The 72,089-nt window shown below is 38.7% G+C and overlaps 1 protein-coding gene across 1 annotated transcript; it reads left to right on the top strand.

Moving 5' to 3' along the window:
• Positions 1 to 50,903: 50,903 nt before the first annotated feature.
• On the top strand, positions 50,904 to 53,993 carry LOC145109089 (AP2-like ethylene-responsive transcription factor ANT). The gene is made up of 9 exons (XM_079046197.1): positions 50,904 to 51,335; positions 51,400 to 51,913; positions 52,010 to 52,092; positions 52,201 to 52,209; positions 52,306 to 52,394; positions 52,482 to 52,555; positions 52,797 to 52,847; positions 52,950 to 53,026; positions 53,114 to 53,993. Exons 1-9 carry the CDS (start codon positions 51,053 to 51,055, stop codon positions 53,596 to 53,598), a joined length of 1,665 nt encoding a protein of 554 aa, XP_078902323.1. The 5' UTR covers positions 50,904 to 51,052; the 3' UTR covers positions 53,599 to 53,993.
• Positions 53,994 to 72,089: the final 18,096 nt, after the last annotated feature.

The raw sequence follows: 72,089 nt of genomic DNA, 5'->3' as shown, positions 1-72,089 counted from the left end.
TCTCCAGGTTTTGCAGTTGGCTTCACAGTTGGTTTCTTCTTCAAAACTTTAACAATCTCCTAATCCATTGCAGCAACTTCATGGATATAGGAAGCCAACATCCTCTTCAGATGATCTAGGATCGGCTCATACTCCTTTGCATTAGTGAGCAATATGTTGAATAACAAGATCCAATCATGAGGATTCAAGTTAGGAAGATCTGCCAGGGAAATAACAGAAACCGAGTTGTTTGAACCTCGGGTTATTTTGAAATTGACATTAACAAACTTCCATGTAGGCGAAGGTTTCAGCACCCTGACAGTTGTAATCTTTTTTGCACTCCAAGTCAGATACTGAGGCTGACCGAACTTGAGATAAAAATCGATAATTTCATGATCAACTTGAGGGTGAGGTGGGGGAACTTGAACAATTGAATCAAAGCAGTGAAAACTAAATGCCTTTCGTGTTATAGGCATATCAAACTGTGAGTCCCTCGAATTCTCACAATCAAACGAAGCTACAGGTTGCATCCAGTACACGCTTGGAAACTCTATCGCTTCTTTGATGAGCGTTTCCCTAGTCCAAGGAGGAAACAAGGCCTTTTTGCAAATTAAGGCATCTTGCTCTTCCTTGTTCTTTCGCTCCCTCTCTTTTGCTTCCTTTGCAACCCTAAGGGTTTCATCCAACTCCTTATCCCTTTTCTTCCGTTTCAGGGCATTGGCAGTTGTTTCTTCTTCATCACTATCATCAGCAAGTCCCTTATTCTTATCTTGATTACCAGAACCCGAAGCTTCATTACCCTTCGGTTCTGTTTTGACAGTGACTTTCGGTTGAGTTGTCTGAACACCTTCTCCCGCTTGTTTTGGAGGTACGAATCACTCCGAAACACCCTTCATTTCATGTAAAAGTGCAAGGGTAGGAAGAAGCTTGGAAGTCAGGTGAGTCCGGATGGTCAGCGTAAGAATCGGATCATGAGCACTAAGAACATTGTTTATCATATTCTGAACATCACCAGCACAACTCCAGAAAACAGCACGATCAGTTTTCAACAAGGAAATCTCCCGCTCAGCTTGAGCTAATTGAACCTTCTGGACTTCAATAGTAGAGGTTTGTCGTGCAAGATCCTCCCTTAATTCGCTCTCCTTCGCTAAATCAGCATGGAGTGTTTCAAGGCGAGAATTCACTGAGCTAAGAAGAAAAGTGTTCTCAGCTTGAATTGAAGAACGAACATACTCGAATTTGGCTTGCTCCTCTTGAAGGGACTTTGATAGAGAGTCAACTGAAGCGTTCACTTTAGCTGCATTCGAATCAGCATGACCCTTGAGGGATTCAAGAAAAATCTTAGAACTGTGAATAAGTTCTGCAACTTCAGTTGTGGCCTTTTGGCAAGAAGATGTTGATGCTTCCACTGCCTTCGTTGATAAGTCAATGGCCCTTGTATACTGCTCAAAAGCGGTGTCCTGAAAAGCCTTGAGCACAACATCGTTATACGTCTTAGTAGAGGCAAGCAATTGATCAAGCTTTTCATCTAGACTCTGCACTTGTTGTCTGGTGACAGGAGCATCTTCATCTTCATCAGTGGGAAGTCGATAAGGACTGTAATAGTTTGAGTCAAACTCAAGATTGTCACCACCGAGAGTATCACCAGAATCAGTTGAGGGTGAGGGTGAAAGAGGTTTGGATGTAACAGGAGGTTCGGTTGTAGTGGTGGTAGTTGCTTGTGAAAAGATAGGAGGTGTTAAAGGAGTGGAAGAGATTGGTACGGTACTAACTGGTGGTGGTGGTGGCACATAAGTGGTGGTTTGAGATGTAGGAGGTGGGGGAATGGGAGGAACGGAAACTGGAACAGTAGATTTCGGTGGAGATGGAGGAGGAGTTGGAATCTTGTCATGAAGTTGTTCAGTAGGAGTTGGAGAACGAGGAGGTGTATTACCTCTTGGTGAACCATGATGCTGAACTTCTTCTTCCTCATCTGCCGATCGCTCCTCATCATGTTCTGAGCTTGAAGGAGAGGGACTTTTGGATTTCCTTGCCATCTTCTTAACTTTCTTTGGAGCCGAAAAATCAGCCTTTTCAGCCTTTCTCTTTTTAGACTTGACAGGCTTAGACGAAGGACCTTCGGTTACCACTTTCTTGGTATTTGCCCTTTTTCCTCGGTTGGGTGGCTTCTCCACAGCATCTAAAGCAGCTTGCTGTTCAGGAGTCAGTTCTCTTGGTCCTTTGGGAGTAAGCTTTCGGTAATCAGCCATCACTTTACTTTAGCTTGACACACACCTGTACATCGTTTCAGGTATTGAACCATTGTGAGAGAACTTGGTGGCATCTGAGAAAATGATCTTTTTCATATGAAAAGTAGCCACAAAGGAGACCAATGCATCCTTCATGACTGGAATCTGTAAAGTGTCAATGGCCCTTCGGGTGACGATGGTCCAGAAACGACCACAAGAAATTTATGAATGTCTCGTCGATGTGTTGAGACTTTGCACCAGTTGTGACCAAATAATCGAGCCATAATCGAGGTTAATGCCATTTTAGAGACCATAGAGAATGGTCAGAAAACACTTACTGGTACCATTTGACCCAACAACCCTCTCCGCTAAACCCTTGTTGATAAGAGTAAGTAACCCATTCCATTGCGGCGGCAAACACGATTTCTTAAACTTCGTCACTGTTGTAAGAACATCAGTATACCCCATATCATAAAGCATTGTGAACAGCTGGGTTGTGGTGACGAAATCAGGAGAGATAACAGAAGCATCGACGGCAAGCTTTAACAGGGAACAGAATCGCCCTTTCGAAATCGATGCCTTGTGAGAGAAGATTTGAAAATAGATCCTCTCCTTGTTCTTGTCATAGGATGCAGTAGAATAGACTTGGGATAGTAGAGACATTGGAACAGATTCCATATGCGTGAGTGAGATAACCAGAGGAGAGTACTTGAGACATTCTCCATATACGTGGAGCATGTACGAATCATACAAAAAGGGGTTCAGTTGAATGATCAAGTTCTGATTAGGTTTGATCACAAGAAATGATGATGAAGCAGTTTGATCTTGAACAGATGATGATTCCGCCATTGTTGATATAAGGAAGAAGATGAATAGTTGCAGATCGCCTTGTGTATTTGAGAGAGTTTGAAGAAGGTAAGAAGGTACAATTAGTGCGAGAAACCCTTTATATACCATTGCCAAGAGAGAGAAAGTATCTCCGTGATGATGATACGATCACTGAAACGTCGCCTAAAAAAGCGCGATGTGACAGGTTGGTTACCCCAGATAGACGTCATCAAGCGTGGGTTTAGGAACAGTTCAAATTCACGCGCCCAAAATCTTATCCACATATCATCTTTTCAAATTCACTTTCGCTCCAGATGTTATAACAACCCTTTTCGCGCCTAACAGAAACTTTAAACGAGCCATAAGGAACATCAACCAGAATTTTGGAAAATCACAAAGTATTTTCGTGTAAGAGTGTGCCAAAAATAAAGAAATAAAGCAAAATGTGTATAGGATGTGAGTGATGTCTTTAATAAGACATAAAGCAGATGATTCCGGGCAAAAATCTCTTCTTTCATAGTTAAGATAAACTTGAAGTGCTTGCGTGGTTCCCCGAGAAAATACGATCGAGTGTTTGTAAAGAAACACCGAAAGGCTTCTTTTAAATAATAGTTTAAAGGGTGGCTTATCTTCAACCGAACATCGATTCTTAACATAAGACCGAACGTTGGATGAAGTACTTGTGAGACCGATTTGGTCTGTTGAACAAGTAGGTTGGATATAATTTGTTGTGACTAAAGATGTTATAAAAATCTCAAAACAAAAAACAAACTGGATCTTTTTGGGAAAAAATGCCTTGGTGTTAGACAATTTCATAAAAGACTACTCAAAAAATAAAATGAGATTTCGTTAAGTAACAAGTGAGATCTTGAATATTAATATCCACCGTCAATTCATTATTGGTATTAGATTTTGGGTCTCACTTAGCACGTGGTATACGCATCTAAGATCATAAACACAGATTTTCTGTAACCATAAACCTCAGTGGTAATAACTGAGAGTCTCAAGGGTTACCTTGTTGAAACGAAAGTTGATGGAGAATGTAAAGGAGGTGGTTTAAGAACCGAAAGTGCCTCAGCTATAGAAACATGACAAAGCAGAAAACTCTTAACTCATTTGAGAAGAGTAAGGTAGCTCATGACTTGAGTGGATTTATCAGCCTGATTGGGAAGAAACGATAGGTATAGATCGAATCATTAAGGCCTTGCTCCTATTCTTAGAGGCTTCGGTCTACATGCAGCAGCATGCTTCTAGGGACACTTCACTAGTTCATATTAAAATAATCATACCTGCCCTAGCTCCAATTTATGTAGCAATGATGTACTTGGTACCTAGTAAAGAGAATAAGCAACCAAACAAACCACACAAACAAAACAAACAAAACAACAAAAAAAATAATTAAGAGGAAAAATAAAAGATAGAATCTTTTGGAAAAATATTTTTGGATTTTTGAAGTTTCTGAAAAATAATAAAAACAAAAAAATATTTTTGGATTTTTGAAGTTTCTGAAAAATAATAAAAACAGAAAAATAAACAAAATGAAATTAATACTAAACACTCTTGAAACAAAAATGAAAGAGAAAATAGAGTAAGAAAAAGATTTAAAAGAGAGTTTACAAAGTATACAGCCGAAACCAAACCTTAAAAGGAATGAAGCGAAATAAGCCGAGCGTTCGGTTCATTTATGTTCCCTAAAATTTCGGAGCCGAAATAGACCGAGCGTTCGGTTCATTTCGGTTCCCGAAAAATCCAGAACCGAAATAGACCGAGCGTTTGCTCTACTTCGCTTGTCTAATTTTTAGAGAGAGGTTTGAGGGTTCGGTACCGACTCTGCTTCCATCATTCCCAAGCCTTGTAAAATTTTATTGAAGCTTGCTTCTGGTAAGGCTTTAGTGAAGATGTCAGCCAGTTGATCAGAGAACCGAACGGAATGTACTTCCACGTTTCCATCTTCAACATGGTCCTTGATGAAATGGTATCTTAGTGCAATATGCTTTGTCTTTGAGTGTTGCACTAGATTGTGACATATTCTTATCGCGCTTTCTGAGTCACAATAGAGAGGTATTTTCTTCATACTCAGTCCGTAGTCTCTTAGTTGGCTTTGTATCCATATCACTTGTGAGGTACAAGATATTGCAGCTATATACTCAGCTTCGGCTGTTGAAAGAGACAAACAGGTTTACTTCTTGCACTGCCAGCTTACAAGTTTACCGTCAAGAAATTGGCATCCTCCAGTTGTGCTCTTTCGGTCCAGACCGCATCCTCCAAGATCGGCGTCAGAAAAGGCTTGAACAAAGAATCCGGATCTAGCAGGGTACCAAAGACCGAGAGAAGAGGTTCGCTTCAGATAACGGAAAATATTTTTCACTGCCACCATGTGAGGTTCTCTTGGATTTGCTTGAAACCTAGCACAATAACAAACAGAAAACATAATGTCTGGTCTACTAGCTGTTAGATACATAAGAGACCCTATCATTTGACGATATAGTGTTACGTCAACGGCAGGTTTTTCCAGAGATGGTGTTAACTTTGTGCCAAACGCCATGGGAACCTTCACCCTCGAATCTCCCGTCATACCGAATTTCGCCAGCAAGTTCTTCGTGTAGGCCTCCTGGTTGATAAAAATTCCTTCTGGACCCTGTCTTATATTCAAACCAAGGAAAAAATTAATCGGACCCATTGCGCTCATTTCAAATTTAGTCTCCATCAACTTCTTGAATTCAACCGTTAAGCTAGGATTCATGGAGCCGAAGATGAGGTCATCGACATAAATCTGAACTATCATTAGATGTTCGCCTTCTTTATTTCGGAAGAAGGTTGGGTCAACCGAACCTTGCTTGAATTTTGACATTTTAAGAAAGCGAGTTAAGGTTTCATACCAGACCCTTGGTGCTTACTTCAGACCATATACAACTTTATCCAACACATAGCAGTGATCAGGGTATTTCTCATTCACGAACCCAGGTGGTTGCTCAACATACACCATTTCTTCTAGTTCTCCATTTAAGAAAGCACATTTCACGTCCATTTGGAAAACTTTGAAGTTTTTATGAGCAGCATATGCTAGAAAGATTCTAACTGATTCCAACCTTGCTACAGGAGCGAAGGTTTCCTCATAGTCTATCCCCTCTTCTTGGCAATATCCCTTCACCACCAACCGAGCCTTATTGCGTATGACGTTGCCCTCATTATCCAACTTATTCCTGAAGACCCATTTTAAGCCGACCACTGAAGCATCCTTTGGAGTGGGAATCAGCCTCCAAACTCGATTACGTTCAAACTCATGGAGTTCATATTGCATTACTTGTACCCAATCAGCGTGATCAAGTGGAGCATTAACCGTCTTCGGTTCGATTTTAGAGACAAACGAATTAAACATGCAGAATTCAACATTAGAGAATAATGCAGTTTGTTTCGCTTTCAATTGAGAACGTGTGAGAACTCGCTTAGATGATTCACCAATAATTTGTGCTTTGGGATGATCCTTAGTCCATTTCGTTAGAGGAGGGTAATTAGGGTCATAGGCAGGATCCAACTCTGCATTGACCTCTTCTTCAAGTTCTGATTGATCACCTTCGTCATTTGTATTCTCATTCTCCCCCTCAAATGGCGAAGCGTATCCCTTGTCAGGTTCACGATTCTCCTCCTCTGTTGGAGTTGGATTCTCCCCCTCGATTGGACTATCATTGGTTGGGATTGGAGTTGGATTCTCCTCCTCGACAGGACTATTGGTTGTTTTTGGTACAGATGAACCCTCCCCCTTGAACGTTGAGCTGTTGTTTGGAGGGTCAGTTGAGGTTTGACCACCAGTCGGTTTAGGAGGTTCATTTTCCATTTCTTTTGCAGCTTCATCAATGATCTTTTTCAGATTGTCGATTTTTTTGTCTGCTGCTTTCGCCTCTGAGTGTACAACCTTTTCTGGTTCATCAAATAGCCTCATGTACTCTTCAAACAAGTTGGAAATGGGAACCGAGACTTGTCCTGATTCAGGAAATATTTCCCCCAAGGTACTTTCGCTTCTTTGAACTTTCTTCATGTAGTTGTCATCAAAGGTTACATAGTATGTTTCTTCAATACGTTTGGAGCGTTTGTTCAAAACTCTGTATGCCTTTGAAGTGAGTGAATAACCAAGAAAAATTCCCTCATCGCCTTTGACATCAAACTTGTTTCGGTTCTCTTTGGAATTGCAAATGAAGCACCTTGAACCGAACACGTGGAAAAACTTAACGTTGGGTTTTCGATTGTTCAGAATCTCATACGGAGTGATGGAGAATCGCTTGTTAAGTAAGGATCGGTTCTGAGTATAGCACGCGGTTGCAACTGCATCGGCCCAGAAGTATAGCGGAAGAGAAGCGAAGCTTAGCATGGTTCGGGCTGCCTCACACAAGGAACGGTTTCGTCTTTCAACAATTCCATTCTGTTGTGATGTATAGGGGGCCGAGAAGTTATGAGATATCCCTTTTCAGCCAGAAAATCCTCAAAATCTTTATTCTTGAATTCAAGCTCATTGTCGCTTCTAATATTCCTCACTAGCTTTCGCAGCTGCAGTTCCATTTGCTTGATAAACGCCTTCAACTTGGGAGTCGCGTCTGATTTCTGTTTAAGAAAGAAAACCCAGGTGAAGCATGAAAAATCATCTACTATGACAAGAATGAACTTACTACCACTGAAGCTTTCGATAGCCGAAGGTCCATATAAGTCAATATGCAGAAGTTCAAGAGCTTCAACAATCTTTGTATTGATACGTGTAGGATGGCTCTTTCTGCTTTGTTTGCCCATCTCGCACGCTGCACATAGGTGCTCCTTATCAAACTTGAGAAGAGGAAGGCCTCGAACATGATCACCAAGCACCAACTTATTAATGTCTTTGAAGTTCAGGTGCGATAGGCGTCGATGCCATAACCAGTTTTCATCAGTGTTCGCCTTTGACAGCAGGCATATTGCTGGTTTTCCTCGAATTGGGTTGAGATTTAAAGGATACATCTCTCCCTTGTGTTCAGACTTCAACAGAACTCTTTTGGATTTCTTCTCAATTATTTCTGATCCCTCATCGTCGAATGAAACCTTCAAACCAGTTCCCACAACCAATTGAGATACACTGATGAGGTTGTACTGCAACCCTTCCACGTAAGCCACTTTTCGAATCGTGAAGTCTCTGTTGGTTATCATTCCATATCCTTTGATTGTGCCAAAAGAGTTATTTCCATACTTCACACATCCACCATCCTTAAGGGACCGAAACTCCCTTAGCTCTTCCCTCCTTCCTGTCATGTGACGCGAGCAGCCACTGTCTATGTACCATTCGTCATCGAACTGCTCGTCACTTATAACCTGCAAATTCAAGCAGATTTAGGAACCCAAAGTCTCTTGGGCCCTGGTGAGTCTTTTACAGAAAAAGGAATGGAAGCAGAAATATCAACCAAATAAGTTCTTTATATTAGAGTGGTTTTGTCTTTTCTTTTGATGGTATACACCTTGATTTTATTTTTATCTTGTTTAAATTGTGGTGTATCAGATGGTGTGTTGTTAGATGGTTTTGGAATATTCTTTTGAATCCTAGGCTTAGCTGACTTTTTCTTATCGTTGATATCAGTATTCGAATCAAGCTTTCCCTTTCCTTTGATGTCCTTCATTGAATTTGGCTTTTGTTGATAGCATGAAGGACCGAAACTAGACTTTCAGTAGTTAGCCTTGACGTTGTGACCGAACCTTGATGTTCGGTTTTGTGCTCTGGTGTTGGAACCGAAACTGGATGTTCGGTTCTGAGCTTTGGTGTTGGAACCGAAACTAGATGTTCGGTTCTGAGCTTTGGAATAATAGGAGTTTGGACTAAAACTTTCCTTTCGGTTCGGCTCGTCATTTTTCTTGACGTTTGACTCTTTCTTGGAAGGAACGTAATTAGGGTTTTGATACTGCCAACATCGTTTTTGCTCATTCAGATTCTTCATGTAACTCTGATTTTTTTGGCGTTTCTGTTCAGCCAACTGGTTTTGAGATTTATGAATATTGAAGCTTGATTTTGGGTTCTCTTTTGGCGTTTCTAATACCATTGTCTTGGAAGATACATTGGATGCTTTCTTTGGTTCTTCTGGTATCTCTTTTGTTCTACTCGTGCTTGGTTTATCAAAACTTGAGGGTTTGTTGATGGGTTCAACAACGTATCTTCCTCTTACCCTCCACGAGGTTCGCTCCGATAAGCCGATGGTTTCGTCTGCATTATCAATAGGGGCTGATCAGAAATAATCATCGCACCCTTCAGCATTGTCTGTGTCGAACAAGATTTTCAATTCTGTTGTTTGTTTTTCAGTGACCCCTGTAACAGCATATACCTGATTTGGCACAGTTTGAACTTTTTGATATACCATCGCTTTCTCTTTGAGTTTCTGTGGCTTGTCCTTTGACAGGCGAGCATATTCAACCGAGTTCTCAGATATGAGGGGTTTTTCATTCTTGGTTTCTCCCTTCATAAATTCAGAGCAATCAACCACATCTTCCACCGAGATTTCGCTCATCTCACTTTCCTCATCAAATTCAAACGTGTTTTCTATATTCATTTTATGTTCTGAAATTAATTTGGCGTTAGACGAGTCAAATGATTGAATGGTCTCGCACTTAGTTTTCAACCTATCATTTTCATCTAAAAGATTTTTGAGCATACACTTATGTTCCTTAGAGTCAATAAAGGTCTCTATCTTGTCTAGTCCGATTTTATAAGTGATGGATGTCTCTTCTGAGGACATTATGGATTCACACTCAGCGATGACCTCATCCTCCTTAAATTCAAGGAAGGGTAAGATCATCTTGTGTATCTTTTTCCCTATTTCACAATTTAAATGCAACTGAGTAATATTCGTATATAAGCGTTTGGCAATTAAGCAAAAAACATTCCATTGTTTCAAAAACTTTAAAATGTCTCATTGCAAATAAATAATCTCATCCCTAGCCCTATTTAACTCCGTCTCCTTCAGCTCAATCCACATTCTTCTCTCCTCACTCTTCGAAGACACCCTGCTGAGTTGGTCAGTTATGTTAGAGTTCGCTAAGCGAATTTGCATGAGACTACCACTTAAGTTAGAAAATTTAAATTTTAGTTCATTTAGTTCTTCTTCATAATTCGTTACCGGAACTTTAAGTGATTCAAGGATGGATTGTACCTTTTTGATCAGCCGATCACAGTCGTTGATCTTCTCACTCACGGGCTTGGCTGCAAAGCACTTGTCCTCAGTCAGGTTCGGCTCCTTAAGCTCACCTTCGGTTGGTCTTCCAGCTGTAACCATCAAACATTTTCCAGCCAAACCAGTCTCTCTCGCCACATAAGCTCTTCCATGTGTGGGTTTTCTCACTTCTTCATCCTTAGAATCGGTTGACCAGACTTCAACACCACCGAACTCATCTTCATCCACATTTTCCTGCACAATCAAGGCATTCATAGAAATGTTAGTTGCCTTCTTTTTCTTTATTTCTTCGAACTTTCGCATGTAATACGCCTCATCATCTTCACCGTCCCTTTTCTCATCCATCTTCCTCAACATGCAATCTTTGGAAAAGTGGTTCTTGCCATGACAGTAATTGCAGTCGAATCCAGAGTCTCCTGCAAGCTTGCTTTCCTTCTTGTCGTCATTTGAGAGGTATTCTTCGTTTCTTCTTTCACTTTCTCAGAACTGTAACTTCCTTGCCAGTTTCTGTTCTTATTGACAGAGAACTTCTTTCGTGCAAACTTCTTTGGGTTGGTGACCATCATTGCATATTCTTCGCCTGTAAGGTCACACTCAGACATATCTGAATCCTCCTCTTCTTCTGCAACACTTTTTCCTTTTGAGACAAGGGCCAGCGATCCCACACCCGAAACTATCTTCGCCTCCTTGGTTACCACACTCTCATGGGATTTAAGTATACCCACCAGTTTCGCTAGCGAGTATGATTTAAATTGTTCGTGAGCTTTCACTGTTGAAACCACTGCCATCCATTCTGGTCTTAAACCATTCATGAAGGTTACTTTTTGCTCAATCAATTTTCTTTCAATACCATGCTTGATCATCTTGCTAAGGAGATGATTGAAGCGATCGAAGGTTTGTATCAGTTTCTCTTCAGGTTTCTGTTCGAAAACTCCAAATACATAGAGCAACAAGGTTTGGATTGAGTGTTCTAGATCCTCATTGGTTGAGTAGAGTTCTTTTAACCCATCCCAGATTTCTTTAGCCGTCGTGCATGAACCAACTAACCGAAAAGTGTCAGATTGCAATGTGAATCTGATCATTCTCATGGCTTTCACATTACATAGCACCTTGTCCTTTGCATCCTGTGGCATCTTATCTATGTCTGCCACAAGCTGATTATATTCTTTTTGAGTCTTCACTGTCCTGTTCGTTCCAGAGTGAACAAACGGCCCAAGCGTGATAGCTTCCCATATGAGATAACCATTATCTTCAGATCCAACTACGTAATCTTCAAAGTGATGCACCCACACTTCATAGTCTTGAGCGTAGAGAATGGGAACCCTTGTAGTGGATCCAATGCTGTTGGAGATTTTGATGGGATTAGATTGAGAATCGTCGTGAGACATGGTGAGCCTTTCCTTAGAACTGCTAGAATCAGACCTGTAAACTTGAGATTAGGGTTTTATCAAACACAAGAGTTACCGTCAACTAGAAGAAGACGACTTCTTTATATTCGATAAAAGCGGAAACCCTAAAGAATTCTTCAAACAGAAGGAATGTGTATTGATCACAGTCTCCTGCTCTGATACCAATTGTTAGAACAAAGTTCTAGTAGGATCGATAGATTATAAGCAGAAAAACAATAAATGACGTAATGAAGAACACAAGAATGGTTTAATTGATGTCGAATGATTAAGCTTTAACACCTCAGAAGAGCTCGATTAAGAACTTCGACTGTAGACGTGTTTAGGGTTACAAAGCAATAATAATAATAATCACGACCGTATATAAGGCATACATGCATGCACTATTTATAGCTTAACCCTATTTAATAATCACGGATGGACAGGCCCAATCCGGATATACAAAACTAGCCCATGACGCAACACAAAATACCCAACACTTTTGTCAATCCTCTCAAAGTACAAGGTTATTGGTCCAAACTACATGGACTGGATAGATACGAGAACAAAGAGTATGTTCTCGAATATCCAATCCCATAAATAAACAAAGAAACTGCTACTTCTGAGGAACTCGCTCGTTATAATCAACATGTTGACAACGCCACTAAGGTCGATTACATTATGATTACAACTATGACACCTAAATTCCAAAAGTCCTATGAGGACTACTATACGAAATAAACTTGGATCTTGCTAAAATGTTCCATAGAAAAGCGAGGCAAGAGCGTTATGAAGTCGACAAAGCCCTTATATTGTGCAAGTTGAAAGAAGAGGAATCTGAGTGCACTCATGTGCGGAAAATGCAGAGGCACATGGAGAGATTAGAAAATGTCAATCTCAACTTTGACAAGTAGCTTGCCGTTGACGTGGTGCTCAACTCCTTGCCCAGTAGTTATGATCAGTTCATTATGACCTAGTATTTTTACAATACTAAGACCACATTGATTGAGCTTCATAATCTATTGCAAATAGTTGAAGCGGAAATGAAAAATTCTCATTCCAACGGTGTTGCAAGTGGCCTAGCGATGGCTATTCAACAAGGCAAGGGAAAGAAGAGAAAATCATATTCCCAACCCAAGTGGAAAGGGAAAGCCCGCATTGGAGAGTCCACTGGGTCAAAGGGAAAGGTCAACTTCGATGTTCCTCCTGTCGATGATCCAAAAGAAGTCTTGTGCTTTCATTGTGGCCAAAATGGGAATTAGAAGAGAAGGTACCCCAAGTACCTAGAAGAAGTGAGAGATGTTAAAGGCAAGGTGTCTGGCTCTTCATCTGGCATGTACTCTATTGAAATCAACAACACTTATGTGTCAAACTCTTAGATCCTTGATACATGATGCGGTTTCCATATTTGTTCTTATATGCAATGAAAAAGGGGAAGTGAAGATGTCAAGCATGGAAAGATGAACCTGGTGATGGGGAACAGGAGAAAGTCAGTTGTTACCAGGATTGGGTCTTATGAGCTAATGTTTGATAATAGTGTTAGGGTTGATTAAAACAATGATTGTTATTTGTCAGAAATGACAAGAAACATCATTTCATTCCATGCTTTATTTAGACAATGTTATCATTATGGTTTTGGCAATGATAATGGTGCAATTTTAGTTTATAAAAATGGTGCATTTAGTTTAAAATCTTATCCATGTAATGGTGTGTATGAAACTATTGTATGTGTGAATGAACTTGGCAATTTTGTTTAAATATTGATTCTTCTAACAGTTATACAAGGCATGCTTATAACATTGTCATCTTGGGCATATTAGCAAGAAACAAATTGCCCAGCTCCAAAAGGACGGAATGTTGGAAACGGTAGACCTAAAGTCACATGATCAGTGTGAATCTTGTCTATTAGGCAGGATGACTAAGTCACCTTTCACTGGTACTTATGAAAGAGGTGAAGGATTGTTGGACCTAATACATACGGATATATGTGGGAGTTTCAAATCTGCCACAAGGGATGCTAATCGCTACTACATGACATCTACTGATGATTATATTAGATAGGGCTATGTCTACTTAATCAAACATAAATCGAAAACTTTGGAAAAGTTCAAAGAGTTTAAGCACAAAGTAAAGACTAATTTGGGTAAGAAGATAAAGATGCTCTGAAGTGACAGAGGTGTAGAATATCTTAGTATTGAGTTCAATGACTATCTTAAGGAATGTGAAATCGTTTCACAATTCTCACCTCCTAGGACAACACAACTCAATGGTGTAGCTGAGAGCCGAAATCAAAACTTTCTAGACATGGTTCGTTCCATGATGAGTCAACCTTTGCTTTCTATATCATTATGGGGGTATTCCTTAGTAACGGCTGCCCATATCCTCAATCTTGTTACAACTAAGAAGGTTGCCAAAACACTTCATGAAATATGAACAGGGAAACCTCCCTTGCTCGCACATATCAAGGTCTGGGGTTGTGAAGATTTTTTAGGCACGAAACTCAAGAAAAACTGGAACCCAGAGCCGAGAAGAGTATTTTCTTTAGATATCCACATAAGTCCTTTGGATACTTGTTCTACAGACCAAATGAGAATGTAGTCTTTGTAGCTCGAAGAGGAGTCTTTCCCGAGAGAGAGAGAGAGAGAGAGAGAGAGAGAGAGAGAGAGAGCTCATATCCAAAGTGGACAGTAGGAGTACGATTGATCTTCAACAGCTTCAAGAGTCATCCAATAAAAGAACCTTTGAAGACACTAGCTCTAAACCCGAGGCTGAACCTATTGATCCCATTGACAATTCATTACCTCTTTGTTGATCCAATAGAGTTTGTATGCGACCAGAGTTTTATGGTTTCCTAATAACCACAGATGAGGACACGTTTATTAGTGATAGTGCACTGGTCAATTTGGATGAGCCAAATAAATATAAGGAATCGATGGCAGTCCGTAAAGCTACAAAATAGGAAGAGGAAATGGAATGCGCGATCTAATCCATGTATGATAACCAAGTATAGACTTTGGTTGATCAGTCACCTGGTTGAACTCTAGTAGGTTGTAAATGGATATTCGAGAAGAAGGCTGATGGATGGTAATGTACAAACCTTCAAGGCAAGGTTGGTCGCAAAAGGCTTTACTCAGAGCCAAGGGCTTGCCTACGATGAGACATTTTCACCAGTTGCCAAGATTAAGTCGCTTAGGGAAATGCTTTCCATAGATGCTTATCATGACTATGAATTATGGAAAATGGATACTATGAGTTGTTGGAGCATGCAAATGCTCTACAAATAATAAGTGATAGTTAGGTTATTTATTTCCCTTTATTGTATTTTAGGTGTATTTTCTCTCCCTCCTATATAAAGGGAAAGGTGGTCACCTTTCTATGTATGCACTTTCTAAAAATGTAACTTTCTAGAGAGAGAGAAATTGGTGGGATCTCTCCCACCAAGGGAGAGTTCTCTCTCCACCCATGTTCTTGTAATGTTACATCTCTCTTTCTCTTCTTATCTATCTATGAATTCTCATCATGTGTTCTTCATGTTATATATTTTTATACCCAATAAATCTCGAGATATTTTTCTTCCGCATCCACCGTTCTTTCAAAATGGGTTCCATCAATTGGTATCAGAGCCATAACTAGAAGGTTTAATCGACTAGTTCAAGGGAACGACTCCCGTTCGGTGATTATCTTGGTGATTTTTTGTGTTTTTGCAAGAATTTTCGGGTCCAAACCGGAATTTTTTTTGATGAGAACTTTCTATTTTCTGGTGTTGATTCTTGCTTAGAAGAATACTTATGTTGCTGCTGCTCATTCGAATTTTTCTGCTTGAATTTATGTTCTTGAAGTTCTTATTATTTTTCTGTTGAAGAAATGAAGAAAAATGGGAGAAGAAATTAATTTTGTGGTCTCTTAAAAAGTTGAAGATTTGCTCCAGGAGTTTCTTTTATTCTTGAAATAAAAGAAACAAATTATGGGCTTATTTATTGATAAAGTTGGAGCATTTTTCTTGAAGACTTTTCCAACAACTTTTGTCTTCTAAAAGGTATGAACTTGTGTTGTTCATAAACAAATTGTTGTTGTAGATCTTTATGAAGAATGTATGGACGTGATTCTTTGGTTTGCATAAAGCCACATGTCCTTGTTACTCTTTTTGGTAAAGAGTATTCAACTTTTATTTACCTTCCCAAGATAAAACCATGTGACTTTGACCCATCCCATCCACTTTTTTCCCCTTAAAACCCCCTGTACACTTCTCTTTTTGCCTTCCCAAGACCCCTTTTTGACCCAAAATGCTTAAAAAATATTCTCCTCATTAAAATATGAATAAATGGCCTTTCAGGCATCATTTTTCCATAAAAAATAGCATTTTTCGTCATCTGTTCAGCCCTTCTCGGACCCCCGAACCGCAGCCAAAAACTGCCTACCGGAGCCTCATAAGAAGCCTCCCCACAGCCCCTCTCAGGCCTTGGTCCGCAACCCTACTTTCCCTTCTGACCAAAGTCCTCACCCGAAGTCTGCTGCCTTCCTCCCTTCCCATCGGACCACAGCTTCGGACGCAGCCTTCCATTCTCCGGTTCGGACCGTAGCCTTCCTTTCTCCGGTTTGGACCGCAACCTGCTCTGACCGAAGTCTCAAACCGCTTCTGCATCATCCACAGCTCAGACCACTTCTGACCCTTCGCATCATCCGCAACCCTACCCTTCCACTTCGATACTCTCCATCCGCATACTTACTTCCAGACCACCATCCACCGCAACTTCTATTCCCTCATCTGCAATCTATTAGACCCGCACCCTCCTCCCTCCATCAGCAGCCACTCCTCCCGCAACCTCCCTTCCCTCCTCCTCTCAACTTTGCCCCTCCCTCCTTTTCCTCCTTCCTTCTTCCCTTCTTACTCCTCCCCCCCCCCTCCTTCCTTCTTCTCTTCTTCTTTCCTTCCCTCCTTCTCTTCTCAGCCACCCATTTTTTTACACCCGCTTATTTTTTCTATTTTTTTTCTGTTCAGCCATTTTATATTATTATTATTTTTTTAATTTTTTTTAACAACAATTATTTTTATTTAGCTAATTACTTTTTTTTTTAACACCAATTTTTTATTTAGCCAATTTATTTTTTTAGCACCAATTTTTTTTTAAAACCAATTATTTTTTTTAACACCAATTTCTGCCACAACCTTGGTTAGTCACATTGGTTTATTTCATGCCGATTATTTTGGAAGATTACTCCATACAGCAGTCGGACTTCATATTATTCTCTGTGATGCTTGCACCGCAACGACGCCTGATCAACAAAGTTGTTTCGCATTCTTTACTTTATGGGATTTTTATGACTTTTCGCTCTTGATCTACGGTTGACGAATCATGTATCTTGCGCATGTGGACTTTATTTTCTAATGAAGACCAGTTCGAGAGTTCCGGCACCGCATTTTGGGTATTTTAGTATCTTCTCGGCACAACACAGATTATTTTTTCATGCTGAGTGATTCTTCTTTCTATGGTATTTTGTTCAAGCAGCTTCAGCAGTTGAATCACCCATCTTCTCATGACCGCGGAGTATCTCTTTTACTCTATTTCTCGTGTGTTATCGAGACCCTTCATACACCTATGGAGAGCCTTCTTATCTATTGGTTATCAAAAATAGGGAGAGAATATCATCTAGATGTGATTTTATGATTGTTTAAGTTTGGATTTTTGAAGAGTTCTGAAGACGATGATTTATTTAGTGATGCGATGTGGCACTTATTTTTGGTCTTCACGGATCAAAATTTTGGCATTACTCGATGTTTCCCGGTTCAGATTATTTATTATTCGGAATCTACCACATGATGATTTTGTGTTTGCATCCGGTTAAGATATTATGACTTCTCGAGTTTAGATTTGTGATATTTTGAAGACGAAGATTAATTTGGCGATGTGACGTGACACTTATTTTTGATCTTTCGATCAAATTTGTGGCATTGCTGGACCATGTCTTTGGACTAACATTATTTATTATCCGGACTTCATTTTTTGGATGCTTCACATTTTTAGCAGGTTATTCTTTGAAGAATTTTGGTGTATTATGATTCGAGAACTAGAGATGTTTTTCTGACTTTTTGAAGCCAAAGTGTTACTTTTATTGGATCTTCTACTTGCTCATGGTGATCTTCTACTTGCTCATGGCACTTATGACTAGTTTGAAGATTTGGATCTTATTTTTCTGCTTCATTGGTGGTGCTTTGAAGCCGAGGACCTTCATTGTTTAGAGATGCATGGTTAGTTTCAGACACCACTGACACTTCAGAGTTTCAGAGACATTTGAGCATTTGGTTATCATTATGTTTCATTTTATTACCACACTTGCTATTCGAATTACTGTATTATAGCCTTGTATCACTTATTGTATATCTCATCATTTGTAAGCATTTAGGGAGAGAATGTTGGAGCATGGAAATGATCTACAAATAATGAGTGATAGTTAGGTTATTTATTTCCCTTTATTGTATTTTAGGTGTATTTTCTCCCTCCTATGTAAAGGGAGAGGTGGTCACTTTTCTATGTATGCACTTTCTAAAAATGTAACTTTCTAGAGAGAGAGAAATTGGTGGGATCTCTCCCACCAAGGGAGAGTTCTCTCTCCACCCATGTTCTTGTAATGTTACATCTATCTTTCTTTTCTTATCTATCTATGAATTCTCATCATGCGTTCTTCATGTTATATATTTTTATACCCGATAAATCTCGAGATATTTTTCTTCCGCATCCACCGTTCGTTCAAAATGGGTTCCATAATGAGTCAAGTCCCACATATTTCAGCTATAGGATCGATCATGTATGCTATGACATGTATTCGACCTGATGTTGCTTGTGCTTTGAGCATGGTTAGCAGATATCAGCGAAATCCTAGCATTGGACAACAGTAAAAAAAATACTTAAGCATTTGCGAAAAACAAAAGATATGATCTTAGTTTTTGGTGGCAACGAAAAACTTAAGGTGATTGGTTATAGTGAAACCAGTTTTCAAACAGATCGGGATAATAGTTATTAACAATCTGGTTGGGTGTTTCTATTAAATGGTGGAGCAGTAACTTGGAAGTGTTTCAACCATCAGACGGCGGCTGATTCTACTTGTGAATCAGATTACATCGCATCATGTGAGGAAGCAAAGGAAACAACACGGTTAGAGAATTTAATTGGGGATCTTGGAGTTGTTCCATCAATCCAAGAGCCCATGGAGATTTTCTATGACAACGAATGTGTGGTTGCTTTGACCAAAGAACTAGAGAATCATGGTAGATCACAGCACACCGAAAGAAAATACAATTACATCCAACATCAAGTTGAAGAAGGCAAACTCATGGTGAATCATGTATCATTGGAGGAGAATCATGTTGATCCTCTCACAAAGGCTTTAAGTAAGATCAAGCACTTTAAGCATGATAGGAGCATTAGGCTAAGAGACGATATTAGATTCTATATTTTTGTAGTTAGTTGATAGTTTTGAAATAAAGTAACAACAATAAATTGTAATTTAATGGTGATTCAGTAATATGGATTTATTTATGTTCAAAGTGTGTAATACCATTTTTCAATTAATTTATTTTTGTGTTTCACCTTGCATTTTTTACTTCCTGAATATTAATTTATTCAAATAGCCACATTTGGTTATACTTCTAGGGAGTTGGTGTTGATTTAAGACTATCATCAATTATCTGCAGATTGTCCATGGGGATTGGAAATTGCATAGAGATTGCTTCATGGATTCAATCACAAGTAATTCTAAGACGATAGTATATTCTATTCTTAAAGTGGAGATATATAAGCCATAGTTTACAAATCAATTGTGCATTAGTTTGCGTCAACGTATCCGTAAATGGGTGTTATAAAGTGTATTTTTATGTATAGCATGATGAGTAAAATGTATGATTATACAGTGAAATTTTATTGGTTCTTTTTTCCTTATAAGGAAAAGCGATATTTTTGGGCCCCTAGTGATTTGATGTTGACATCATGGTGCTGGGCTCAGTCGAAACTTAATTGATGTGTACAATTTGTAGTCTGATGATGTCATCACAAATCGGGATATCGAGAAACAAAATATTGGACCATGAGATTGATTCATATCCATGTCTCGTTTTCATACAATATCATGAAGAATGAAGGATAGTTGATACTCATCTTACGGTTGATGTATGATTTAATCAGACTTTAGCAGTCTCATTGAAATGCACTCTTTACTAGTTATTCATAGATTTATACTTATAATTGTAGTTAGCGACTTATCCTAGTAGGAAGATGTTAGATTAAGGTGGCTAATCTCTTAACTAAATTGGTATAATTGAGTAAAAAAAGGTAAAATACTTTTAGGTTGCCTTCATTACCGGGAAATAACTTTTAAGAGAGAGAAATAATTTATTAAGATATTATATCATTAATATATTAATTAGAAATAATAAATAATTAATTTAGAATTAATCATAATTAATTAATTAATGGTTTTATATTAATTAGAATTAATTACATGTATAATGGTTAGAATGCAATTGTTCAAAAGTTGAACAAGGAGGCATGCAAAACCTCCGTAGTAGGGACAATTTTGGGAGCCCTATTCTACGGTTTCTAGAAGCCTCCTTGGTTGATAAGGAAGATGTTTGAATTAGAATAAAATATTATTATTTTTTAATTCAATTCAAGGTTTCCTACAACTATAAATAGGGACCTATAGTAGGCTTAAGAACCCTACACAATTACAAGGAATTTTGAAATTCATTTCCTCTCTCTAATTTCGATCCTATGGTTTCGTAAGGTTTGGGTGTGACACATTAGAGGCTTCCACACTATTGGGACTAGCATTCCAATAAGGGTTCTTCAAAGTACATTGCTATTTATGATAATAGCAATAAGGTATAGAACCAAACTTTGTAATTATCGATTTTGCTAGGGTTATTTAGTTTTTAAAAGTATGTTGCCATTATGAGAAAATCCATAGATTTCTATGTGTTGCATGTGCCCATAATTTTTATGTGATATTTTCCAAGTATAAAGAAGTAATCTAGAAAACCCATCAAATTCCACACCACTTATTGGTCTAAAGGAAGGCAGTAACAATGAGCTAACACCAATAATTTGTAAGTCTCAAGAACAATATTTACAAAAATATTCTCAAACAATCAAATAGATTAGACATATAATAATAGAAACTCAAACAAATAGTATTTATAACCAGGTTACCTAAACTTAAATTCTATATCAGAATATATATATATATATATATATATATATATATATATATATATATATATAATAGAAAATTGCCCCTGCTATAGGGAAACTACTGACTCGATAATGGCTAAAATAGTGGAGGGTTAAGTACTTAAAGAGGGAAATAACGAAATCAGAAAAAGGTCTGGTAGAGGTTTACTCCAAAGGCCGGTTTATCAACGAAATGAGGTTACAAGAGAAAATTACCATACCAAACACCGGAACAAACAATGCTTGTTCATTAACAAGAATAAGGATAATAAAAAAAAACAACATAAAGTTTAATCACCAGATTTACGACCTCGATTTTGATCTCAGCTCTAAGTACATACACAAACAAAAAAAATACAAAAAAATCATATCATATCAATAAATAGGATATAAAATCAATTTCACAATCTTATAATAACAATAAGCAAATATATCTCCTAGAAAACACAAACGACTTCCTAATATGGAAACTCTAGGTGGAATGTAGATAAAAAAGTGAAGAAAAAATAAAGAAATACATATCAATTTAAGGATTTTAGATCATGAAAAACTAAGTTGTTTGGCAAGAACAAAGACACAAAAAGGAAGAACGAACCACATGGTTTAAAAAAGTTACAACAACAACTTAAATCTCAATCATCATTCTAGGATCTAAGGAATAACACATCATATCTATACAAATCTGACCAGGATCCTTCAACCTTTCTTAGAGTCAGATCGAAAAAAAAAAAGAAACAATCATGATTCAACCTCAAACAGTGAACAGAGAAATAACCATAACAAAACTAGTTATCGTTTTTTTCGAGAGTGATAACATGGAAGCTTAAAGCTTTGATACATTGTTAAACTCATAAAACCCACTTTTATTTAAAACAAAAAGTAAATACACAAAAAAAACTCACTACAATTTTCACTCACATTCAACAAAATAAGAATCACAATATTAAACATATACATGAACTTGTTAATATCAAAGTAACTAAAACTTATGAACAAACCGTAGAAACTAAAGAGATTATATGGTGAACAAAGTAGTGTGTGTATGTAGATAGAATGAGATAATTAAGGAATTCACTCTACACCCTTCCATTTATACTCGACTCACACAATATGGTGTAAAACTGGTTCAAACCCGATGATATTATCCCAAAATTGATCTGCATGTTTTTATTTTTCATGTAAACAAACTACACCCCCTAATTATCTTTTATTCTCCATTCTACTCCTTTAAAGATCGAATGACCACAACCTTCCAATCTAACAACTTTAATAGTTCATACTTGTTGAGAGAAGAATTTTGCGGATAAAGATTATGATGTGGAATTAAGTTAATCTCGATAGATCTCTGTTAAGCTGAATAATAATTTAGATGCGGAATGGTATAACAAAAATATAATAGTATGAATTACTATGTTAACATAAAGCAAGTAAAGAAATACTTTTTTGAATCTTGACTAAGCTTGCTTGCAAGCTTAAAGTCAATAAATTATGAACAACAAGTGTATAAATGGATAAAGTGACTTGTCTCCAGATAATGTTTTGATTACAAAATGGATTCGAACTCCAGACAAACTTTTGAACTAACACTAATACCATCTATTTATAGATAAGAAAAGTACTATCTAAAGACCGGTCTATGCCATGGTACATCATACAAACAGTCATTCCTCCTCCATCTGTACTGACATAATCTTCTAGAAGATCTCATTTGATAAAGTGGCAAAATGTACTTTCTACTTCAATGAGTAAAGCAACAAAGGGCTCGATGTCTTCATATCAACTTCCGCAACAAGTCATCGCATCATCAACAAAACAGTCTTCATATCTCCATATGTTACTTCTACGCATAACTTCCAAAACTAATTAACCATTTTATATTTAGCCATCGAGGGTCACTTTCTGCTTCAAAAATTCCCCCCTAAGCAACCACACGACTAATGATTTACTTCACAAGTTGGAGAAACTTGATTAGAATTTTCCAAAACTTTCTCACATATAATACCTAATTGACCCTTTCAAAAACATCATCTTTCACTTTTTAGTAGTATAATTTGATCGAGAAATTACATTCTGAAATCCTTCAAGTTGACCATTGGAGCATCTATGGAATGATGATGCATGAAGGAAGTTCTTCTTAGTAGACTTAGTCATACGAAAGATGATTCCAAGTCTTGGGAAGTTTGTAGCTCTACACTTCATCTTCTGAATTCCTTTAGTTGTCATCAAGGCTTCTTTGAAACGTGCTAAGTTGGTATAACTGGATAGTATTGGATGAATCTTTGCATTGATGGATGAAAGTCACAAAATAGTGACCTGAGAAAGTCACATACTCTTATGTATGCTGGCTTGAACTTGTGGTACTTCTCAATCATTATACTAAATACTCGTGGGATGAAGAATATGTATTCTGGATTCAAATCGATGAAGTCAGAATGGTTTGATTGTATTCTTTTCCATTATGCATCAGAGTGTATTGAAAGAAATGAGCTTTCAAGAAGGATCTGTTTTTGGAGATCCTCGCATACTACGGTCTTTGGTTTGGCCAAATTTCCTTTGTAAACTTCCCGTGCCTTTTGTGAAATTTGCATACACGATCAAAACTCAAGATAAAGTATTTGAGTTTCAGGAAGATTAAGGTCAAGATCTTCGAAGAATTTGGATAATTTCCTATTATGGGATAAAGGATAGCCTAGTAAGTGTTCTCATTTGGAGCTGCACATATAACATATAAAAATATAATCAGTCATCAGACAATCAGGCAGATCTACAGATCACTAAGCATAACATCATCCAATATACTAGGATACGAATCATTACACCACAGTAACATAATATCACAAAACATGATATCTAATCCAATGGGACAACCTTGGAGCCTTTGACCCGAAATTACAGTGAGGAAAAACTCACCTTACAAACTGCATAAAAGCTTATGAGGTCTCGGCTCCGAATCTCACCTCTAACAGTCACCTATCCACCCAAATGACCAATTTCTCAAATACCATCCAAATTAACCAAAATACCCTTTGGTCAAACTTGGTCAAAGTCAAAGTCAAACTTGGTTAAAATCCATTAGTCATCTGAGTCAACCCAGTCGGGTCAACCCAGTTGAGTCAACTCAGCCGAGTCGACACATAACACGTACACGGGGCGTACTCAAGCTCTGACTAGCATCAGGGAGCTTGACCACGTACGTGCTGCGTACTCAGATTACGCATGGCATACGCCCAATCTTCCTAAACTCTCATTAAGAGACTAATGCCTAAACCTCTTACGTCCAAATTTCAGATCCAAGGCTAAATCATCCTCAAGAGTCATAAAGTTTCCAACTTTATGACCTTGCATGTCCATTAAATGCTTAACTCAAGGTCTAAATAACTTTAAGACCTTTTAAAGAATGCATGGAGCAAAACCAACCATTAAGACCCCATTTTTATGATTCAATACCCTTCCTAAGTTCTAAAAGGACGACTTAATGGGTCAAGAACAGACTATGCTCAAGTATCACCATTTTGGGACCAAAAAGTGACTTAAAATATCAAAAACCTTGACATACAAGATGGAGTGGTAAATTTGCAAGCTTTATCCCTTCTAGAGGTTGCAAACAAGGTAGAAATCACAGATCCAAGGTGCTCTCAACTACAAGATCTTCTCACCACCTTCTTCTTTATTCATAACCACTTCTAAACTCTCTTAAAGGCTCCAAAATTGCTCTTTTGCTCTTAAGGTTGCTTGGGGGTCGATGTCACAAAAGGAGGTTGGGTAAGAATGAAATGTGAGACCTTAACGATGCTTAAATATGAACCAAAACCCTAAAAATGAGGGTTTGCATTCTTTCCACATACGCCCTACGTACGAGGCGTACACTCAGCATAATAAGGCCCGCCCTAGTATGCTCAGCGTACACACATACGCACAGCTTACTCCTCAAAGTTCCAATTTACCAAAATGCCACTATGGACCCTTTTTGCATTCTTTCTTGAACTTAAGGACCAAAATGCAGTATAATTCAGTTATTGGATCAAAATTATAAGTACCTCATCATTAGGATGTTACAATTCTCCCCCCACTTGAACTAAACTTCGTCCTCGAAGTTGGCTGTGGCGAATAACTCTGGATAATGCTCCCGCATCTCAGCCTCCGGTTTCCAGGTCCACTCGGAACCTCTCCGATACAGCCATTGAACCTTTACCAAAGATATCTACTTGTTGTGAAGGACATTCATCTTTTTTTCCAGAATAGCCACCGGCCTCTTACTATAGTTCAGGCACTCATCAACCTCGATATCATCCAACGGAACCACTACGTCACTGTCCAACACACACTTCCGCAACTGAGAGACATGAAAAGTGTCATAGATCTGATTGAGCTTGCTCGATAAATCCAACCGATAAGCTACCTTGCCTACCCTGGTGATCACGCAGAAGGGTCCAATATACTAGGGGCCAAACTTCCCCCTCTTCCTAAAGCATATCACACCCTTCCAAGGTGAAACTTTTATTAATACCATATCACTAACCTGAAACTCCAACACAGATTGGCGCCGGTCAACAAAACTCTTCTGTCGACTCTGTGTTGTCTGCAGTCTCTGCCAGATCTGCTGAATAATCTCTGTGGTATAAAGGACTACTTCTGTCCTTCCCATTAGCCGATGACCAACCTCTCCTCAATATACCGGGGTGCGACATCTTAGACCATAAAAGAGCTCAAAATGTGGGGCATCAATGTTGGAGTGAAATCTGTTGTTGTAGGCGAACTCCGCAAGACGTAGGTAGGAATCCCAACTCACACCGAAACCAATGACGCAGGCCCGAAACATATCCTAAAGGGTCTTGATGGTCCGCTCGCTCTGACCGTCAGTCTGCGGATGATAACTGGTGTTGAAATGTAATCTCGTGCCCAGTTCCTCGTGGAACCTCTGCGAGAATATAGAAGTGAACCGAATATATCAGTCCGAAAACAATGGAGATCGGAACCACGTGAAAAGCAACAATCTCCTGGACATACATTCGCCAACTTTTCGGTCGAAGAGCTCTCTCGAATAGCCAAAAAGTGGGCACTCTTGGTCAATTGATCCACGATGACGCAAATAGCATCAAAACCCTTGGCGGTCTTCAGCAACTTGGTGATAAAATCCATGGTGATTTGTTCCGACTTCCACATGGGAACCTCCGAAGGCTGCAGCTTTCCATGCGGTCTCTGATGCTCGACATTGACCATCCTACAGGTTAAGCACCTCTCGACATACCAGGCTATCTCCTTATTCATACACGGCCACCAGTAGCTCAATCTCAAATCCCGATACATCTTTGTGGCTCCCGGGTGTATAGAAAAACGAGACTTATGAGCCTCCTCCAGCACAATCTACTTGATCCCTGCAAGAATTGGGATCCAAACTCGACTGCATCGAGTCAACAACCCTCGACTATCGGTGACAAACCTGTCGATCTCGCCCCTGATCCTCTCTTATTTCCAATTCTCCTTCCGAACTCCCTCTGCCTGTGCGTCTCTGATCAATCCCAAAAGCGGAGAATCAAACGAATATGCTCATACACACCTCCCTAACCGAACACCCACCCGACTAGCGGATCAAAGCATCCACTACCACATTGGCTTTACCCGGAGGGTAAAGGATCTCGTATTCATAATCCTTGACCATGTCTAGCCACCTACACTGTCTCATGTTCGGGTTCGGCTGATGCATAAGATATCTCAAACTCTTGTGATCCGTGTAGACATTACAACAGACCCCATAAAGATAATGCATCCAAATGTTGATGGCAAACACATGCCCCCAACTCCAAGTCATGAGTAGGATATCGCGTCTCATGCGGCTTCAGCTATTGTGAAGCATAAGCAATCACTCGCCCCCTCTGTATATAATGACCTCCACCAAACCGGTTATGGATGCATCACAGAATACCACAAAATCCTCTACTCCCTTCGGAAGGGTCAATATTGGGGCCCCACATAACCTCTACAGAAGAGTCTCGAATGCAGCTCAGGGCCCCACCAGAAATCCACTCCCTTCCTCGTCAGACGAGTGAGGGGTACCGCAATCTTGGAGAAATCCTAAATAAATCTCTGATAGTATCCCACCAAACCTAAGAAACTCCTGATCTTTGAGGGATATTTTAGAACCTCCCACTCCATCACAGCCTCGATCTTGGCTGGATCGACCAAAAGCCCATCCTGGTTAACGAGGTGCCCCAGGAACTGGACCTCTCATAACCAAAACTCACACTTCGAGAACTTGGCATAAAGTCGTTCTTGCCTCAATACTCATAGAAGCTTTCGAAGGTGCTCCTCATGTTGTTCTCTAGTCTTGGAATACACCAAGATATCATCAATAAACACAATGACAGATTGATCAATTATCGGCATGCACACTCGGTTCATCAAATCCGTAAACACAACAGGTGCATTGGTGAGCCAAATGGCATCACCAAGAACTCGTAATGCCCATAGCGAGTCCGAAACACAGTCTTCTCTTTGTCCTTTTCTTTCACTCTCACCTGATGATACCCAGATGTCAAATCGATCTTGGAGAACCAAGATGCACCCTAAAACTAATCAAAGTGGTCATCAATTCGCGGAAGGGGATAACGGTTCTTCACCATTAACTTGTTCAACTCCCAGTAATCAATACACATTTGGTGTGAACCATCCTTCTTCTTGATGAACAGTATCGGCGCTCCCCACGGAGAGCTGCTCGGTCTGATGAACGGCATGCCTAGTAGCTCCTGAAGTTGAGAGGACAACTCCTGCATCTCAGGAGGCACCAAGCAGTATGACACCTTGGCAATCGGAGCCGCACCTGGCACTAGATCAATCCTAAACTCAACCTGCCTCTCGGTAGGCACACCGGGAAACTCCTCCAGGAAAACATCGGAAAACGACCTGACAATTGGTACCTCTGAAAATGAAGTCTGCTCCCCAACCCAATATCAACCACATCAGCCAGATAACCCGCACACCCATGCTAAATATACTGTCGAGCTCTAGCTACCGAATAAAACCCTGAACCAACCCTGGTGCCCTCTCCATAGAAAACCAGTTCTTCCCCACTTGGGGCTCGAACTAATACTCGCTGGCCCTCACAATCGATCATGGCACCAAACCTACTCAGCCAATCCATACCCACTATCATGCATACATCCCCCATGGAGATAGGGATCAGATCTCCAATACACAACCTTGATATACACTGGATGCAGAAACCCCGTGTTCGTTGGTGATAGAAACCCGCAACAGACACTCTAACTCCCCAAAAGGCATATCAAACTCCCTACTGAATGATCGATACACGAAGGACCGACTCACGCCCGATTCAAATAACATCCAAGCAGGAAAAGAGTTCACTAACAACGTACCTATCAGGAGCATATACATGAGCATACCATAAAATATAATCAAAAGAATAATAAATAGAAACATATTGGTCACGACGTCTGGTGCCGCCCTGGCCTCCTCCTCTGTGAACTGAAAAGCTTAACCTAGAGCCTTCGGGGGCTCCGCTCTGCCCTGGATCCCATCCGTGATCCACATAGTAGTCGGCGTTGGAGCCTGTGTCGGCTTAGCAGCAAGAAAGGGGCATTGGGCCTTTATGTGGCCCACCTGATCACAGTGATAGCAAATCCAGATGCCGAATACTAGAGCTTGTTGTCGGCAGTCCCTCGCAATGTGGCCCTGCTTACCACATTTGTGTCATCCCGAAGAAGATCGACAAGCTTCATCATGAACCTTGCCGCACATTCCGCAAGTGCGGCCCCTATGACTCCTAGATCTACAACCAGCAGCCTTGAACCGATTCGAAAGAGGCTGTGACTGCACAGGGGCCTGCCTCTGCTCCCTCTTCTAGAGCTTCGTCTGGATCTCCCGCCGCCTAGAGGCCTCCTGCAAATCTACCAAATAACCATAGCGGTGTGTGGACACAAATTGGCGGATGTCCGTCTTGAGTATGCTCAAGTACCGGGTCATTTGAAATTGCTCAGAAGCATCAAAATCAGGGCAAAACATGGCACTCTTTGTAAAACATCTTTGTGATCTCCGTTACCGACTCATCCCCCTATCACAAATCCAAGTACTCCTGGGCTAACCTCTCCCGCTCCACCAGTAGAACATATATAGAACGAAACATCTCATAGAACTTCTCCCAAGTCACAGCAGCCCTCTGCTCAGGAGAATACGAGCTAGTAACAAGTCTCCACCAATTCTACGCTCCATACCGAATAAGGTTTAGAGCGCACTTGACCTTATGGTCAGCTGGGCAAGAGCAAGTGAAGAAACATCCCTCGACGTCAGACAGCCACCTCAATGCTATGATCAAATCCTGAACTCTATTAATTACCAGGGGCTTCGTATTGTCGAAGACACTGTACTGGAAGGCTCTCCCAGTACCAATCCTGGCAGCAACAACGACTGTGGTGTTTGCAGTAGTAGCAGTCTCAGAAAGTGCAGTGTATCGCTCATCAAAGTACTCCACCATAGTACTCTTAATAGACCCAAAGATCTCCGGTAATTGTCCCTAAATGAGGGAACCGACCTTCTCCTGAATGATCTCCCTAACTCGGACCTCAGTCAGTGTTGGCCCATTCTGGCCATCTGCTCCTGATCCTGATTCGGATCCTACCTAAAATCATCTCGTACTCGCCATACTGGAAATAAACCAAGGAGATATCAGATAAAACACATATAACACCATAGGGACCAATTTCCAACAAAACCGTAGGGGTTTCCACTTCCCTGCTACGCGTACGGGTCTTGTGCTTCCAGTAGTACGGCCCATACTACCTTCTACACCTACTCATATTTGTCTCAAAGGATCATCACAACAATCCTAACAATACTCACTAGAATACTTATACACTCTATCCTTGTTTCCAAGAGGAAGGCTAAACATTACGCAACTGGACGGCTGCCCCACACAACTCATCCATGAAACTTCCACCAACCCTTCAACACTCGTGTATGCTAATCATACATAACACTGCACCCTATAGACAGTCGAATATTTGATTCAAATCTAAGCCGTTCATCAAACAAGAATAAGAAATAAGGCTAAACCAAACATTCTTATGATATAGAATATTAGTTAAGTACAACTATGATGCATACACTAAGCAACTACAGTTATGATGTCAATTCCATATAAGAAAGAAACCCTAGGCTACCAAGAATCATATAATCAGGCAATTCTATCATGTAATTCCTAAAGATCCCTAGCCTATCACTAGCATGTTCTTATAACATATCACAATCTCAAATAACAGTGTGGTAATTTGGGGTCTACTTACTGGCTCCGGTTGATCATACACATAGCATCCTCTTTTCATTATTTTGAAAACAATTTGAAAATCATTTTTAAACCTTTTCCTTAGTTTGAGACTGGATTCACACGAGTGTTCCTACAATTCACTCAAACCAAGGCTCTGATAACAACTTGTAACATCCACAAAAATCACAACAAATTTAAACTTTTTAAAACAACCCCAAATCATAGAATGTTTACAAAATCATTGTTTTCAAATGGTTGTTCCATATCAAAGTAGCCCACAGATCAAAAAGTATATAAATTAGAGGATGTCGGTCACGTCTTCGCCTTTCCACAATCATCAGAAGTACCTGAAACAATAACTAAAAACCGTCAGCCAAAGCTTAGTGAGCTCATCCAAAGTACCAACACATTAACATATAATGTAACACCCCGTTATTTCCTTCTTGTAAAGTCAAGCCTAGTCAATCAAACTCAAACTTGAGCCAACTTAAATCTTATTCTATCTTAAATGGGTTAGATTAATATTTTATAAGTGTTTACACCTTGTATTCAAGGTGTTATATGTCTAAGAGGTGAAAGCTTGAAGTCCAAAGACCATTCTGTCTTTCCCTTCGGACATCAGCCTCGCAACCGAGAACAAACAGGATTCGGTCGTGAACTAGGGTCGCAAACCCTCAGACCGTGAATGTGTTCTCGGCCACCACCGCCTTCGGACCGCAAACGAGGTTCACGTCTGTGAACCCTTTGGACCGTGAACCCTCGTATATATATAGGTGTGTTATCCATTTTTCTCCTCATTTTCTCATCTTCCAGCCGTGATCCTCCCATTCTCTCTCAAGTATCATCCTCAAGAAACACTATTTTCTTCCCATAAACACCCCTTTTCTTTTGTATCATCATGGAATACAACAAAGGGGCCTTCAAGCACTTGCTAAACACCAAAATCTTCAAGTGTTCTTCATGTTCTTGGGCCGTGAACCACTCATAGGGCCGTGAACCCTTCAACTTGGGCCGTGAACACTCATGTGTTCTTGGGCCGTGAACACTCCTTCCTAGCCGTGAACTCCATTTCAGCCTCCTAACTAGCTTCTAACACTCTTTTGGTGAGTTACTCTTGCATCCTAGGTTGTTTCCTAAACACCTTTGTAGTTATATTCACTAACTTTACACATATATGTGTAATAATATGCTAATTAGGACCCGTTTGTGCCCGAGACTTCACTCTTGAAACTTATCATCCTATACCATACCTTCAAGCGAATCATTAACATAAGGTGAGTTCATACCCCTATAATCTACCTTTTAAATGGTTTTAAATGCTTTTAAGGGGGGAATACAAGTTCAACACAATTAAATTGTGTTAATATTTACTTGTGATAACAATCACACAAAAGGTTTAATACTGATTATTAAACTAGTATAACATAAAGGACCTTTTAATGGTTAATTCTATAATTCCTTAGTTTATACATCAGAGTTATATATAATTAATATCCGATAGGCAGTGAAATGTGTGACTTCCGCCTCATCTCATGTTCCTTGATTGGTTATGGACTTAGGGCAGATTCACACATTCAACTGTTCGTTCGATATTAGGTTATATATAGTTAGTATAAACTAAGTGATTATAGTAAGAACTATTGTGGTTACCATTCTTCTAGAGGATCATTAATGTTAATCCTTATACTTTTAAATATTGTGTTTAAAATAAAGGATTACCAAATACTTCCATAATGACTTAAAGTCATGTAAACTCTTTTAAAAGTCACATAAACTCTTTTTAGAATACCGTTAAACTCTTTTAAATGTTTTTATAACTCTTTAAACTTATAATTGTCAAAATCATGTTTATATATAGGTATATAAATAAGACTTAAAGGGCTTAGGACTAATGAATTGCCTTATTTCCTTTTCCTTGTTTGGATGTGGGCTTAAGGTGGTGTTATTTGTCTGAAGGTCGTTTCCTTCTTAATTATATATATTATACATATATGAATATAAAAGGTTACTTCAGTTAGTATCATTACCATTGTATCACGCTGAGCAAAGGGGTACATTCATGAGAGATCAGGCTAAATAGATAGACCATATAATTTATAATAGGTATAATTTATGAAACAAATGAGAAATCTATTTTCAAGATAAGTATACGAGGTTAAACTACTTTGTCAAGAAAAGGATATAACTCTATCTTTACTTAAACCATAAATGTGATGGTACCTCTTCAGGACATTGCAATATACTTGCTATGTTACATTCTTGTAACCAGAGTCTCCTGGAGGGAGAGCAGGCATTGTGTGTATAGATCTATACGGGACTGACAATCTCACATCCCGACTGTTAGCTACAGTCTGATAGACCCGCCATGGGGTGACAAATGTCACATATTCAGTTTCGACACCAGAAGGTCGTCGTGTTTACTCTAGTCTATTAGCATGGTTACAACTTTATCACATTTTAACCCTAATTAACGAGTTTAATAATAGGGTGGTTCTTACACAAGTAGTGTATTTTTAAGAAATACTACTGCATCAATCATTTTATACAATCAAAATGGAAAACATTCTTCTTTTAATTTTATGGTGAATTAAATTTATGTCATACTAGGTTATAAGTACAATAACACCTAAATGGAACAGTTTTATGGGATTAAAACTACTTTACAGAACGGTTTTATGGAATTAAAACTACTTTTTATATACAACAGAAAATATAGGATTTTCTGGAACTTAACCAATCACTTTCTTAAAACTAGAGCAACCATAACTAATACTTATGAACTCACCAGCTTAAATGTTGATCCTCTCTTTCAAAACAACTTGTATTCTCGGGAATCCAGTAGACAGGTACACTCCCGAAGCTTTTGAGAAAACAGCCTAGTACCATGATGTGTCTGTCGTCTTTTGCTATATCTACTTTTGATGTTTAAATATGTAATGTTTAAACACTTATGTAAAAACTTATACATTATTAATGCAATGGTTGTTTGTACTTTGATTACTATAATGCATGTGTTGTGATACTTGACATGACGTCCTCCGCCCCCGAACGTTTCCGTCGTTCCGGTTTGGGGGTGTGACAGATTGGTATCAGAGCATTGTTTATAGTGAACTCAGTATATCAGTCATAAAAGATGTACAACTATAAACACATTAGGATAAAAACACTCTGACCAAGAGTTATACTTTAAAATATAACAATATTTTATAAAAGTATAAGTACATGAAGAATATATATACTAGAACGAGTATCAAAAGAAGAACAAAAGAATAGTATTTGGATGTTGGATACTGCAGTTAAACCTGGATAGTTATGTAATCATATATGGGATCAATATAGCCTAATCAACTATATTTATTTGAGATATGACCAACATGTGTGTGGGTGTGATTGTAGTGTTGCAACAAGTCTAAAACTTACCTAGGTACCAGAAGAATACTAGAACCAAACACAAAGTTTAAAATACAATAGGAGTATTTTATGATGCTATAGCCACGAAACTGAAAACTTATCAACTTCTTATATCAAGAAATTCAAGAATCAATCATATAATTAAAATACTATAGGAGTATTTTAGACACCATAAGTAACTTTCGTGAAAAATTTAAAATACCTTTTGTGGTAGGTCTATAATTACTAAGTGTATACGTTAAGGTTATATATAGTTGAGATTTCATAGACTTAGAATAGGTGATTTTCACTGTACTTCCTTTTCCTTGTTTGGATGTGGTTTTAGAGTAGGATCACTTATTCGAAGGTCTATTTGATCTGGATTATATATAATCGGTACACACTATGTGATTATAGAAAGACCGGAATGGATCATCTTCGTAAAATTGTATTTGTAACAAAAATGTTTTATTAATCTCATAGATTCTTTAGACATTCCCATTTTTGTATAAACCACTTAAGTAGATGTAACCACCCCACCACAATAACCAAAGGAGGAATCAACGAGAATCCAGTAGAGTTTCATTAGGAGAATTCCGAGAAAGAAACATATGACGAGTAGAGAAACTATAGAAACCATCAAATGCCTTTATCTTATTAAGGACACCGATGAGGAGTTCGCATGAACTTCTGGGATTCGAACTCTCCATTATGAAGTAATGGGGATCAGTATCAGAATCGGAAGTAAGACGGCACAGGAATTCAATATACCTATAGATGAGAAGGAAACCATATAGATATCAGGAGAAAACAAATCTTTACCGCCAGGAGTAGAACAGAGAACAGAGGAAAACCATGTGTAATACATGCGAATTGTTTGTGTACTTTTTCGTCACTCTAATAACTAATAAATCGATTCAACCTAGTGAGTTAGTGATTATACTACTCACGTTAGGTATTAAGTTTATCACCTTTTCCCGTCACGACTAATAACAGTAAATCGGATCACGAAATCTCAATTGAGAGTGATTATTTCTCAAATTCATAAGTCTAGTTTATGTAGACTCTATTATGAATTGTTTTCAAATCTTTTCGAACGTTGAAACATGATATCCACCAATCAAGATAACTTAGTTCAGATGACACTCGTCTTATAACCATTCTAGAAACTTAATTCTACTCTATACCAGGACTGCATCATAGGGATGTAGGTTAAAACATTGAGAACCGTATAACCAAAATGAAATATTTATATGTATAGAATACATCTAGAGACAACCATCGTTGCTCATGAGCTCGTTTTCTCATCGTGTAACAGAATCATGCCTACGAAGAAACGTAACCAACCCACCAACAAAACACCAATCCTTCAGATAGATTCGGCTACGTTTCAAGCTGCAGTCACAGCAGCCGTAGTAGCTATCATGTTGCACCTTAATGCTAACAACGCAAATGTTAATGGTAATGCTATCGGCAATCCCGATCATGGTGATAACCAAGTACAACAGCGAGTGCTTGCTTGTAAAGACACTCCGGACCTCAAACCTAATATCCAGAAACGAAAGTTCGAGAACGAGAAAGGGAGTAGTTCAACTCAAGGACCTACCGAAGGGCAACAAACTGGAGAAGCCAATACCCCTATCAGCCCTGCTATCCCAACACCGACCACACCGTACTTAGGAAACCTTCCACACTACAACAAGTGCAACTACCATCATCATGGAGTCTATCGAGTACTGCATTGCAATAGATGCAACATGAAGGGGCACACCGCCCGCATCTGTAGGACCCCGGTAGAGTTCATCACTCCAACTACCAATGTTGGAACCAGTCCAATATGTCATCTTTGTGGTGAAATGGGACATTTCAAGAGGAACTGTCCAACAGAGAAAAATGGTGGGGGAGTGGGAGGAGTTTGACCCCGGAACATGTGGAAGCATCAAAGAACCTTGCTATATTTTTGGTACGCTTCCAAACCCCAATAATTAATGATAATTATAATTACTCTCTCGTTCGAACCAAATCACAACACTCATATAAAACTCGAAACCCTAACAGGTAAGCTATGATGGCTTAGTGTATACATTAGGGTCATTTATAATTAAGATTTATAGACTTAGAGTGAGTGATCCCGCCTCATTTCCTGTTCCTTGTCTGGTTGTGGATTTAGGGAAAGGCCGCTCAGTCAACTGTCTTACCAATCTTAATTATACATGACTAGTGTACACCAAGCGATGATAGAGAGACCTAGTAGGGATCTTTTCATAAAAGTTCATAATTTCAAATTATCAGAACCCTCGTATTGTTAAGTACCCGCCAATTTCGAATCAAAAAGGGGGTTCGTAGCAATAGTAACATAATAAAACCGGAAGCGCTGAAAACTTATGTACATACGATTGTTCTGAAGGGTTTTGAGCATTCTAACACTCCTATGGTGTACATGCAACCCTATAAACCTTGGATCTATTTTTTCTCTATTATACATGCAAATATTTGATATTCCAAGGTTTCATCCTAACTAGCATAATAAGAAGTAACTATACTACAAGAATCGAGTAGAATGACATACCTTTTGATGTTGTAGCTTGATTCCATGGAGCTTAAGAGCCTAGTGCCTCAAGTGTGACACCTCAAATGGTTCACACAACACCACCAAGAACTTGGAATAACTTGAGAGAAACGTTCTTATGCTCAAATCGGCTAGCCCTCATGTGTACACACCTTAGTGTCGATTTCTTGAGCCATGGGGTCCTTATATATTGTGGCTATTAGGGTTACACCATGTAACTCATGTATTTCCATATTCTCCATGCTCTATGGGTTAAAACCTCCATGGAGTATCCATGGGTTTAGCCCAACATGAAGAACTATGGATCATAAGCCCACATATATAAGAATGAATGATTTACACAATCAATCCCCATATATTTAATTAGTCTCCTTTTTATCACAAAATTAATTCCAAATTAATTCTTGATCAATACTAATTAAATAATATGATTTCATATTAATATATTAGAACTTATAATATATTAACAAATCATTAATATCCTTTTCTCACAAAAGTCTATCCAAATTGTTCCGATGTCATGCAACCCAAATGGACCATGCCAATCGGGTCAAGTACATACCAATTATAGTTATGGACTTAGACACTAATCCAATAGTCTCCCACTTGGATAAGTCTAAAACTATTATTGCGTATAACTCTGCAACCCGACTAGCAATCGTAGCTCTTAAAAGCTGCTGTTGAACTCTGAACCAATCAATGACGCGTCCATTAGATAAGGGATCATATATTCCTCCATTCTAGATATCATATGGATTGAGACATGGATTATAATCATTCTCTCTGTCCATTTGTTGTTTCCCGATTTCGGATTTATGACGACCGACTAATTCAACAAATCACATCAGTCCAGGCTTGGCCAAGCACTTCGGTGTGTCATCACTAAATCATCGAGGGGCCCATAGATATCGCTTTTATCCCTTTAAGGGTAAAAGGAATGGATAAACTTCGACTCGTATGCTTGTTCTACTACTTGTTGAATCATACACAAAGGCACGTTTTATAACATTGAGTTACCAATACGTTTTCGTACAATCAATGTATAACCAACTCATAGGCAACAACTCATATCTCTAGGTTTGAAGAATATAAGATATTATCGTCTCATGATCACTCGTGATAAAATCCATGAAGTGAGTCAAATGAGTGTGGGTTTAATCCAATACTCAGAACTTATGAGCATTCATGAATGCTGTAGCAACTCTTGCTATGTCCAGTACCTTGGACATCTACAAACCAGCTTCATGACAGTCTTTCCTTAATACCTACTTCCAACATATTATCGATTGTGGATGGTTTGAATAACTTAGTCATTCAGGAAGAATGACCTAGTTATTCTGGAAGTCAAAACATGCAAAGTGAAACACAAGAACAATCAAATCCAATATGGTCTCAGAACTTATGAATATAAATAGAACACCTTTTATTTATCACCATATTGATTACACATTATTCATTGCATACTGTTTCAAATTATCAACTTTATACTTGAATCAAAACAATAGTCATGCCATGCTCCAAGCATGCACACTATGTTTATCCAAACAATAGTCATGTCGTACACCAAATATGCACACTATGTTTGTCCAAACATTAGTTATGCCATATACCAAGTATGCACACTAAGTTTGTCTATGATCTTTACTTTGTGGAATAGATCGATTGAACATAATTCCAATGTTTCTCATTTCACAATCCCAAATCCTTACCGCAAATGCAAGAATTCTAAATTCCTTCCATTTACCGAAATCTTGTTAGATTTTAAACTTATATGCACTGATCCTCTTGTAATGATTATGCACAAAGTCACAAAGACTTGTAAACAGTCATTACAGAGTATTCCAATGGAGATCATTCCATGGAAATGAAGTCTCAAATTCAAAGTACATTTCTTTGAACATCCTTCATGCATTAAGTTTCCTAATCTTACACAAATTTAATGAATAACTTCCACCTATGGGAATATCTCCATATTCTCATATTGACTATCACATCTGAACAAGAGTTGCCTCCTTTCAGAATATGTCAATATGGTCCTTCCAAAATTAACACTATACTTCCAACTGTCCCTGAGCAACCAATCTTTGGTAAACCTTAGATTGTCGTCGACAATTGCTTAATCATTTTAGTCATATCCAATTCTAGACCTTTTCCCCTCTTAATTCCCCCAGGCACTTTGGAAAATTTAGAAAGGATAAATATTATAGCACATGCAATCGATCCTATACCCGAAGCATATGGGACACTATTCATGATGTCTCACATAAATACATGATTCTAGACCAGTCTTTTGCTACAGTATTTTTTTTATTTGCCATGTTTTCATAATTCGACTATGAAGAGGGATGTCGTAATCATAATCGAATTTTGAGAACGCACTATATATAGAATTTCCTCAAGTTGAGCCATTCCAACATAAAATTCATATATATATATATATATATATATATATATATATATATATATATATATATATATATATATATCCTTGACTAAAGATGATTAAAATCTCACGATCTAAGCTTTTAGATTTGAAATGAAGTATAATTTCCTCTCCCTTAATTATAGCAAAACAACTTTTCCCAATTGAAACTTTTGTTTTCTATAATTAACATTGCTAACTTGCAACAGTTATTATAATTATCATACTCCCACTTGCATGATGATTATTAGCATAACACTTATGCTCCCAGTAGCTTTGACATGTACTCAGAAATCAGCTGGACTTCTAGAAATCAATGCTTTATTGACTTTCTTACCAAAGTTCAGATTTCTGATACGAGATGCTTTGATAAAACTTTATCAAAATCATACACCTTTCCTTAGATAGCGCACATGTGTGTCTAAACAATTTCAGAACTATGAAAATGGATGCCGTAATCATAGTCTCAATTGTTTAGACCTTTGCCATTTATCACAAGTCCATGTTAGTATGTCGGTTAACCACACACGCTCCACTAACGACTTTGAGAATGCAAATATCACAATTGCTATCTACTTAAAATCTACTTAGTGAAAGCGTTTCCTCACCATCATTTTCATGAATCGGAGAGAAACCTTATGACACTTAGATTTTATGGTGTATATGTTCCTATCCATGTGAATTTGTCAAAACCATAATCACAAGACAAGGTTAGTGACAAATCCAAACTCATATGGATTGAACTTGTGCAGTCTGAAATTCTTGCCACCTGGCAGCACAAGGACCTGCCATTGCTTCTAAGTTGTTATGCAACCAATTGAGAACTCTCAGAACTCATATGCAAAGCCAACTTTAACTAGAATGGGCATAGAAATAGGAATATGTCAACACAAAAGGTTATAAACCTCAATTCGTGTGCTAGTGATAAACTACATTTTTTATTCTTGATTAGACTCTTTCAAGATCTTTCAGACTCCCACTGTCCTCTTCACATATAAGACTCTCTTGCCAAGACCCATTGCTTGACAAACAAATATTCAAGAGATAGTGCTGATTCTTATCAAGACAAACACTTCACACAATTGGCCTAAGTTGGTCTATGTTTTATCCAAAACATCACAACTTACCAATTTCAAATGTACAAGAGTAGGACACATTTTACTCTTACATTTGACAAGTGTTAATAAACATTCTTTAAGATGTATCACTCAAATTACAATCTTGTAGTATGACTCTAAGACTTGTTTTGGAACGAAGTATGTACCACCTTCTTGATTTAACCATTTCAATAATTCATGACTCCTCTTCTTAGCCATAGGAATGCACTAAGATGTCCCTAGAGGATGAATTGTGATATGGTCTCACAATCATTAAGATGATCATAAAACATGATACTAAAGTACTCTCCCATCTTTTCATATTTGAGAAACTTTTATCTTTCTTCCAAATTTGATTCTTCTTATTTGTTCTGCCATACATCGATACTTTTCCAATGCTTCAGAATTATACTTAAACTTCTAAGTATAACCATATTTACTAAACTTTAGTAAATCATGACGAATAGTCTTATCGATCTTTTGTGGTGGACTTGACCAGTGCACAAGAATGTGTACTCGTTCCTTAGTCCTTCACTTGACTCACATATACATGTGAACAAGGAACTAGTCTTAATTTTCCAAATATGAAAATTCTCATTCACCATACAATACAACTTGCATAATTCCAAGTTTCTATCCAATTGAAACTTGGTTGATGAGAATCTTTCCTTATTTGGTAAATTATGACACTACCACAAATGAAAGAATCAAATCCATTTTCCAGTGTTGCTATCAATGGAATCATATAAACAACAATTTTTTTTCACAAATGCCACTGTAAGGATATAAAAACGAAACTTTTCTTTTATTTAAAACTTGCGTAAAAACTTATCCTTACAATGCAAATGCATATGAAAACAATGTTGTTATCTATTCCTAAGCAATCTATCACAAATATTAAGCAGCAGCTCAAAAATTCTGATCACCGAACCATGCGATCGAAATCCATCTTCGTGATCAGAATCAGCTTACTCTTCTTTAAGCTTCCTCTCTTTTATTTGATTCTTAAAACTTCAACACGTGACCCAGTTACATCATGTAATAAGAATCTCCAGATAGGAACTTAATAGAGTTAGATAGTGGACTTACCAGAAGTAGAATCAAACTTTTTGACTTGACCAACCTTATGATCTTTCAGGTAAACAGGGCAGCTTCGCAACCAATGCCCCTTCCTTTGGCAATATAAGCGTATGGACTCTTTGGGAATGGTACACGAGACTATCTCAGACTTAGCCTTTCTCTTTACCATTTGGTCAGCTGAGTTGACTATGGTCAATCCCTTTCCATTTGGAAGAGAAATCTTTTCTGTATTTTCAATGTTACCATTGTCAATGTCCATGGAAGTTTGGGAAGTTGATCTTCTAATCAAATTTGTTTTACCAGTGCTCCAAATCATTTCTGATTCAGCAACACCTAGCAAACAGATAAGATCATTAAGGGTTATGGCATACTCTGTTTCATAGTAGTCCCAAAGGAAACTCACTATGTGACTTAGAAAGTGATTGAACAACCAACTTTCTCAAGACTTTGACACCCAACTCTCCCGGCTTGTCAATATGTGACTTCATCTCCAAGATGTGAGCACACATAGACCTTGCTTGCCAAAAGGGCTTGAGTGACCTTGAACTATTCAAGAACTTGTGGGTTAGGGAGAATAATTGGAGGAGGTGGAGGAAGTGAAGTATGATTTCCATGAGCCAACCACGGGACATCATCTTCATTAGGAAAGCTTGTTCCATGATATTTGGGAAGATCATAGTTGTCTGAACCAGACATTTACAATGGGAGAAATTCAAGTTAGTTGATTTAAAGTCCTTAATATAACACCCAATATAAAATATTAAGGCTACGACCCAACACAATACTTATATAACTTGAAAGAGGGATTCCGTAATCCAAGCTATAAAATATTTGAAGGTAGGCGAATGACGATTCACTAGTTTCCACCATGAAAAACAAAATAGAAATATTAGGTTTTAATTGGATTTGAAACTCCTATATCTTTTGTGATTCATTGAACTTTTCAATGGCATGTTTCAATCTCGATTGTGCCCTCTCAAGTTTTGTGACTGGGATGCCGAGGATCATAAAACAAGGTGTGAATAACCATGCAAATATACTTGGTACCCTTAATATTTATCACTTAATCGATGTGCCGGTTAACCACACACGCTCCACCGATCCTATGATAAACATTAAGTTACCCTTTGCCTACCTTGTTAAATCCAAGTTAGCATGCCGGTTAACCACACGCGCTCCACTAACGACTTAACCAAGGTGCAAAGTGTAATTTCATGGGTTAGCACCAAATTCACATTTTCCTAATGTAACTAAGATTGAGAATTTATAAAAGGTTTAGTTACTTTATATTTATCATTATACTTATAATGAAGGGAGAATTATAGTCCTTGTCCTACCCGTTCGGCTAACGACCCTCCACCAGTCAAGGAAGCGGTGGGTGAGATTGGACACCCATTAAACTACCATTTTATAGGCAGTAAACTTATACCCCCTTATAGACCGGCTTCGTGAATGATGCCTACTAACGGTAAGACTGACTTACTCTTATATATATATATATATATATATATATATATATATATATATATATATATATATATATATATATATATATATATTATTAACTTATAATACTATAAAGTATAGGGGTTGAATTTTAACTTTTAAAACTCTAGGGTTTGGAATTAAAGTGTGTGTGAGACTTTACAAATTCCAAAACTTGAGGGCAAGTTTTGAACTATTCAAAAACTTTTGGATTTTCATAACTTATGAGTTTAATTAAGGTTTTAAAAACTTTAATGAAGAGACTCTTGAACATCCATAACTTGAGGACAAGTTATGGAGTTCATAAAACAAAAAGACTCTTCAATTTTGTAACCTATGCATTTTAATAAATCTTTAAAAGAAATGTCTTTTTGGTAATCCATAACTTGAGGACAAATTATGGACTCCATTAAAATACATTTAGATCAAGAATTAACTAACAAACAATTTTGCAAATAATTCCTATGATCTACCAAAACTCATAAGTGTCTGAACAATCATATCAACAATTTCAAGAATTACATAAACACACATAAAGCTTGAAATTTTGATAACAACCTTGAAATTGGTTTACCATAATCATTACCACATCAAAAATAGGTTTTATAAGTCCAAAACAGTTTAAGGTAACGATTCTAGACCAATTCCAGCCTTAAAACTCGAAGATATGTTGTCAGGGGCTCCAACTCGTCGAGTGCATGAACCAACTCGACGATTTGGATGAATTTAGGCATGGACTCGTCGAGTCCCTTAATGGACTCGGCGAGTCAGTTGTACAGACAGCATACAAACTTCGATTTTCAGCAATTTGCATCAAGTATAAAAGAAAACAAGCCTAGGCTCTGATACCACTGAAGGGTTTTGAGCATTCTAACACTCCTATGGTGTACATGCAACCCTATAAACCTTGTATCTATGTTTTCTCTATTATACATGCAAATATTTGATATTCCAAGGTTTCATCCTAACTAGCATAAGAAGAAGTAACTATACTACAAGAATCTAGTAGAATGATATACCTTTTGATGTTGTAGCTTGATTCCATGGAGCTTAAGAGCCTAGTGCCTAAAGTGTGACACCTCAAATGGTTCACACTACACCACCAACAACTTGGAATAACTTGAGAAAAAAGTTCTTATGCTCAAATCGGCTAGCCGTCATGTGTACACACCTTAGTGCCGATTTCTTGAGCCATGGGGTCCTTATATATTGTGGCTATTAGGGTTACACCATGTAACTCATGTCTTTCCATATTCTCCATGCTCCATGGGTTAAAACCTCCATGGAGTATCCATGGGTTACTCCATGGGTTTAGCCCAACATGAAGAACTATGGATCATAAGCCCACATATATAAGAATGAATGATTTACACAATCAATCCCCATATTTAATTAGTCTCCTTTTGATCACAAATGTAATTCCAAATAATATGATTTCATATTAATATATTAGAACTTATAATATATTAACAAATCATTAATATCCTTTTCTCACAAAAGTCTATCCAAATTGTTCTGATGTAATGCAACCCAAATGGACCATGCTAATCGGGTCAAGTACATACCAATTATAGTTATGGACTGAGACACTAATCCAACATGTTCATCATCCTAGTAATCATCTCTTCCAGAACGACTTAATATCTATTTCGTCGAGAAGTTCTGACATCCTCATCCGACATGGTTTGGCTTGTCCCTTACCATGCAAAATTCTTATGCTGTGTAAAAGAACTGTTTCCTTAATCAACCGTCATATGAAATTCTTCCAATCCATAACGAAAACCCTTGTATCACCTCTCACTTCAAAACTTCAGAAGTACCGATGTGAGGGGTACCACACCTTATAGCCTGCTCAGTAGATAGAAAACTTGAAGCGAAATGCACAAAAGAAGTCTCAGAAGTCAGTACCCACCGAAGTATCCCCAATAGATCTCATAGGAAGATCACTTGTACTGCAGGTCAAGTTCAAGAATAGAGACTAAGAACTCATTAGGTTAATCTATCGTTGCTAAGTATATACACAAGAGTGGTATATAATTTAGACTCAACAAGATTTAGGATGTGTGATTCCGCCCTATCTCCTGTTCCTTGTCTGGTTTTGGACTTGGGGCAAAACCACCCAACCGAACGTTTTGTCAATCTAAATTATATACGACTCGTATACACGATGTGATGATGGATGAGCCAAGTATGAGTCTTATCATGAACTTCAGAGCAAAAGCTCGCAGGCTTACTACAACAACCGGAGATACCTGAGTGGAAATGGTAGCGGATTACAATGGGCTTCATAATCAAGTTACCCCAGGGCAACAGGTGAACTTGATACCATTTTGGGTGATCATCGACAGATTAGCCAAATTCGCGCACTTCCTAAAATTTTAACGAAACAGGAAAAATAGAGAAGTTAACTAAAACACGTGTCCGAGAGATTAGTTAGACTGCACGGTGTTCCAATATCTGTTATCTCCGTTAGAGATAGCAGAATCATCTCCCAGTTCAGGCAGTCACTTCAGAAATCTTTGAGAACTAGGCCAGTCATGATGCATAGCCTACCATCCTTAAACCATCAGATAGAATGAGAGAAAGATTCAAGCATTAGAAGTCATGCTAAGAGCATATGTGATCGACGTTGGTAAAGCATGGGATACCCATTTACTAACTAGTCGAGTCCTTTACCATGCTAGCATTTAAAGTTGCTCCATTCGAAACCTTCTATGGTTGCAAGTGCAGATCCTATCTGCACTGGATTAAAGTAGGTGACATGTAACTAGCTAGGGGTTCAATTTTCAGACGACACCTTCGTTGGTCCGAAGTTCATCCAAGAAACTACCGAGAAGAGAGTACGAATCAGGAAGTGACGTAAAGCTTCCAGGGTCAGACCGAAAAGCTACATATTCAATAGGAGAAAACCCTTGGAATTCCAGGTTGGTGACCACGTCATGTGAAGGTCTCACCCTGGAAGAACATGATACGCTTCAGAAAGCGTGGAATACTAAATCCAAGGTACATAAGACCATTCGAGATTCTTACTAGATTTGATCCAGTAGCTTAAAGACCCCGACTACCTCGTGAATTCAATAACATACATCCTACTTTCCACGTCTTTATCTTTAAAACTGGTTGTCTGACGAGACTCTTGTTATCCCACTCGATTAGATCGAGGTAAACGAGAACCTCAACTTTGTGGAGGAATCCGTAGAAATCCTAGATATTGAAGTCAATAGGACTAATCAAATCCCTATCCTGATAGTGAGGGTTCGCTTAAGTGTATAGCGAGGACCCAAATTCACTTGGGAGCGTGAGGATCATCAGAAACATAAGTATCTACCTCTTTTCCCTTCGTCCATGTGTATTCCTTAGACTTAATTTCGGGATGAAATTCTCTCTAACGGGGGGATAATGTAACGCCCCGTTATTTCTTTCTTGTAAAGTCAACCCTAGTCAATAAAAGTCAAACTTGAGTCAACTAAAGTCAACTAAAGTCAACTTAAATCTTATTCTATCTTAAATGGGTTAGATTAATATTTTATAAGTGTTTACACCTTGTATTCAAGGTGTTATATGTTTAAGAGGTGAAAGCTTGAAGTCTGAAGACCATTCTTTCTTTCTCTTCGGACAGCAGCCTCGCAACCGAGAACAAACACGCTTCGGCCGTGAACGAGGGCCGCAAACCCTCGGACCGTGAATGTGTTATCGGCCACCACCGCCTTCGGACCGCAAACGAGGTTCACGGCTGTGAACCCTTCGGACCATGAACCCTCGCATATATATGGGTGTGTTAGCCATTTTTCTCCTCATTTTCTCATCTTCCAGCCGTGATCCTCCCATTCTCTCTCAAGTATCATCCTCAAGAAACACTATTTTCTTCCCTTAAACACCCCTTTTCTTTTGTATCATCGTGGAATACAACAAAGGGGCCTTCAAGCACTTGCTAAACACCAAAATCTTCAAGTGTTCTTCATGTTCTTGGGCCGTGAACCACTCATAGGGCCGTGAACCCTTCAACTTGGGCGATGAACATTCATGTGTTCTTACGCCGTGAACACTCCTTCCTGGCCGTGAACTCCATTTCAGCCTCATAACTAGCTTCTAACACTCTTTTGGTGAGTTACTCTTGCATCCTAGGTTTTTTCCTAAACACCTTTGTAGTTATATTCACTAACTTTACACATATATGTGTAATAATATGCTAATTAGGACCCGTTTGTGCTCGAGACTTCACTTTTGAAACTTATCATCCCATACCATACCTTCAATCGAATCAACAACATAAGGTGAGTTCATACCCCTATAATCTACCTTTTCAATGGTTTTAAATGCTTTTAAGGGGGGAATACAAGTTGAACACAATTAAATTGTGTTAATATTTACTTGTGATAACAATCATACAAAAGGTTTAATACTGATTATTAAACTAGTATAACATAAAGGACCTTTTAATGGTTAATTCTATAATTCCTTAGTTTATACATCAGAGTTATATATAATTAATATCCGATAGGCAATGGAATGTGTGACTTCCGCCTCATCTCCTGTTCCTTGTTTGGTTGTGGACTTAGGGCAGATTCACACATTCAATTGTCCGTTCGATATTAGGTTATATATAGTTAGTATAAACCATGTGATTATAGTAAGAACTATTGTGGTTACCATTCTTCTAGAGGATCATTAATGTTAATTCTTATACTTTTAAATATTGTGTTTAAAATAAAGGATTACCAAATACTTCCATAATGACTTAAAGTCATGTAAACTCTTTTAAAAGTCACATAAACTCTTTTTAGAATACCGTTAAACTCTTTTAAATGTTTTTATAACTCTTTAAACTTATAATTGTCAAAATCATGTTTATATATATAGGTATATAAATAAGACTTAAAGGGCTTAGGACTAATGAATTGCCTTATTTCCTTTTCCTTGTTTGGATGTGGGCTTAAGGTGGTGTTATTTGTCCGAAGGTCGTTTCCTTTTTAATTCTAAATATTATACATAAATGAATATAAAAGGTTACTTCAGTTAGTATCATTACCTTTGTATCACGCTGAGCAAAGGGGTACATTCATGAGAGATCAGGCTAAACAGATAGACCATATAAATTATAATAGGTATAATTTATAAAACAAACGAGAAATCTATTTTCAAGATAAGTATACGAGGTTAAACTACTTTGTCAAGAAAAGGATATAACTCTATCTTTACTTAAACCAAAAATGTGATGGTACGTCTTCAGGACATAGCCATATACTTGCTATGTTACATTCTTGTAATCAGAGTCTCCTGGAGGGAGATCGGGCATTGTGTGTATAAATCTATACGGGATTGACAATCCCACATCCCGACTGTTAGCTACAGTCCGGCAGGCGAGCCATGGGGTGACAAATGTCACATATTCAGTTTCGACACCAGAAGGTTGTCTTGTTTACTCTAGTCTATTAGCATGGTTACAACTTTATCACATTTTAACCCTAATTAACCAGTTTAATAATAGGGTGGTTATTACACCAGTAGTGTATTTTTAAGAAATACTACTGCATCAATCATTTTCCACAACCAAAACAGAAAACATTCTTCTTTTAATTTTATGGTGAATTAAAATTATGTCATACTAGGTTATAAGTACAATAACACTTAAATGGAACAGTTTTATGGGATTAAAACTACTTTTTATATACAGCAGAAAATATAGGATTTTCTGGAACTTAACCAATCACTTTCTTAAAACTAGAGCAACCATAACTAATACTTATGAACTCACCAGCTTAAATGTTGATCCTCTCTTTCAAAATAACTTGTATTCTCAAGAATCCAATAGACAGGTACACTTCCGGAGCTTTTGAGAAGACAGCCTAGTACCATGTTGCGTCTTTCGTCTTTCGCTATATCTACTTTTGATGTTTGAATATGTAATGTTTAAACACTTATGTAAAAACTTATACATTATTAATACAATGGTTGTTTGTACTTTGATTAGTATAATGCATGTGTTGTGATACTTGACATGACGTCCTCCGCCCCCGAACGTTTCCGCCGTTCCGGTTTGGGGGTGTGACAGATAACATATACAACAACATGTCGGTCCAATCAACTATTAGGTTGGATTACCCCAAGCCCAATCACCCTCCAGGTCCAGTCATCCTAAGAATGGAATACCCTAGGTGGAATGCCAATATACAATGGGACCAGTCAACCATTGGGTTGGAATACCCCAAGCCCAGTCAACCATCGGGTTGGAATGCCAATATACAACGGCTCCAATCATGCTCGGGATGGAATAACCTCAGGCCCTATCAACCATCAGGTTGGAATGCCCCCGGTCTGTTGGCCAACGCACATAACAATATAGCACATATAACAGATAAACATATAATTAGTCATCGGACAGATCTCCAGATCACTAAGCATAGCATCATCCTATATACCAGGATACATATATAACATATCACTACAACAAGATAACATACTATCATAAAACAAGATATTTAATCCAATGGGTCGGCCTTGGTGCCTTCGACCCGAAAGTATAGTGAGGAAAAACTCACCTTACAGACTGGACAAAAGCTCATGAGGTCACTACTCCGAATCTCAACTCCAACCGTCACCTATCCACCCAAATGACCAATTTCTCAAATACCATTCAAATTACCCAAAATACCCCTTAATCAAACTTGGTCAAAATCTATAAGTTGACTAAGTCAACCTAGCTGAGTCAACTCAGCCGAGTCGACACATAACACATACGTCGGGCGTACTCCAAATGTACGCGGGGCGTACTCAAGCTCTCACCACCATTGGGGACGGTGATCACGTATGCGCTGCGTACTTAGATTACGCAGGGCGTACACCCAGTCTTCCAAAACTCTCATTAAGGGCTTAATGCCTTAAGCTCTTACATCTAACTTTCAGATCCAAGGCTAAATCATCCACAAGAGTCATAAAGTTTCCAACTTTATCACCTTGCATCTCCATTAAGTGCTTAACTCAAGGTCTTTATACATTAAGACCTCCTAAAGAATGGATGGATCAAAACCAACCATTAAGACCCCATTTTTATGATTCAAGACCCTTCCTAAGGTTTGAAATGATGGCTTAATGGTTCAAGAACATGTCATCCTCAAGAATCACCATTTTGGGACCAAAAAGTGACTTAAAATAGCAAAAAACTAGATCTACAAGATGGAGTGAAAAAGTTGCAAGCTTTATACCTTCTGGAGGTTGCAAACAAGGTAGAAATCACAGATCCAAGGTGCTCTCAACTCCAAGATCTTCTCACCACCTTCTTCTTTCTTCAAAACCACTTCTAAACTCTCTTAAAAGCTCCAAAATTGCTCTTTTCTCTTAGGGTTGCTTGGGGGTCGATGTCACAGAAGGAGGTTGGGTAAGAACGAAATGTAAGGCTTTAAGGATGCTTAAATATGAGCCAAACCCTAAAAATTAGGGTTTGCATGCTTTCCACGTACGCTCTGCGTACGAGGTATACGTCCAGCATACTAAGACGCACCCTAGTACGCTCAGCATACACACATACGCAAAACGTGCTCCTCAAAGTCCCAATTTATCAAAATGCCACTATGAGCCCTTTTTGCATTCTTTCTTGAACTTTGGGACCAAAATGCAATATAATTCAATTATATGATCAATTAGAAGTACCTAATCATTGAGATGTTACAAAATCTATTTATTTTAATTAACTTTTAGATATTTAGATTATTTGTTTTAAATAAATAAATAATAAGATGTAAATTATTTTGGGATTATAAAATGATAGGTATTTTCTAAGATAGATGGTGTGAAAGTGATGATAATGTGACATTAAAATTATAATATTTTTTGTGTTATGATGTTAGACGTGAGCGTAAACCTTAAGCCTTTTGAAGTAACCACTATTAAACATAAATTTGTCGAGTGCTTAAAACTACAAACATCTGTATTAGTTTGGTATACTTAGTTGCTCCACATCATTATATTTTTCATATTTTATTGATTATTTAATAAAAAAATATTTTGTAATTATTTAAAATCTAGGAAGGAATAGAAAGAGATAGAAAAAATACGATTGAGTGTGGTTAATTGTGGTGGTAAAAAAAAATAGAATTGAATGTGTTAATTGTGATGTTTGCTACAGTCCACTACTCCATCACAATTATACATGAAGGTGTTGCTATTCTCACCATTATATCACATCAACAACAAACATGACTTGTTTAATGTATACCAAAATACCTTAGCATGCGACATAGATTTGCTGCGAAGACATATAAACTCTATTATTGAGTAAACATTGTTATCAAAAATATTTCCCAAAAAGAATATACCATATATTGCATATACATTTATATTACAGCTGAGATGAGAGAGGATATGTATCACATAAAGTAAAAGAGAAAAGAACAGGGGATGAGAGAGAGAGAGAGAGAGAGAGAGAGAGAGAGAGAGAGAGAGAGAGAGAGAGAGAGAGAGAGAGGCAAAAGATCAAGTCTTTCTCATTCACAGATCCCCATGCAATGCTGGAAGGATTCCCAACATTGTTTGCTGTAAACTCATTCTTTTTGTATAAGTTTGAAGGAACTTGCTTTGTTCCCCTTTACCAATCTTTTCATATAGATATATAGATAAAGACTAGTAAATATAATTGATTTTCATTTAGATTTTTATGTATACATACATTTATGTATGTAAGTATCCATATAGATTCTGTTTTCTACCGAGTCTGCAACTAGAAAACAACAAAAAGATAAGACTCTAGACTTCTTCTCTCCCCCACCCTCCCGCCCCCACCCTATTCTTATTAGTTTCAAGAATGGTGGGGAAAATGTGTATGATTAGTTTACTACTACACCAATCATTGATCAAGTTTTCTCTCTTTTCCCTTTGCTCTTGAACCAAGAAAATTTCAAACTTGATTCGGGGGATACAATGAAGACTAATGACAACAATGGCAACAACAAAAATAGTGACAACTGGCTGGGTTTCTCTCTTTCTCCTCACTCATCAGTGGCTGCTCACTCTTCTCCCTCGAATGAGTCAAATACCACATCTTTTTTCACTTTCCCTTCCCATTTTAACTACCAAAACATTTACTGTGGTGGAGTTGAGGGTGTAAATGGTGGTGGGATTTACTCTACTTTCCCTATAATGCCCCTCAAGTCTGATGGCTCACTTTGCCTAATGGATACCATCACAAGATCACAATCACAAGGTTTGTTTTCTTTAGAAAGTCCGTTTCTTGCTGGAAATGTTACTAATGGTGTGTTTCTTTTTAGGGATGGTAGCTTCAACAACACCAAAACTTGAGAACTTTTTTGGTGGTGTAACAATGGGGACCACTGATTTAGATACCGATGCAATGTACTACAACCATGAGAATGGGACTCAAAACTATCAGATTCAACCCCAACACTACCAAGATTACAATGGGTTGTATCAAACAATACAACTACAAGAAGCCAAGGAGTCCCAGATTGCTTCAGGTTCTTCTTCTGGTCTCTACCTACCAACTATCGGAGAAGGTTGGATTTCAACAGATTACCATTCCGGTGGCGGTGGCGGTGGCGGTTTACAGTCACTTAGCTTGTCAATGAGCCCTGGTTGTTCACAATCAAGCTCATGTGTCACTATATCACAGCAACAAATGACTCCAGCTAACGTCACTGAAACTGTCGTTATGGAAACCAAGAAAAGAGGGTCGGAGAAGGTGGATCAACAGAAGCAGATTGTTCACAGAAAATCTTTAGATACATTTGGTCAACGAACATCACAGTATAGGGGTGTTACCAGGTTTATTTCATGCTGTTGTTCTTCATGTATCTTGTGGAATTTTTGTTTTGGATTTCAGATGTTTACATTATATATCTGAATCTTTATTTACATCAGGCATAGATGGACGGGTAGATATGAAGCTCATTTATGGGACAACAGTTGTAGAAAAGAAGGCCAGACGAGGAAGGGAAGACAAGGTTAGAAACGTCGACTTTTGTCATTTTGCCTATTTTGACAAATTATAAATCTACAATTTCTTACCAATTTTCTGTCTCTTGTTTCATGGACTGTGAACTATGCTTCAGTTTATCTGGGTAAGCCTCAGTTTCTTGTTTTAGGCTTTTAGTCACATTTTTTGACTTTTTAATCAAATCAAGATTGACTTATGAGTACATGATGTTGACTTTTAGGGGGTTATGATATGGAAGAGAAAGCTGCTAGAGCTTATGATCTAGCAGCACTCAAGTATTGGGGATCTTCAACTCATATTAACTTTCCGGTAGTACTTCATTAGATATCAAATTATATAAGTTTATGTTTCTTTATCAAAATCGAGTGGATGTTAACATAAAAAATGTTGACTTAGGTGGAGAACTATGAACAAGAGCTTGAAGAAATGAAGAATATGTCTAGACAAGAATACGTTGCTCACTTGAGAAGGTAACCTTTTTCTTTCCAAGATTCCGACTTTAAAATCATACTCATTTTAGTAGTAAAAAATTGTAACTGTTTTTGCTTTTTTGTAATTTAAACTTGTTATCCTTGTACCTCCTGGTCCCTGGGCAGTCATTTAATATATTTGCTTCCTGCTGTTTTAAAAAAATCATAAAATATCTCAACCCTCACATTTATTAACTTCGTATTTAAGATGTGATATATATTTTCTTTAAATTCTATTCAGGAGAAGCAGCGGTTTCTCTAGGGGAGCTTCAATTTATAGAGGAGTAACAAGGTCCAAGATTTAATATTTTTAAATTTATAAGTAAACAAAATTATACGATGCACACAAGAAAGAAAAATTATTGAGATTGCATTTCAAATTTGTGATTTGTAGACACCATCAACATGGCAGATGGCAAGCTCGGATTGGTCGTGTGGCAGGGAACAAAGATCTTTACCTAGGCACATTTAGTAAGTCATGTTGATAAATTAAAAAACATTGCAGACGTAATCAGTTGTGGAAACGTTCATAAAGTTTTAAGTTATATAACATTGTAGGCACTCAGGAGGATGCTGCGGAGGCTTATGATGTTGCTGCTATCAAATTTCGTGGTGTAAATGCGGTTACAAACTTTGATGTGTCAAGGTATAATGTGGAAAGGATCATGGAGAGCAACACCCTTCTATCCGGGGAACTAGCAAGGCGAACTAAAGCACCAGAGCCCATGACCGAGGTTGTGGCTAACGAGGCTCATAATGGTGAACACAAAACCCTCTCGAATGATGTCACTAGTGATGGTAGCATGTTGGAATGGAAAACGGAAGTATATGAGCAAAACAGTGGTGGTGCAGTTGAGGGAGATGAGTCCTCGACTATCAAGAACCATGGTGACTCCGGCGAAGAATGCATGAAAAGGAACAAGAATCTTCCGATGGTTCTTGGGATGCCGCCGGCAATGAATACATGGATCCCGACTGTAGCTGCAACAACGACCCAACTGAGGTCTCATATGCCGATTTTTGCTGCATGGGCAGATGCATAGTTGACGATGGAGTCGAGAAAGAAGTCTTAGGTTCTGTAGGATGTGACGAACCCCTAACAAGCTGACATGGCGATGAACTACGGTGTTTGTGTTATTTTACTTGCTTTATGTATGTGTTAGTTTTGGTTCTTTTTGTGTTTTGGGGAAATGGAAGGGTAATTTGGGGACACTATGTAGGATTTTTGTAGACGATGGGGGTTTGAACTTTGAAGTGTTCCAAAATCATGAAAACCCATTATTATTTAATGGAGAAAAGCAAGAAAAGGTCGACCCAAAATCATAAATTAGGTTGATGACAGAACGAACCTTTGACCATATTTTATGGAAACCCATATTTTATGATTTGATGTCGGGAAATTACTGTATCACAATAACAAAACCTTAATTATCATCAAGGCTTTTTCTAATTCCATTATTATTTTCCAAATCAATAATTATGGTCTCCCGATTAATAGATGTAAATTGAAAGCAAGTCATTTTTTTTTCTTTTGCAACTCCTTTTCTTATCTCTTTGTAAATGATGTTTCATACCAATAACATCTTCCAAGATTAAAATAAAATATTAGGGATCAATCGGTTTTAAAATTAGAACTGAAAAACCCAAAACCGACTTCGTGGGAGGAACCGATAATTGAACCGAGGTGTAGTGTATGGTTCCCATATCGGTTTTGGTTTTAAGGTTTCATAACCGGAAAGAACAGTTTTTAAGAGTACATTGCCTTTGTTCGATAATCATCTTGAATTAGTTTGTGCTTTTTGATGAGAGTACCCGCTAAGGAGTTAAAGAAGAAGTCTAGTGTAACACCAAAACTTTATGCTTTTTAAAATAATATGGTTTTCAAAACATTTTAAGACTTAATGTCGTATTTATCAAAATGTGGTCCCAAAAAAAATTATGTTTTTTTTCAAATACAAATTGGCATTGGGTGTTACTGTTGGGTTTTGAGCATAGCAACATCCTATGTGTTCATGCAACCTTAATTGCTTTGAATATAAGTTTTTCACTAATTGAACATGCAAAAGAAATTCAAAGCAATAACCCGAGATCTAGCATATACAATTAGAAATTAACATATGAAAAGGATTATGAAGATTACCTTGTTTGCTATATAGTAATAACAAGTATTCCTTGCTTGATCTTGACCTTTGAAAGCTTTAGTGCCCCAAATGTTGCACCTCTAATGGCTCATAAACACTTGTAGCAAGAGGATGAGAAGGATAGGGTAGGAAACAGTAAGAATTTCGGCTAGGGTTTTCTCCAATGAAGCAGTGGCCGAAAATCACATGTGTAGGGGTCTTTAAATAGTTGAGGTTGTTAGGGTTTTCAGGTGGAAACCCTAATCTCTTGCTTAGGCCCTAAGCAGTCCATGGACTTCCCCTTCTAGAGGCCTTGGACGAATTCTATAGGGCCTCCCTATAGATTTCGTCCACCCCATCCAAAAGGAGTCCAGCAGCCCAGTTTTGCAACTATCAATGATTTGCAAATAGTCCCCGTTCTTTTAATCAATTCCTTTAATCCCAAGATTACCGAAATACCCCTAAGCTCTAAAACACAAACCGAACACCTGAATCACTTCTAATACATCACCCGCACCCAAATTGGCCTAGATCTTACCTTCTATAGAGCCATACTCCTTATGATGACCAACCTTCGGCCCACAGCCTCAGACTAGAAGTCAATTCGGAACAGAGCGTTACAACTCTCCCCCACATAAATTAGATTTCGTCCTCGAAATCATGCATTACTATCCCCGTAATACCAGACAACCTAAGCAACACCGCCATAAACCCGAGAATACCACAACCTTCCCAAGGCAACTGAAACCAACCCTCGCAGGGTTCTAGAACCCAAATATGAACGAATTCCTTGCAACCTGATCACATCTACTTCATCCGAACTCTGAAGTTCGAGATGGTCTGTCTCCCTGACAGACTGCCCACATTGAACTGATTTCACAAGAAACCAGCCTAGATAGAATACTTCCCACTCGTAATACCTTGAGGCTTCCTACAGAACAAAATCACCGATCAACTGCGTCTACCGAATAACAAGCCATTCCACAAACATACCCCAAATCACTGAAGTGGCTCCTACTACTCTTGCTGCCACATGGCTACTTTCCTAGAGAACACCCAGGGACCTCCCTGGTCCCAACCTGTCTACCAATGTCCTGAACACCGCACACATACCTGATTGCTGAGCCAAAACACACTCAGAAGTCCCCTGCGACCTCCGAAGCGACCCCGTCTAGTAGTAGTTGCCCTACCGCCACTCATGACTCCACCGATCCTTCTGACACATCCAATCATCATAACCCGACACCCTGTCGCCACTGAATCCAATACAATAGTGCGCGCTACCCGAATACTGTAGTCTTTCGTCATTCCCAGTCTCCTCCGTCTTGCCGTTTCCCGATTCCAACATGTCGTGGCCCTATTATTGATGGAACCATCCCGAGACACATCATGATGGATTAAGCTACCATCGAACCAAACCCATTCATTACCTTGGTACCCTGCCTTTGATGCCCTTGGCATCCTTATGTTCCCAAATCTCATCTCACTGAAACAAAATCCTGTATTGAACATACGCGAGATCCATAATGCACCATAACTTCCAACATCCCTTACCTTATCGGTAAATAGATACCCTTAGCTGATCCCTGAGACTACCACTCTCGCACCCGGTCCAACCACCAGGTTCCCGAGAGATCAAATATCAGGACTACCCAGCCGTAGCCCTCCTGCGTCACGTACCACTTATCGAAAAGATCCTGCGACTGAACAGCCTCTACCAGTTCCGTCCTACATTCCCATAACCATCTGGGCTCGCCCCCGGATAACTGATCGGTCAATCACCTCTGGTCCTGATCCTAACCAAGTTGTGGCTCCCCTACAACCCTGCGAACTAGCCAGCACTAGTCCAAATCACCTGGAAGAATCCGTGAACGCTACGACACCCCCGCAGTCTTACAACACTCTCTATTGCTAGTGAATGCTACGGTTTCCCCCGCAGTCTTACAACACTTCCCACACTATCTGACCGATAGTGAATGCTACGGCTCCCCCGTAGTCTTACAACACTTTCCATACTACCCGACAGCTAGTGAATGCTACAGCTCCCCCGTAGTCTTACAACACTTTCCACACTATCCAACTGCTAGTGAATGCTATGGCTCCCCCGTAGTCTTACAACACTTTCACCCTCACATGATCACTGACCATAGCCCTATCGCTCATTTATCAATCCAAACACATCTCAACATTGAGCGCCCACGTGGTCTATTCTCCCAACTGAACTCAAACACTGAATGGAACTCTACCTGGTTCCCTCCCCCAAAGCCTGTTATATGACATCAGACGACACGATCCAAATGTTTGGGAGTTTCCCGAACTCCCATCCACGATATCCTATATTAAGTCAGCCCCTAAGGCCGACTTTCCTCCCCCAAAGAGGAATGTGAGACGCATCCTCGTCTTACACTTGCTTCTATCATGGATATCTGAATAACTCTCCCCCACTTAGATTCAACTAAGTCCGCTCAACATATGAGAATTGAAGGATTCCCAAACCCTCTCTCGTTCCAAATGATCAATCTGCTGACGGCCGGTGCTTAACAAAGCTTGAACACCATGAATAACCCTTCCAAAACAACATGATTCCCGAAAACCATCTAACACTTCTTGAATCCCAACAATGCCAAAGACTCTAACTGCTTATACAGATATCACACTCAGGTCTCGAAGTCCAAAGGTCGGATGTTCCAATCAAAACTTCAGCAATAACTATCTCTTCACTTGACAACCTTGGAAGCCTTTCCAAACATGACAGCTAAGGTTACTGGAACCTTGTCAAAATTCCCTCGTACAAGCCCTTGAACCAATCCCGACCATACCCAAAATGACACGCGCATACTGAAAACTCTGCGATATGTAAAGAGACGACCTTGCACTATCCCACCAAAATCCATGGCATGTTGATGGCATATGATTCTTCTTGAAGGTACACATGGAAGTCAACCACAACCAGAGATAACAACCAACGATACGCCTACTAATGCTGATGAAAAATTACCTGCTACTAAATATAGTCAAAGCTGGTAGGGAGGCAAAAGGGTACATACCTCGCACCCTTGCCTGATGAAGTTCCGATCTCTCTCATGTCTGATCCTGCAAAGTGGGGCCCCTATCTGCTGGGGCTCTGGCTCTACCCTCTAGTCCATTGGTGATCCGCAAAATATCCAGAACAGATGCACTCACTGCTTCTCTCTGATCATCAGACAATCGACTTCCTTGTCACCCATCTGCCCACAATGACAAGATGACAGACTTGCCCCCTATGGGCAGTCCCTGTTGACGTGGCCAAACCTGCGACACCTGTAGCAACCCAGATCACCAAACAGCCTCCGATAATGACTCAGAGCAATCACGGTACATGCGGAATCCGTTCCGCAAGATACGTCCGTCTGAAGATCTCTCAAAGATTCCTCGACATGCTGAATGGCATCTGAAAACCCTTGCTAACCCAGACAATAGCAGAAAACCAACCCGAGATCTAACCTATCACAATTCCAAACTGATGCAAATTCTCGACGTCCACCTGAAGTGGCAGAAGCTAGCATATCCGCAAACATCTGAAGGAATCCTGACTACCTTCTCCTGTGATACCTCGACCACCCTGAGAACATGATGTAATACCTCATTCCAATCCAAATGACAATCCAACCCTTGGAACGAAACCTCATCGAGCAGTTTCTACAAGCATTGCACTGGATCCGACCCTGCTGGCCTCTCAAAAGCTGATCCAAACTCTTGGGTCTCCGCCCAAGACCCTCCAATTAATTCACCTGACCTGAACCTCTCTCATTGAGGTACTCCTAATCAATCTTTCGTCCTCGTCTCTGTGATCCATATCATTCAGGGTCTCGCATCCTGACACCCACGCAACTCAATCGCCAACGGCTGAACTACAATAGTTGGAGCATCCTCTCCTCTAAACCGACTATAAACTATTCCCATGACATAGTTTTAAATCCCAAAGCGCAAAAAAAATCACACAATCAACCCTTGCCGCCTGATACAAGAGATCCAAGGCAAACTCGAACTCTTGGCAGTCCTTCCGCTCACTGGGTCACCATCGGAGCTGGGACCAAACCCTGGTCCTGCCCCTCGCGTGCTCATCCGCATTCAGCACCGCAACTATCCCCACTATCAGATCATAACCAAAAATTCCCATTCCCATCAGCTTCTTAGATTCTCCAAGACTCTCACTAATTCGAGTATGGATCTTGTGCTTTCAGTAGTACAGGCCTATACTACCGTGCACACCTATCCGTACTTTCCTTAGCAATCCTCCTGAATCCTCTAAGTCACCTATCCCACTGATGCGCCAAATATCCGCCAAACAACAACACAATATCCACCAAAGCACCTACTAGGCTTCTCCTAGGCTCCCAACCTCACTGAACCACCCCAACTAACTCACTGGAGCATATCCTAGGCTTTCCTAGGTTCTCAACCTCGCCCTGCCATCAGCTGCTGAGGAACTCCCCATGATGCCAGCCATCCACCTCCTGGATATCGTCATATCCACTTAGTAGCTGACTCCCATCATTCAAGATTTCCAAAAAGCACAAAGCAAGCAGCATTCGTGCAGTAGCACTCTGATCCAAAGAACTATCATAGAACTTTCCGTCCACATGTCACGACTTGCGTTGTCCGCATCCATCCATCCTCACTGTCGGCTGCCTTATGCATGCACATTATACACAGAACAGGATCTAATAGACTTTCGAATAATAGACTCTACCCTAAGACCACAGGAAATAAGGTCAAATCAGCTATTCTAAGGCTATAAGATCCTAACCGTATACAATTTTCAAAACATACACATTGCAGTTACAAATACCAATTATCATTGTCATTCCAGCATGGCATCCAATATCCTCATGGCTACAAGCACCACATATCAGGCCAACCTATTGCTGACTAATCAACACTAGCATGCAAATCTACCATCTCATACAACATATACAGGTATCTCCCCTAGCCCTAACTAGCATGCGATTCACAGATTCATAATCAAATCATAACAGATAACAAATGTGGGTATTTTGGGGAAACTTACTTGAGCTCAATTGATTGCATGCACCACACCCTTTCTTGTCTTAGAAATTCTTCACTTAGAACATTTTTCTTTTGAAAGCTTTACAGATCCTCAGTCTGAGTTCAGACACACCGGAAAGTATGTCCGAATCCCTCAAACCAAGGCTCTGATACCAACTTGTAACGACCCAAAAATTGAGGGTAAAAATTTCATTTTTAATATAGCTAAAACATTGATACCATTTACTTCAAACATTTCAAATCATCATTAAGTAAAACGTTTATCAGAGTTCATCCCAAAATCATTCATTGCAGAAATCATAGGTGTGTACACTGTGATCAATCCGAGCTCTTCATTTCCAAATCGATGGTACCTGAAACCAAAACTGTAACCCGTAAGCACAAAGCTTAGTGAGTCCCCCGGAGCATACCCCACATACATAATCCACATAACACATATCATGTTAGCTGTAAAAGCTAATTGTATCACATAAGCCATGCATACATAAAACCTAGGAAAGCCATGGGCTACCCCACACGGTCTTACATCCAATGCCATGGGTTACCCCACATGGTCTTTACCTAGGACTCCCATGGGCTACCCCACATGGTCTTACATCCAATGCCACGGGCTCCCCCAGGGTCTTCCCTGCAAGTGTCACAAAGAAAACTAGCATAACACATATCATATAATCACTAGCATACAACTTAGCATAAGCTAACTATCATACCACATATCCGTCTTCCATGCAAGTATCACAAAGACAACTAGCATAACACATATCATATAATCACTAGCATACCACTTAGCATAAGATAACTATCATACCACATATCTCTACTACAGCTAGTGTAACACATAACATAAAATGGGTCGGCCTTGGTGCCTTAGACCCATTGGTATGGTGAGAAGACTCACCTCGTACTGCAGAAGCTTCCCGTATGAATTCTTTAGCTGCTGCCCTGCCATCTTCCCGAGCTGTCACTACCAATCAATATACCCAATTAGCAATTGGGTCCCATACCATAATCCTTAATCCATGCATGGGGTAAAACGACCATTTTACCCCTGCCCCAATATGATCCAAAACTAAGGCCCAAACCCAAAACAAAAGCCCTTCATTATAATGTCCATAAAACCATCAATGGCCCAATTTTCCAAATTGGTCCCAGATCTTTCTAAAGGACCTCATACTAAAGGCCAACACTAGGTAGACTTTCCAAGCCCACTAGTAGCCCACTAATGGCCCAATTTGCTCAATTGGGCCAAATCCCTCTAATGGGCCTTACCCTAAGCCCAAACATATGATTGGCCCAATACATCTGACTTCTGATGGTCCACTAAGGCCCAAAGGCCCAAAGTCCACTACATGCCCCAAACCGAGGCCCAAAACACAATAAGCCCATAACTGATGAGTACGCTGGGCGTACTCCTATGTACGCTAAGCGTACGGGCCAAATGATGCTTACGTTGGGCGTACCTGCACGTACGGTCAGCGTAATCCCCTGTTAAGCAATTTTCCCATTAAGTGCTTAATACTCTACTCCAGAGCTACAAACGCAGATCCAAGTCCTTTTCAACGTCTTAAACCATAAAGTTGCTTACTTGATGACATTGCATGGCCCACATAAGCTCAAAATCCAAAAATGATAATCTACTCCCAAGGAAATGGTCTTAAATCATGCATGAGCCCATTAAGACTTCCAAGATGGCAACTTTCTGCCTTAGGGACTCATTTAACACTGAGAGTGGCAACTCAAAGCCTAAGAATCGAATTTCAACCATAAAGTTCCATCCTTGGGACCAAAATGAACTAAAACTCACAATGGTAGATCTACGTGAAAGAGTTGACAAGGTTGAGACTTTATACCTCCAAAAGCTTGCAAAGTTGATGAAGGTTCTGGATCTAGAAGCTTGACTCCAACCATAGCTTGATCACCAAGTTCCTTCTTCTTCAAGGTCCAAACATAACAAGTCATAACCCAACTAGATCCACATGAGAAAGCCACCAAGATCCAAACTTTATACTTTCTGGAGTTAGATCAATATGATTAGGGCTTGGATCCACAAGCTTCAAGCCAAGCAATGCTTCCTCAAGGAACTCCTTCTTCTACAATAAGCACCAAAAACACACTAAATCACCAAAAAGCTCAAGGATTACTCAAATGGAGGCTAAGGGTCGATTTCTAAGGTTTAGAGGGATGGAGGCTGAAGATATTAGGGTTAGGTTATGAGATAAGGAGCTTAAATAGGGTCCAAGACCCTAAAATAGGGCTCTGATCTGACTGGAGTACGCCCAGTGTACATATGGTACGCCCAGCGTACTCCTGGGAACCTTCGCGACCATCCTGGTCAGTACGCCCAACGTACTCCAAGGTACGCCCAGCGTACTCGAAGGTACACCCAGCGTACTACCCTCTTTACTAGTACGCCCCGCGTATTCGGCTAAGCCTGAAAACCACGAAACTTCCGAAAGCCATAACTTCTTCGTTACAAGCCCGATTCTGACGATCCTTATATCCACGGAAAGGTGACGAGAAGCTCTACACATATATAAACTCATATATTCCTTTAGACCTTCCGAACAAAAATCCATTTTCTACAAAAGCCCGAACTGACACTTTACCGAAATACCCCTAATCTCCAAAACACAAACCGAACACCCGCATCACTTCTAATACATCACCCGCACCCAAATTGGCCTAGATCTTACCTTTTATAGAGCCATACTCCTTATGATGACCAACCTTCGGCCCACAGCCTCAAACTAGAAGTCAATTCGGAACAAAGCGTTACATATTAATGTTCAAGACTTGACTGGATCTTTTTCCAGGCTTGATTGGAATTCTATTAATTGCTTCCATTATTGTTGTTATTTTTTGTTCCTTTCAATTGATATCAGATCTAGAGTGGTTGTCCTTTGAATCCATATGATCAAATTATCATTTCTTGAGAATACCTTGGTTTCTCTTTCATTTAATGAATCAACAGGATAAAAGTTTTGCATATATACCACTTTTTCTCTCTAACACGACAATGGATGATCCTAATGCTTACCAACCTTTTTTGGTTGTAGGTTACCTCGTGAGATCCCCATTGTTGGTCGTGGAAGAATATGATCATTTGAAGATGAGAGAGGAAAGGTTCTTGAAATCCAAAGAAAAGGTGTTGAAATCAGGAGATTTGATACTTAAGTTCCAGACATCCGTGTTAGGAAATTTGTTAGTGATGTTGCAACTCAACTTCTTAGACAAAATAAGGTCTGAGTTACACCTCCAACTGCCTTGGACGTTGATAAGATGCATGTTGATGACATTGCCTTCTCTAAAATGGTTTTTGTTGTCCCTCCTTCTTTGTTTAAGCATATAAAACTTTTTCAAATCTACAAAAGAGATATGGGATACACTCAAATACTTGTTTGAAGGTTCAGAAAATGTTAAAGACAAAAGACAAATCTCTATGGTGAATGACTACGACAGATTTTCCACCATTCCTTGAGAATCAGTGGCCTCTGTAGCAAATCGTTACATGATTTTAGTGAATAATCTGACTGCTCATGGCGTAACAAGAACTCAGATCGAACAGAGCTTCAAGTTCATCAACATGCTTGGAATAGGATGGGGCAATGTTAAATCTTGTCTACAAAGCAACAGATCTCTGAAAAATTTGACTCTATTTAAACTCTTTGACGTACTTCAAGGCCATGAATCAAATGTTGCTCAGACTCTGAGAGAAATATCGGGTGGACCTCTGCTCTCATAGGTTCCACAAGTCTACCTCAACAAAACAATGTTCCTTCATATTCTTTCATCCCAAACCCTTCAGTCAACTTCATAGAAGACAACTTCGACCCTGAAGATACAAGGAAGATCTTGTTTTCTAGCAAGAGTTCTCTATGTTAACCATGAAGTACAACTGACATCCCTGAGTAAACAAAAAAAACCCTTTCTGAACAAATATCAATCAAACAAAGAACCCGCGTACCAAGTTCCTCACCAAAAAACTAACAAACTTTCACCAAACCCACCAAAAATCCTCCATCATGCCGACCAAACCTTCCAAACAACCCATCTCCGGTTTCCCATCCGACGCCACCCACTGAAAAACCTAAACTCATTTGTCGCAAGTGTGGCTTGGGAACTACTATGCAGAAGATTGTCAATCCAACTATCCCCCAAAGCAAAGATCAAGGATTCAGCCTACTATTCCATGAGAGCTCAACAACTAGTTGAAAGTGAGAAAGCTTTTGTGGCAACTATTTCTAGAAATGTTGATGGTTACTGGTCATCTGTTGATGAGAAGGAAGTTGTGGTGAGATGAATTTGTGTATAATGGCAAGACACAATGTTGAGTGTGACTCGAGCTATTGGTCTTCAGGTTCGGATGGCAATAATGATGTGACTTCCCCATGGATAGAAACTATTACCACATGGCGTCAAATTATCTACCTGGCCGCAACATTATCCAGCAGGTACGATTTATGGTTTCCAAAAATAATTTTGATAGCTCTGCTTGTGAATCACAACTAATTAAAATTGATATGGAAGCAGTAGCCTTAATAGCATATCAAACAGTTGTAATAGCTAGGGACGAATGTATTATCTTAAATGAAAAATGTGCAATTTCCATTAGTGAAAGAAATATTTTAGTTGTTGATAATATACATCTTAATGATTCCATTTATAAGCTTCATAATTTTGTTGACATAGTTGAATCTAATAAACATATGACTCAGAACTTCCGATATCCCTGGTTCAAAGTTGTCGGCCTTAGAACCAAGTTTTCGATGCCAGATAATGAGCTTCAAAATATGATTCCACACATGGGCAACATTCTGAACCATACATATTCAAAATCTACTCTCTCATCCTTGTCCATATTAGTTGAACCAACCGAGACATATTCGTCTCTGATTCCTAACTTCACACAACTTTCTCCTCTAATATCCTTGGACCTGAATCAATCTTAGACTGTCCCTCGTGTCACTTGAGTTTCTGTCTCACAAAACAACTGTGTTGTTGAGGAAATTACTCCTTATACCTCTAGACATGACTTTGACAAATCGATTGAAGTCATTGGCTCTATATGGGTAGCCATTGACAGTGAATGTGATGAAGAAATTATCACTAATAAAGACCAAAACACTCCCTCAGTCCCAAAGGTTCTGACTTCTGTTCCAAAGAAAACTGTAAAATCTATTCTTGTTCCAATTAAACCATGGTTTAACAATCCAACCGAAGGATAGACATCTAAGAATCCGATTGTTAGAAAAACATTTGACAATAAGAAAAATCCTTGGTTGAACAAAAATATATTGTGCATCCGAGAGAAGAATCTAGGATAAGCCTTAGCAATTAAAACAACCTCTAGGCTTGTCCCACAAAAATACATGAGGCCTACTAATAGTAACACTGACCTTTTCTTATATATATATATATATATATATATATATATATATATATATATATATATATATATATATATATATATATATATATATATATATATATATATATATATATATATATATATATATATATATATATATATATATATATATATATATATATATATTAAACTTTTAATTAAATTTTAAATTCCAAAACTAAATGGTGTAACTTGAAACTTTTCAAAATTACTAGATCAAATTTTAAATAATTAAATTAATCAAATAATTTTGTCATTATCTTAAAATTTGACCAAATCAATCTTATTTGATAAGGAAATCAGATTACCATTTAGAAAATTCAATTTAAGGTATTAAAAATGAATTATGGTAATTATCCTAAATCAAACAAGATCTGAAAATCGAAAAATCAGTCATCTGACGAGTAAACTTGTCGAGACAGGCTATGAACTCGTCGAGTTGCTCCAACTCGTCGAGTTCCTCAATGGACTCGCCGAGTTCAGCATACAGAATGCAAATTCTATTTGCTTCAGATGTGGACAAATCACAAGAGCATTACATTCAATTGAAAAACATCATAGGCTCTGATACCACTGTTAGGTTTTGAGCATAACAACATCCTATGTGTTCATGCAACCCTAATTGCTTTGGATCTATGTTTTTCACTAATTGAACATGCAAAAGAAATTCCAAAGCAATAACCCTAGATCTAGCATATACAGTTAGATATTCACATATGAAAAGGGTTATGAAAATTACCTTGTTTGCTATATAGTTATAACAAGTATTCATTGCTTGATCCTGACCTTTGAAAGCTTTAGTGCCCTAAATGTTGCACCTCTAATGGCTCATAAACACTTGTAGCAAGAGGATGAGAAGGAGATGGTAGGAAACACTAAGAATTTCGGCTAGGGTTTTCTCCAATGAAGCAGTGGCCGAAAATCACATGTGTAGGGGTCTTTAAATAGTTGAGGCTGCTAGGGTTTTTAGGTGGAAACCCTAATCTCTTGCTTAGGCCCTAAGCAGTCCATGGACTTCCCCTTCTAGAGGCCTTAGACAAATTCTATAGGGCCTCCCTATAGATTTCGTCCACTCCATCGAAAAGGAGTCCAACAGCCCAGTTTTGCAACTATTAATGATTTGCAAAACAGTCCCCGTTCTTTTAATCAGTTACTTTAATCCCAAGATTAATTCCAAATTAACTTCTGATTAAATACTAATTAAATAATATGATTTCTAATTAATATATTATTCTCATAATGTATTAATAAACCATTTATTAACCTCTCTCTCCTTAAGTCATTCTGTCAAGTTGCTAAAGTGAAGGCAAACCAAAAGGACCATGCTACAATCAAATCAAGTTCATACCAATTATAGTTATCGGTTTAGACACCTAATACAACAATCTCCCACTTGGATCATTCTAATAACTATAATTGAAAGTACGACTTCAGAATCGGATTAGCAGTCGTAGCTCTCAAAAGCCATTATCAAACTCTTACCCAGTTAGTCGTGTCTTTAAGATAAGGAATCATATAATCCTCCGTTTTGCAAGATAGCATGTAGACAATGACATGGAATATAATCATTCTCATTGTCCAACAGTTTGTTTCCTGATTTCTGATTTTATGACAAGGAACTTAATCGAACCCATCAATTCAGTCCTGACCGGGCCCGACACATTATTCAACACCAAATCATCGAGGGGCCCAATATATCGCTTTTACCCCTTGAGATAAAAGGAACATATAAACTTTGACTTATATTCTTGTACCAATTATTCATCAAATTATACACAACAATGTGTTTTATAACATCTAGTTACTGATGAGTTTACGCATTATCAATGCACAACCAACTCGTAAACAACAACTCACATATCTCAGTTTAAAGACTATACGATATTATCGTCTCACAATTACTCGTGATGAATTCCATGAAGTAATTCACATGAGCATGGGTTTAATCCAATACTCAAATCTCCATTTCAGGAGTACTCATGAACGTTGTAGCAACCATTGCTATGTCTAAACACTTAGACAATCTACAATCCAATTCATAACAGTCTTAATTCAATACTTACTCCCAAAGTATGATCGACTGTGGATAATTTAAATAATCCAATTATTCTGGAAGTAAAACATGCAAAGTTGAAACACAAAATAAACAAATGACAGAAGATAGTAAACAATACTTATATATAAATCTCCATTATATAATCACCAAATGTCAATTACATTTATCTATTACAAGTTTCTAAAATATCTATCTAATCACTAAAACTAATATCGTCCTTCAGACCAATGCTCCTTGCATGCTGAATGTGCTTAATCCTACTCAGACCCTTTGTGAGGGGATCTGCAGGATTCTCTTCAGACGATACCCTCTTGATGACGAGGAGTCCTTATTCTACCCGATGTCTGATGAAGTGATATTTCCTGGCGATATGTCTGGATCTTCCATCATCCCTTGGTTCCTTAGTTAAGGCAACCGCTCCTTCATTATCGAAAAAAATCTCCATGGGCTCCTTTATGGTTGGCACAACTCCAAGGTATCCAATGAAGTTCTTCAACCATATAGACTCCTTTGACACTTCGCTTGTGGTTATATACTTTGAATCACACATTGAATCAGCCACGGTCTCCTGCTTGGAACTTTTCCAAGTTACTGCTCCTCCATTGAGTGTAAACACCCAACCAGACTGAGAACGGAAGTTGTCTCGGTTTGTCTGAAAACTGGCATCATTATAACTAGTAACTCTCAAGTCATCACTGCCACCAAGAACAAGGACCCAGTCCTTAGTTCTTCGCAGATACTTAAGAATATTCTTTACGACTTTCCAGTGAGCTTTACCCGGGTTCCCTTGATATCGGCTGACCATGCTCAAAGCAAAAGCCACATCAGAGCGAATACATGTCATAGCATACATGATCGAGCCAATGGCGGAAGCATATGGTGCTCGACTTATTTCTGCCATCTCGGCCTCCGTACTCGGACTCTGAGTCTTACTCAGCTTGGTATTGCTCTGGATAGGCAACTCTCCCTTCTTGGAGTTCTCCATGCTAAAACGTTTTAACACTTTATCCAAGTAAGTACTTTAATTAAGTCCAATTAGTCTTTTACTCCTATTTCTCAAAATCCTTATTCCTAGAATATAGGCAACCTCTCCACGATCCTTCATAGAGAAACACTTTCCAAGCTAGGACTTAACTTCCTGCAGGGTTGGAATGTCGTTTCCTATGAGCAGTATGTCATCAACATACAGTACTAGGAAGCTAACTATACTCCCACTGGCTATGACATATACACAGGACTCATCCTCACTCCTATAGAAGTCAAACTCTTTGACCTTCTCATCAAAGCAAAGATTCCATCTGCGAGAAGCTTGCTTCAATCCATAGATTGATTTCTCTAGCTTACACACTCTACTGGGGTATTTAGCATCCACAAAACCTTATCGTTGACACATGTAAACATTTTCAGCCAGTTTCTCATTACGGAAAGCGGTTTTGACATCCCTCTGCCAGATTTCATAATCATGAAACGCAGTTATGGCTAACATAACCCTAATAGACATGATCTTGGCCACTAGTGAGAAGGTCTCATCATAGTTAACCCCCGGGGTTTGAGTAAAGCCCTTCACAACCAGACGTGCCTTGAACGTGTACACCTTTCCATCCATGTCAGTCTTCTTCTTGAAGATCCATTTTCACCCAACTGTCTTACGACATGGTACATTGTCAACCAAGTTCCAAACTTGATTGTCATACATGGACTGGATCTCGCTGTCCATTGCCTCTTTCCATTTGGCACTTTTAGGGCCCTCCATGGCTTCCTTGTAGCTAGCAGGCTCATTCAAATTTACCAGTGTACTATCACTGATAAACGTATCACTATCCGTAGTAATATGAAAACCATAAAACTCTGGTGCCAAACTAACTCGAGTGGAATGCCTAAGAGGTAACGACTCGTCAAATGGTTCAACAGGAATTTCTTCCTCGGGTTGAGTGTCAGTGTTAGAGGTTCCTTCATCACTTGACTCTTAAATTTCTTCAAGATCAATTATACTCCCACTTTCCTCTTTGCATATGAGTTCCCTCTCATGGAAAAAATCCCCTTTGTGCTACGACGACCACGTTCTCACTAGGTCTGTAGAACAAGTATCCAAATGACTTTTTGTGGGTAGCCGATGAAAATACATCGTTCAATTCGAGGTTCAAGCTTGTCGTGAGTCTCTCGTCTAACAAAAGTTTCACAACCCCAAACCTTGATATGTGCCAACGAGGGAACCTTCCATGTCCACATCTCGTGAGGTGTTTTGGCAACCTTCTTTGTCGGGACTAGATTAAGGATATGGGCGACAGTCTCCAAGGCATACCCCCAGAATGATATCGGAAGCGAAGCTCGAATCATCATGGAACGAACCATGTCTAACAAGGTTCAATTACGCATCTCAGCCACACCATTAAGTTGCGGTGTCCTAGGAGGTGTCAATTGTGAAACAATTCCACATTCCTTAAGATAGTCGTGGAACTCAATGCTAAGATACTCACCACCCCTATCGGATTTGAGCATCTTGATCTTCCTGTCCAATTGATTCTCGACTTCATGTTTAAACTCTTTGAACTTTTCAATGGTTTCTGACTTATGCTTGATTAAGTAGATATATCCATATCTGCTATAATCATCGGTAAAAGTAACATAAAATCGATTCGCATCCCTTGTGGCGGTTCTAAAGGGGCCACACACATCGGTGTGTATGAGATCCAACAATCCCTCACCGCTTTCACAAGTACCAGTGAAAGGTTATTTAGTCATCTTTCCAAGAAAACAAGACTCACATGTATCATCCGACCTAAGGTCAAATGATTCCAACACTCCATCCTTTTGGAGTTAGGAAATGCGCTTCTTGTTGACATGTCCAAGACGACAATGCCACAAGCATGCTTTGTCTAAACCATTAGACGAATCAATGTGCAACACACTATTTCCTAAATTGTCTACAACCATCACAGTTTCATATACACCATCACAAGGCAATGCTTCAAAATAAAATAAACTGTTATAATAAGCATTAATAGAACCAATTTCATTATTAAATGAAAATCGAAAACATTGTTTGTACAAACCATGAAAAGAAATAATATTCCTCGTCATTTCTGATGAGTAGCAACAATTGTTCAAGTCTAAACAAAATCCAATACTAAGCTTTAAAGAATAAACGCCGATCTTGGTAACGAGTGATGATTTCCTATTGCCCATTATCTGGTTCATCTTCCCAAGGTCGCATTCCTACTTTCTCTTAGTCCCTGCAAGTCAGAGCAAATGTGCAAACCACATCATGTGTCAAGGACCCAAGAATTAGAATGCGATGAATTTTTAGACAAAATAGTGTAAATACCTGCCGAGGAAGGCTTGATCTTGCCATCCTTAATGTCCTGGAAGTACTTAGGGTAGCTTCTCTTCCAATGCCCCTTGTCTTGGTAGTAGAAACAGATTGCATCTTTTGGATCTAAGGCAGGGGGAGCAAAACCGAATTTTGCTTTGGATCGACTAGACGAGGACCCATCATGAGACTTTCCCTTCCATCTTTTAAAGGGAGCTTTCCTCTTTTTCCCCTTTCCTTGTCCAATAGCCAGGACTGAAGCAGTAGTAGGAGTAGGAGTGGATTTGATACTTTTCCCTTTTAATCCACTTTCAGCAGTTCTTAGAAGGCCTTGAAGCTTGCTCAATGTGACTTCCTTATTTCTCATATGATAAGTTATTTTGAACTAATCATAGCTAGGAGGCAAAGAGTATAGGACTATATCAATATCCTACTCTTCATCAGAATTCACATTCAACTTCAATAGACGATCCACATAGCGCCGCATCCTTTGCAGGTGGGTCGTGATGGACTCTCCATCTTTCATCTTAGTGGTGATGAATGACCTGACTATTTAATACCTCTCTTGTCTCGCTCTTTGATGGTACTTCTCTGTCAAGTCCTTGCACATCACGTAAAGCCAATAGTCCTCGTGGAACTGCTATAACTCAGGAGTCATAGTTGCTACCATAATGCATGACACTTTAGTAGCATCCCTGCAGTGAGCCCTATACTCAGCTATCTCTTAGACAGTTAGTTTGGTTTCGTCTATCTTGTTCAACTCCTTGTCGAGGACGTATTCCTTGTCCTCGTAATGCAAGGTCATTCGGATTTTTCAGATCCAATCATTGAAATTGGAACCATCGAATGTCATCCTCGCACAAATGTTCAAGAGCAAGAAAGAGTTAACAGAGTTGTTGGAGGAACCGAAAGCATTGTTGGAAGTTGACATCTTTAAAAGAAGAAAGACAAGTTTTGATTAGATAAGGAATCCTTAATATAACACCCAAAATGAAATATTAAGATTAGGACCCAACACAATAAATCACAATTCGGAAGAGGGATGCCGTAATCTAATTCTAAATTATTTGAAGATAGGTAAATGACGATTTACCAATTCCACCATGAAAAACGAAATTAAAAGAATTAGGTTTTAAATGAAATGAAATTCCGAGATTCTTTGAGATTCATTGAACTATTCAATGGAATGTTTAATCTCGATTATGCCCTTCAAGTTTGTGACTGGGATACCAAGGATCACAAACAAGGTGTGAATAACCATGCAAATCAGCTTGGTACTCTCGATATCATTTACCACCAAATCAATGTGTCGGTTAACCACACACGCTCCATTGATCAATGATAATTTACGAGCTACCCATTGCCACTCTTCGTTAGTCCAAGTTAGTGTGCTGGTTAACCATATACGCTCCACTAACAACTTGACAAAGTGTAATGTGCAATTTCATGGATTAGCATCAAATTCACATTTTCCTAAAGTAACTAAGATTGAGAATTTATAAAAACATTTAGTTACTTTATATTTATCATTATACTTATTAGTGAAGATTAAAGTCCTATCCTACCCGATCGGCTAACGACCCTCCACCAAT

Source organism: Lactuca virosa, chromosome 4 (assembly GCF_052849685.1).
Source record: "Lactuca virosa cultivar CGN04683 chromosome 4, Lactuca_virosa_CGN04683_v6, whole genome shotgun sequence".
NCBI lineage: Eukaryota > Viridiplantae > Streptophyta > Magnoliopsida > Asterales > Asteraceae > Lactuca > Lactuca virosa.
This window is presented reverse-complemented; position numbering and strand designations above follow the sequence as displayed.

Excerpts from the sequence above, each read along its gene's own strand:
- LOC145109089 (XM_079046197.1), top strand. The coding sequence starts at position 51,053 with ATGAAGACTAATGACAACAATGGCAACAACAAAAATAGTGACAACTGG. Across the intron at positions 51,336-51,399 it reads CACAAGATCACAATCACAAG|GGATGGTAGCTTCAACAACA; the intron begins GTTTGTTTTCTT and ends GTTTCTTTTTAG. Across the intron at positions 52,556-52,796 it reads TACGTTGCTCACTTGAGAAG|GAGAAGCAGCGGTTTCTCTA; the intron begins GTAACCTTTTTC and ends AATTCTATTCAG.